Source organism: Pelodiscus sinensis, chromosome 2 (assembly GCF_052426305.1).
Source record: "Pelodiscus sinensis isolate ZL-2025 chromosome 2, ASM5242630v1, whole genome shotgun sequence".
NCBI lineage: Eukaryota > Metazoa > Chordata > Testudines > Trionychidae > Pelodiscus > Pelodiscus sinensis.
The window spans coordinates 88,964,012-89,036,100 of NC_143053.1; the positions used below are offsets into that span (position 1 = coordinate 88,964,012).

Below are 72,089 nucleotides of genomic sequence, written 5' to 3' on the forward strand. Positions count from 1 at the left end.
TGACGGACTAGTCGACTAGTTGCTCCCCCCTCCCCTTTGCTGTCCAGACCCTAGGCTCCAAGCAGCGTTGCTGCTTTGAAACACCGCAAGAAGCCTGATGTCAAGCTCCTCGCGGCATTTCAAAGGGGGCAGAGCCACATGGAGACTCCCCCACTGACCCTGGACTCCGTCCAGCATCAGGCTCTTCACAGCATTTCAAATCCGCAGCGCCATGGGGAGCCTGGGATCAGTTGGAGATTCCCCCACTGATCCCGGGCTCCATGTGGCGCTGACACTTTGAAAGACTTCAGGGAGCCCAGCATCAGGCTCCCCAGCTGACAAATGCAAAGGCACAAGCGCCCTATTGGCTAATCAAATACCCGATGCAAAATGCATCGACTATTCGATTAATCAGTCGATACTTAACATCCTTAACTTAAATGGGGCCTGTGTGTTGTGTAGTCTTTCCTCAATTTTAATGCCCATCAGCAGGGTTCAACAATTAAGGTAATCTACTCGCCACGGGCGAGTAGATTATAGCCCGGCACAGCGCCACAGCACGATCAGCGCATGCGCAGTGTGCTGAACCGTGCGGCTGGCGAGCGGGGCTCGCCGCAGCTCAGTGAGCTCTGCCCATCAGTGTGAAATAACCTATTTGCATGTGTATGCAACCACATTTAAGTTGCAGTCCTCAGCATGTGCTGTATCATTGTGGGCTCTGAAGCTTCCAAAGTTGAGTAGCCCTGTTCTAGATCATCTCTGACAGATGCCTATCTAACTTGCTCTTGAATATCTCCAGTGATGGAGCTTCCACAACCTCCCTAGGCAATTTATTCCAGTATTTAACTTCCCTGACAAGTTTTTTTTATGTTCAGCCTAAACCTCCCTTGCTGCAATTTAAGTCCATTGCTTCTTGTCCTATCATCAGAGACCAAGGAGAACAATTTTTCTCCCTTCTCCTTGTAACTCCCTTTTAGATACTTGAAAACAGCTATCATGTCCCGTCTTCTCTTTTCTAAACTAAGCAAGCCCAATTCTTTCAGTCTTCCCTCATAAGACATGTTTTCTAAACTTTTAATAATTTTTGTTGTTCTTCTCTGGATCTTCTCCAATTTCTCCACATCTTTCTCAAAATGTGGTGCCCAGAACTGGACATACTACTCCAATTGAGGCCTAATTAGTGCAGAGTAGGGCAAAAGAATTACTTCTCGTGTCTTGCTCACAACACTCCTATTAATGCATCCCAGAATCATGTTTGCTTTTTTTGCAACAGTGTCACAATGCTGATTCATATTTAGCTTATGGTCCACTATGACCCCTATATCCCTTTCTGCTGTACTCCTTCCTAGACAGTTGCTTCCCATTCTGTATGTGTGAAACTGATTGTTCCTTCTTAAGAGGAGTACTTTGCATTTGTCCTTATTAAACTTCATCCAGTTTGCCTCAGACCATTTCTCCAGTTTGTCCAGAGCATTTTGAATTATGACCCTATCCTCCAAAGGAGTTGCAACCCCTCCCAGCTTGGTACCATTTGCATACTTAATAAGTATAATTTCTATGCCAATATCTAAATCGTTGATGAAGATATTGAACAGAACTGGTCCCAAAACAGACCTCTGTGGAGCCCTACTTGTTATGACCTTTCCAGCATGACTCTGAGCCATTAATAACTACTCTCTGAGAACAGTTATCCAACCATTTATAAACCCACCTTACAGTAGTCCCATCTTGGTTGTATTTCCCTAGTTTATTAATAAAAAGGTTATGCAAGACTGTATCAAATGCTTTACTGAGGTCTAGATATACCACATCCACCAATTCTCCCTTATCCACAAGACTTATTATCTTATCAAAGAAAGTTATGATTGGTTTGACATGATTTGTTCTTTACAAATCCATGCTGGTTGTTATCTATCATCTTCTTATCTTCCAGGTGTTTGCAGATGAATTTCTTAATTACTTACTCCATTATCTTCCCTGGCATAGAAGTTAAACTGACTGGTCTGTAATTTACTGGGTTGTTCTTATTTCCCTTTTTATAGATGGGTACTATATTTTCCCTTTTTCAGTCTTCTAATATGTCTCCCAACTTCCATGATTTTCAAAGATGATAGCTTAAGGCTCAGATACCTCCTCTATCAGCGCCTTGAGTATTCTAGGATGCATTTCATCAGGCTGTGGTGACATGCAGACATCTAACTTTTCTAAATAATTTTTTACTTGTTCTTTTTTTAAACTTCTAAACCAACCCCATTTCCACTATCACTCACTATGTTAGGCATCCTGTCACCATCAATCTTCTTGACAAAAAGTGAAAGAAGTCATTAAGACCTCTGCCATTTCCACGTTTCCTTTTATTGTTTTCCCCCTCTTCACTGAGCAGAGGCCTACCCTGCCATTGGTCTTCCTCTTGCTTCTAATATATTTGTAGAATGTCTTCTTGTTACTCTTTATGACTGAACTCATTTTGTGCCTTTGCATTTCTAATCTTGCCTCTGCATACTTGCATTATTTGCCTATATTCATCCTTCGTAATTTGACCTAGTTTCCACTTTTTATAGGACTCCTTTTGATTTTTAGATCATGTAAGATATCCTGGTTAAGCCAAAGTGATCTCTTGCCGTACTTTCTATCTTTCATATGCAATTTGCTATTGCACTGACAGGGTTAATTCTGTCCCAAGCATCAGGATTGCCCTCTACTCTTTCTTGAGCAGTGAACCAAGATTTGTATAATCTTTTTTCCCTTGTGTAGACAACCACCAAAGATAAACAGAACAACTTGGTTTAATGGCCCCTCTAAAAGATGACATAGGGGACAAGTATCCATGTTCTGCATGGCATTCTCACCCCTGCACTCAGGTCCAACTCTCAAATCGAGACTTGAATCTACGGAAATAATTCTTACTCTCTGCTTGTGACATGCATGAATTGCTGCAGATGCATTTTCTCCCGGATCTGAATCAAATCATTTTCTAGCTCTTGATTTTTTCTACGCAGTCTTTTCAATTTCTTAAGTAGCTGTTCGTTTTCATCACTAAGCTGGAAAGTAAGAGAAAAACATTCACCAAATGAAATTTTCAAATGCATTTCTATACACAAAAAGAAGCGAGAAAGTACTCATGCATTTGGGCTATATTTGGAGAAATATAGGTCTCGACTCTGTAACCACACATGTACTTGTTTTTATATATAATTAGTTCTATTGAAGCTCTTAATATATAAATAGCTTTAGGATGAGAAGCAATTCAAATGTTTACATAGTTTTCATCTTTTTAAGTAGTTTATTCCACTATTCAACTATCTTTAAAATTAGGAAAAGCTTTCTAATAGCTAACCCAAATCTCCCTTGCTAACACTAACATGACTGTTTCTTATCCTACATTGTCATTGGACATGGAGACCAATTGATCAGTGAGACCATCCTCTTTATTGTAATATTTTATATATTTGAAAGCTCTTGTGCCCATGCCCTCAGTCTTCTCTCTAGATCAAGCATGCTCAATCTTTCAATCGCTCCTTATTAGTCATATTTCCAGGTCCCTTACTTTTTTTGCTCCCCTCTGGACTCTTGATTTGTTCACAACTTTTTAAAATGTAGCATCCTAGAATGGACATACAGGTTGGACCTCCCTGGTCCAGCATCCATGGGACCTGACCATCCTGAACAAGGGAATTTGCCAAATCAAGAGGTCCTCTGTCACTGGCCTCCCAGGTACCCGCAGGCTTCCACTTCTGGCCCCTGCTGACTTCCCAGCCCTCCGCCTTGAGCCAGCTTTGCTGCCAGACCCCTCAGCCCTGGGACTTCCAGATGCACTGCTGGACCCCCTTGCTGCAGTGTTCCCCATGCCACCTGAGCCCCTTGCTGCAGGGCTCTTCCACTGCCTGGGCCCCTGCCATGCCCCTGGCTGCACTGCTAGAGCCCTTCAAGCCACTTGAGCTCCCTGCTTCAGGGCTCCTAGGCACTCCACAAGGCTCCCTACACCACCTGAGCCCCTGCTGTTGGGACACTAGATCTCCCCACACCTTCAGAGCCCTATGCTATGGGGCTCCTTATGCTGCCAGAACCAGCTGCTGTAGGGCTCCTCACTGCACCGCAGGACTCCCCAGGTTGCCTAAGCCCTCTGTCCCAAGGCTCCTGGACCACCACTGACCTCCCTGCCCCTGGGCTCTCTGGTCCAGGAACATCCATGGTGGACAAGAGAATCCCCATTTAGGAAGGTACAACCTGTAGTGCTCTAGCTAGGGCCTTTTCAGTGTCAAGCAGGGAACTATTACCTGCCATTTTTCACATGGCACGCCTGTTACAGAGAATAATTATCTGCCATGACACACAGATGGCACACCTGTTAATATGTCCCAGAAAGACACTTGCCTTTTTGGTAACAACTTCACACTGTTGACTCATTTTCAGTTTGTGATCCACTATTAACCAAAGATTCTTTTTTGCAGCACTGTTGCCCAGCCAACACTGCTAACTTGATCAGGCTTATTTCTGAAGACACTTGTGTTTTTGATTATTTTTACATATAAGTTGTCCCATTGAAATCAGCTAGATTACTCAAGCAACTAAAATTAAGGATGCAGTAAATGTTTGCAGGATCAGGATCATAAGGTTATTATAAAATAAGTTTTAAAAATAAAAAAGTACACTTCAAATTGGGAGGTATGAATTAGGCTATTGTAAATCCAAATAGTAACAGCTAGACCTTAAGAAGTTTATATTTAGATACTATACAGTATTCACTTCATCTCCTAATCAGCAAGAGAGTAGTTTAAGATGTTGTAAACATGCAAGAGCTAAACACACATAATGAAAACAACAGAAATAATTTAACAATTTAAATGCCAAGTGGTCACAGTGAGCAATTAATGTGTTCATCTCCTTTTATCCTAAACATACTTACAAACTAAGGGCCTGGTCCTAGTCATATCCATGGAAGCGAGCCCTTATGGAGCCAATTGAATGACGAATTAAGAGACGGATTTCTCAAAAATTTACTCATCTAATTTTAGCATGGAAATAATTTCACTTAAGTCTGAGACCAAGTTAGGCATGTATTTCTCTACTTTGATCAATCAGGATTTAGGCAAGTAAAATGACTTGTATACATGCATGATGGACTTGGCCCTTAAACAGATCCCTAGGTTTATCCTGCTGTTGGAAATGCAGCTAACAGGGTGCCTCCTGTACATCAGCTGTAAAGAACAATATCAACGTGGTTAACTAGGGAAGGGGGGCAGCTAAAACTAGTAAGGTTTCTACAGAACTGCTCCTTGTAGCAGCTACTGGCCGGTACAATCGTAAGGAACTGCTCCTATGAGATCCTGCTCCCGCAAGTAGCACAGTCCGACAGTTCCCCGCCGACCCCCGCTCTGTTCAGCCTCCTTTCTCCGTTGCTAACCCCCTGGGGGATTAGTCGGCAGCAATGTATAGCTCAGCAGAGCTGCCGAGCATGCGCAGAGCAGCGCTACGGGGCAGCAGTTCTGTACCAAGCACCGGACCCCGCACGCTGGACCGGGGCCGCGAGCCGCCTGCTGCGGACACAAGGGGGCAGCCGCGGCGGAGCCTCTTCCGGAGCCGGGGGCAGCTCCACCGTTCACAGGAGGCAGCCCCGGCCCGCCGGCTGCTGAGGCGCCGCATGGGGGCAAACGGGGCCTCCCGCCTCGGAGCTGCCCCAGCGCCTCACTCACTTGGAGACACCTGTGGACTGCGGGCAGCTCCATGGGCCCAGAGGAGAGGCCCGGGGGCAGCAGGGCCGGGCGCGAGACCCCGGTAGCTGGGCCCTAACGGTTCAACCGACGCCCGGGATTATGGGAGCCCTCCCCCCTTCCAACGGCTCCTGCCTGCCCGCCCGCCCGTTCGCTTTCCCTCCCTGTGTGCCTCTCCCGGGCGTGCAGGTGCAAGGACGAGGGCGCCGCAATGCCAATAGTGAATGAGGACACAGGGGCGGGGGATTAGTCCATTATCACGGCCGCGTGCCCCAGCTCCAGGCAGGCAGGCTTCGGGCACCTAAGTACCCTGGCTGGCGGCGTGTGGGTGATGTCATTAACCTGCGACTCTGCTGCTTCAGGGCCCCTCCTGGGTGCCATGGAGACGGAAGCAAAGGGGGGGGGCTAGTTCCTCTCGCGGGCCCGGCAGGGATCTCAGCTAGGCGCGGGCGACCCTAAGTCGTTCTGTTCCAGGGCCTGGGCCGCGTGTCTTAGCGCTGCGCGCGCGCTCAGACCGCAGCAGCGTGGTTTTGCTAGCGGGACTTGCTGTGCCCCGCTGATCGCCTGGGTGGTTGGGGTTAGCAGTACAACACTGCCCTGGGGCGAGTGGGGCTTGCGGAGGAGGGGTGCAGGGAGGGCCACCCAGAGCAGTGCAGGCTTGGGCCCCCCCCCCTTTTAGCAATTACAATTTTGGCAGGTGCACAGTGCACCTCCCGAGGGCTTCCCCTAGTCACCACTGAAGGATGCTGCGCACAAGCAGGTGTGCATACCCACACATGAATTCTTGGGGTTGACACACATGCTCATACTGAATGGAGTTGACGTGCACACAAGCACACATGCACACGCTGGATGTGTGGGGTTGGCAATGCCAATACTGCACACACGTGCATGTGCGCACAAGGGTGCCAATAGCTACACCAGATCCTTGGACAAGGTGGGAGGGGCTGGTTGGCTCTGTGTTCCTGGAAGAGACGGCAACAGACAGCACTCAGTGCCACCGGGAGCATGCCACGCTGCACAGTTGCGTAGCCGGTGGCTGGAAAGAAACTCTACTTTGAAGAGGAAGCTGCCGCTTCTCTCCAACCATTGGTTGCACGGCTGCCCCATTCCGCCAGCGTCCTCTGGCCTGCACTCGCAGCCTCCTGATGAGCAGGGGCTGGGTTCAGCCCGGAGCAACCAGTGATGGGGCTGGCTGCTAGAGCCAGTGCAGAACCCATGGGAGCTGATGCCCAGAAGTCGTCTTCAGAATCTCCACCTACCTCTTCATCCTCCTCTAAATTAAACATGCCTTTCCTCAAACACCAGCATTTAAAGTTGAATAAAAAGCTATTTCCACTATTTTTCATTGCAAATACACAGTATTTCAGCTACATTATGGATTAAATAGGCTCTTTATGGTCTAGCTGGGAAGTTAACTACCACTTATAACATTGTTTCTAAGGGAAAATGTGTTCCAAGTTCTAAACAACTGACTTAAAAATGAACTTTTGGAGCACAACCCAATATGTTGGGGACTTCCTGTACATATCCGTGTTCAATCCTGTATCTCCATAGCTGGCATGGCAGAGCAATTTGAAAAAGACAGAGCAAGAAGACTAAACACTGATCGAAAGCACCCCTGTACTCACCCCTACACATGATAGTAATAATAATCTTTGGCTGTGTCTGCACTGCAGGCTACTTGCACAAGAACTGTTTTGCGCAAGAGTTCTTGCGCAAGACCTTTTGCTTAAGAGCACGTCCACACTGCCATGTGCTTTTGCACAAGAGATGTGCTTTTGTGCAAGAGCGTTTATGGCAGTGTAGATGCTCTCTTGTGCAAGAAAGCTCTGATGGCCTTTTTAGCCACAAGGGTTTCTTGTGCAAGAAACCCCTGTTGCCTATCCACACTTCCTTCTTATGCAAGATATCTTGCGGAAGAGGGCTTATTCCTCATGGGGAGAGGAATAACTCTTGTGCAAGAACCCCTCTGTTCTGATGCTTTACTGTAAATTTACTTGCGCAAGAACGCGTGTGCAGTGTAGACACTCCACAAGTTTTTGCGCAAGAATAGCCGTTCGTGCACAAAAAGCCTGCAGTATAGACGTAGCCTTTGGGCAAAGCATGCCTTGCAAGATCTCAATTAAAAACACATTGATCATCAGTATTCTTGTGTAATGTATGTATTAAATACATATTAAGAGTTCTGAACATAAGCTAAAATTATTAATACATTTATTGGACAAGTCTGAGGAATGGGTAAATTAATATGTCAAAGACAAAGGACAAGTTATAGGTGATGTGTGGCAGGAAAAGGAGGGGAGGCATTGGTCCTACCTCTCCCTGCCACTGCTCCACCATTGCTCCACTCCTCCCTGCCCACCTCTTCCAGCACTCCCCCAAGTGGCACGACTTCACTTCACAACTACATAGATGGAAACGGGTGGAATCTGGCAACCCTAAGCATGGGCAACAGTAAACAATATGTCTTATGGACTGTACATAGAACTCCAATGAGCTGCAGGTTGCCCACCACTGTGTTAGGCTGTTTGAGTGGCCCGGGGGGGAGCTGTAACAGCAAAACATTGTGAGGCATTGGGATGTTTATGGGGTAGATTGTGGCTCAATCTCTTACTGGTCTGGACTGCATCCCAGAATGTAATAACTGGATTTTGAGCCTTGTCTGTAGAAAGGGTCCCAATTTGCTTAAACTAACACTAGTCCTGAGGGCCTAAAAAAAATCCTCCCAAATTCTAAATCCCTTGCAAAACACTGGAGGTTAGACAAGTATAACAGGACATTTAATCCCATCACACACACACTAGAGTCAACATTTTCAAAAGTGGATATTGATTTTGGGTAGCTCAATTTTGGGGTGTCCCAAATGAAATCAGTGGGAACTGCAGCTGTGCACCTTTGAAAATCAGGCCCAAAGTATCTCGGCTTGCTCATTCAAAACCAGGAACACCCAAAACTAGTATATCCTGTTAAAAATATTTGCTTATATTGAGAAGTTTATGTGCATAGCAAATGTTGAATGTCTGATCCTTGTTTTAACTGGAAAACATTCTCATTTCCAGGGCATACATTACTATTAAAAAATATATCTGTGCCAATAAATATTTCAAATTACACTGATTTTTATTTTCAGTTAGACACTCATAAAGTACTTATTAAGTACAAACTGGAGGTTTTAAGTTGTTGCAAGTGAAAACAGACAGATCAAAGTAAGTTACTAAATTAAAATAAATAGACAACACATAGCTAGTTCTAATTCACTAAAAAACTTACTATAAGCAGATTCTTATCCTAAAGAGCTGTTCTTATTTCAGGCAAGTCTTCAAGTTAAAAATGATCTTTTACTCTGATTTGGGTCTCCAGTTCTCTTTGTTTCCAAACCAGCTGAAGACAAACACCTGATAGCCTCCCCCCCACCTGCTTAAATAGACTTTCCCTGGCATGGGAATCTTATGTTCTACATTACTACCCCTTCAGCCAAACACAGAGGTGACGGCCCACCAAGGACTAACCCTGCAGATTGGATCTGGCCCGCAGGCTGGAATTTGCCCACCTCTGTCTCACACCAACAGAAAAACACCTGTCAGTGTTGGCTGCATCTGTACTTGGGAGGATATTCCAACCTAGCTATGTAGACAGGCTCCTTAGTGTATGTATACTCTTGACATGTTCATCTTAGGAGACAAATAAAACAAATGCAATAAAAATGTCCTAGAGAGTATAGAGAAGGTAAAAGAGTAATTTTTATTCATCCTCTCATATGAGAAGAAAGAAGAGTTAATTAAACTGAAATCTGTAAAACTCAAAAGTTATAAAAGGCAATAGTTGTTCACACAATGTAAATTAGACTGTGGAACTCATTTCCACAATACACTGTTGCGACCCTATGCTTCACAAGAATCAAAAAGGAAGTAGACATTTTCAGGTATAAGAATAATATTTAAAGTTATAATAGTAACTATTAAAAACAAAGGAACTTTGGAGCAGATATAAAGCATAATGTTTTAAGACTTAGGTCAATGTGTACCTGGAAACTTGCCCTGAGGGCAAGTTATCTCATAACCATTTACTGCAGCCCAGCTCTCAGATGCAGCTTTTATAGGCCACTGTCAGAGTCACAATAGTTAAGAAAGACATTTGGTCTGATCCAACATAGCAGTGCCTACATTCCTGTCAATTTAAAATCTGCAGCAGCAAAATAATAACAATTAACTGGAGAGATGGGAAGAGGAAAAGGTGGTACTTAGGAGAGGCAGAGCAGTCTGGAGAGATTTTACTACTGCTGGCAGTGATGTGGCTCTTCTGCAGATGAATTACTTCTATTCCTAGGGTTTCCAATCCAGCACCTTTTCAGAAGAACTACACTCTCTTCTCCTATCTTGTGTCCAGACCCAGTTGCTGCAACAAAAACCACTATAAAGACCAGATTCTTCTGTCTTTGGACACAATGAGAGTTTTGCCATTATCTCCAGCATGGGGCAGGACTGGATCTCAACAATGTGTTGTTTTGCTTTATATCTCATTTACTAAACAAGGTACATAAAGTACTTCAATTATGTCTGTTCTCAGAAAGAATAATAAATGATAAACTATACTGTCATGCAAAATGCTTCTATCAGTGTGTGCCTGGTGCAACCATTGCAAAAAAGGCAACGTGTAAAATAAAAGATCAGAAATTAGTTAAGAGGGCAAGTACGATCAACTAGATATCGAGCGTCTCAGAGGGGTAGCCATGTTAGTCTGTAACGTTAAAAGCAATGAGCAGTCCTGTGGCACCTTAGCTCTGGTCTACACTAGGGAGTTATTTCGAAATAACCTCATTTTTAAATAAGCAGAGCATCCACACTACCAAGCCTGTTATTTCAAAATTACAGGCTGGTTATTTTGAAATCTGTACTCCTGCTTTCCTCAGAGAATAAACTTATTTCAAAATAGTTATTTCAGGATTTATTATTTCTAATTTAGTTATTTCAAAATAATTTTCTAGTGTAGACATGCCATTAGGATTAGAGACTAACAAATCTGATGAAGTGTGTTTTATCCATAAAAGCTCATAATATTATATATTTGCTAGTCTCTAAGCATTATTTCAAAATAACCTAGTCTGTGTCTACATAGCAGGCAGTTAATTTGAAATCATGTTGAAATACACTCAAGCTGGAGGACATCTTACTCTGACTTCTGTAAGCCTCATTGTACAAGGAGTAAGGGAAGTCAGAGGAAGAGTGCTCTATTTCAAAATAAGCAATGAAAATGATATAGCTCAATTTTAGTAGCTTATTTTGAGTTAAGCCTGGTTATGTAGGCACACCCTTAATTACCATAGGACTGCTCATTGTTTTTCGATATCGGGAAGGAAAACATAAAAATCTTAATAGTCTAGATATCATGTATGGAATTATGTATAAAAAGTATTTTCACTTTGGGAGTATGTACTTGGTGGCCTTAGTATGTATTAAATAATAAAGGACCAGATCATTTTCTTCTAAAATGTGGAGGACTTCTTCTCCCTTCAGAGCTCAGTCCTCCCACAAGATGCTTTGGTGGCATCATCCACCCTCTTCCAAGATTCTACAAAGAATTCATCAGAAGGCTGACAGCATACAGCAAGATGGACAAGGAAAAGGCACACTATGGACAACCCTCTGTTTGTTAGGGCAAGGACAAGGAAAACAAGCATTGCCCACTCCAACCCTCTACCCAAGACCCACAGAGATTACCTGGGAAAGATAATATATTTCCTGTCTGGAGCTGAATTACCTAGTCTATAGAACCTTTCTGCAAAGGGAAATCTCCCTTAAAAGGGAGACCAGGAATCCATGTTGGGGAAGTTCATCTGAGCTGCACTGCCACAATTAGCGACTGCCAGAACGGATAGCCACTTTGAAGGATCAGGGCCTCTATGTGGTTGATTTATTATTTTCTTTGGATTCCATTAGATCCTCCACATTAGGTGATTCATGGGTGGAGGCACATGAGATCATATGTCCCTCCCCCTCAGATTTCAGCCTTCCATTTAGCAACAGTTAAATGTTTTGAAGGGACCCATCCAGAAGGGCTGCTGCAGACTCTGTCCTTCATGGCAGGGAGTACGGGAAAGCACTTGAACCACCTCTCCCAACAGCAAGAAGGCAGCAACTTACCCTGGTGGCAACACTTAGGCTAGGTCTATATTGCGCTCCCTTGCTCAAGAAAATATGCAAATGAGGCGAAGCGGTGAATATCGCTGCACCTCATTTGCATACTTAATGAGCCACCATTTTGCGCAAGGGGCTTTTGCACAAAAACCCCCTGTTACGCAAGAGACATTCTGCCTGAAAAAAAGCGGCAGAATGGCTCTTGCACAAGAGGGGGTTTTTGCACAAAAAGGAGCTATGTAGACTCCGAGTGTACACTTGTGCAAAATGGTGGCTCATTAATTATGCAAATGAGGTATGGTGATATTCACCACTTCACCTCATTTGCATATTTTCTTGCGCAAGAGAGCACAGTATAGATGTAGCCACTGTGTGTGTTATTCAGCATGGGAGAGAGAGAGCAGAAAGGCCAGAGCCACCCTTATACAGCTGCATATTCTGCAAGGATATCGAAAAATTTGGGGAACCATTGGGTCTTAAGGTCCACTCACCCGCTCAACCTATTCCTGTTCTGTGACTCTGCTTCCTTTGGAGAGGGTCTAATTAATTTAAAAGTGAAGAAGTCTACCAGGCCTGTTAGCAGAACACTGAAGCTATTCAAAAGGTAATGAAGCCATTGAAAAGGCATTTGCCCAACCCATGTATCTACTATCAATTTCTGAATTTATTGTGTTAGTCTACACTCTACAGGGCCTCAGTTTATTTTTTGTTTAAACTATTTTATTAATGTGTTGCTGAAGATTATAAAATCCCCTCTCTAAAAAACTGTTCCCTCCCCAGGCAGTCATTGAGGATAGGGGCACCAGTTTAATAGTATTGCGTACGGCTCCATAAATCTTCAGGATGTCCCTGAGAAGGGCAACTGGCTGTGGGCTGAGGATCAACCCCCCTTTGCCATCCCCACCGGGGAAGAGAGGTCTGCTTCTGCCCTGCTGCTGGAGTCTCACAGCCTCCAGCTGCCTGCTTCATAGACTGCTCTGAAGCAATCACTGTATCACTGTTACCAGGGAAGAGGCTGCTCTCCAACTCCTATAGCAGAGGCTCTTCCCAGGGGAAACTGCTCCCCTCGCACGTCAATGGGGTTTGCCCTGTCTTCCATTCAGCAACAGATTTAATCCAGGGGCAATGTAGATTATGGCTAATTTACTGCATTAGTGGGAGAGTGAAGGACATTGCACCAGAAGTAGTTTCCTGGAGAATTCTGACTGCTTGAAGAGGAAAGAGGCAGTTAAATCTACCCTGCCCTACTCAATACATAGGTAACATAGCCCCCCTCTCTCTCATTTTTCACAAGGCTGGGATAGGGGTGTGTGGTGCTGGTGGAGGTGTAGGGTGCTGACTCTGAGAGAAGGTCAGGGTGCAAGAGGGAGGATGGGCTGCTGGCTCTTTGAGACAGGCAGGGCAAAGAGATGAGCTGCAGGAGGGGGTGCAGGATATTGGCTCTGGGAGGGGGCTCAGGGCTGGGTGGTGCAGGAGGGAGTTTGGGATGCTGGCTCTAGGAGGAGAGGCAGGGCTGGGGCAGGGGGTTGAGAGGGAGAAGGAGGTATGGTACGGGGTACTGGTCCTGGGAGAGGGGTCAATATGGAGGTATAGGGTGCTCTCTCTGGGAGTGGGCTGAGGGTTGGTGGGTGGCCTGCCAGATGGCACTTACCACCAGCAGCTCCCAGTTGGCAGTGCAGCAAGGCTGAGCCAGGCCCCCTGCCATTCTTGGAAGGGGCCAATGTGCCTGTGTGAGGAGACATGTGGTTCTATATGCTGCCCCTCTCCGCCGGCACCTCCCCTCAGTTCCCATTGGCCACAGTTTCCCATTACTGGCCAATGGGAACAGCGGGAGGGGGGGTACTTGCACACAAAAGCAGCATGCCAAGACTCCTGCCTCCCTTAGCAGCATCCGTGCTCCACCATCAGAGATCACGCTCACCTGTGAGATGCCCCAGGATTGACAAATCAATCCAGTCAACCAGTTGGTAATCGCTGCTTTAAGCAGAGGGGCTGTGTCTAGACTGGCAAGTTTTTCCACAAAAGCAACTGCTTTTGCGGAAAAACTTGCCAGCTGTGTACACTGGCCACTTGACGATCTCATGTAAGAAATCAGTGCTTCTTGCAGAAATACTATGCTGCTTCCGTTACGGCAAAAGTCCTTTTGCACAAAAGGGCCAGTGTAGACAGCTCAGATTTGTTTTGCGCAAAAGCACATCTAGATTTTCCTCAAAAGCACTTTTTGCAGAAAAGCATCCGTGCCAATCTAGACGCTCTTTTCCGCAAATGCTTTTAACGGAAAACTTTTCCGTTAAAAGCATTTGCGGAAAATCATGCCAGTCTAGACGTAGCCAGGGTGTAATCATGCATTCATATTAGGCCAAAAGTAGGGGAAGAGCCACTGATTGTGCTATGAGTGTCCCTTTGCTTGTGATCAGGGAGGGCACACAATGAGAGTCTAGTTGGTATCTCCACAATTCCTCTAGCGATGTGTAATTTACCTCTTTCTCTTCCACAGCCAACCAGAAAAGCCCAAATGCCATGGTGCCCACTGGGGCATTTATGTGCGCCCGCCAAAACATCTGGGCTGACCCTGCCCCTGGCGCGTGGCACATGCGTGGTGCCATCCCCTGGTGCATGGGCGGCTCCTGCCCCGAGCGCGTGGCACATGCGCGGTGCTGGTCCTGGGCTCAGGGAGCGTGGGCGGCCCCTACCCCCTGCACGCGGCCCATGCACAGTGCCGGCCCTGGGCGCAGGGCGCGTGGGTGGCCCCTGCCCAGGGCACACAGTACATGTGCGGTGCCAGCCCTGGGCTCAGGGCGCATGGCCAACCCTCACCCCCAGGTGCGCGGCGCACACATGGCCCCACCCCCAGAAGCGCGGCGCGTGAGTGGCCCCGCCCACGGATGACCAGCACGTGAGCGGCCCCGCCCCTAGGCGCCCAGCAGCCATGAAAGGTTGGGGACCACTGCCTAAACATTCTTTTTATTAGTTGTTGAAACTATTGTAATTTGAAATGAGCACTTTAACACAGTGAGTTTCATATTAAAAGCCTTATTATCCAAAACATCTCTCAACTGCTGGCACCCCTGTCACAAAACTCTTTTGTAAGAATGATACATTCAGAAAAGCTTTAGTAACAATGGCTAGAAAAAGTAACTAAAATTTTCATATGACTAATCCCATGGTAGATAATGGAGTATCTGTACGGGATCAATGTAAAGTGCTTTACTAACAATGGAGAAACTCACAAGCTGTGATGCTAAGGCAGGAGTAGGCAATAATTTTTAGTAAGGGGCCAACCCAAGATTTTGGAAAGTGGTTAAGGGCTGCACTCTTCCATGATACTAATGGAGGAGGCACAGGATCTAGGATGGAGGTTGCGTGCAGAACGGAGGCTGGGGTAAGGCATTGGGGTAAAGGAGGGCATGTGGGGTACAGGATGGAATTTGGGCATAGGAAGCAGTTATGACCTGGGGCATGAGACTAGGGTTCAGGAGGGGGTACAAGGGCTTGGGTTGTGACCTAAGGCAGGAGGGGATTGTGACCTGGGGCAGAGGCCCGGGGTGCAGGAGTGGATACAAGGATTTGGGTTGTGACCTGGGGCAGGGGACTGGGATGCAGGATCTGGGAGGGGATATGGGTGCAGAGGGTTTGGGTTGTGACCTGGGGCAGGAGTGGAGGGGGCAGAGCGTTGGAGGGAGGGAGGAGGTGGAGTGCCAGAAGCAGGCTCTGACCGAGAGTCTTACCTACGTAACACCCAGCCAGCAGCCCAGCACGTTTCTCAGGCAGGCTCCCTGCCTCCCTATCCCCCGCACAAGCTGCGGGGACCACATATATCTGTGAATAAAAGCCAGAAGAGAGGGTGGAGTGGTGTTTGCGCACTGCCTGTTCTTCAAACAGGCAGGTCCCATTGGCCAGAAACTGGACAATGGATTGTGCAAGGGGCAGGAACAGAGCATGAAGCCTCTCCCCCTTTCCCAGCTGTGAAATACAAACAGCCAGGCAGCTGCTTTTTTGAGTGGCACATAGGAGGAAGTGGGGCAAGCAGGGAGTCTGCCTGAGGCTCCCTGCTGCATCCGCAGGCCGGATTCGATGGCTTGGTGGGCCGGATCCAGCCCTATTTTGCCCAGGCCTGTGCTAGGGAAATGCTCTTTTGCATTGTGGAATTAATAGTCCTGCTTTTAGCAGTTTGCTTGCTCATTTAGTTTCCCATTGAGGAATCATCTATCAAACCCGTGAAGTGATAGGAGATTTTATATGACAATTTCCATGTTTTTCATGAAGATTTCTGAAGGGATGTTAGCAATTAGGCTCTCTGTGTGATAACTGGATCAATGTAGTAACATTTCTTACTGTTTACAATTATTGTGAAATAGAGGCATGACAAATTGTTGGCTGAGGAGTAATTAAATCGGTTTCAGTTATAGCAGTTTCACCTTTAGGTGACCCTCCTTCCTGTACTGTACAACTGAGTAGATTATGATTGTGCACTCCAGATGGCCCAGAGAACATCGGCATTGATTAATGCTGTACAACTGGTTAGAACAAGAAACAGAAAATCACATCTAGTTGAACAAGTATGTCAGTAAGGACTTCACTTCCTGGGAGGGAGAGAAACCTACTATTATAGTCTGTTTTCTACTTAAGACAGGAGATAGAAATTTTCACTTTACTAAATGTTCATTTTCTAAAAGAAAGAAGCAGCATGACCCGTATGCAACTCTAGAGGAAGACCGACCTGTAAGAGAAGCTCATCTAAGATGATAAGCATTCAGGAAAATCATGAAGCATCTGATAAACAGCAGTATTTCAGATCCAGTCAGAATGAAAGTATATTGAGTTGACATGCTTAAATAAGTGATGTGTGCAGACCATGAGAGTTATGTGAGAGAAACTGGGCAGTATTTAAGGGTTATGAAAGATTACAGGTTATGAAAGATCTTATATATTATGAAAGATTGGCCAAGAGCTCAATCTAGGAAGGTGAAAAGTGCCTTCATTGCACGCTGAAATAAACAGAAGTTGAGGGCACTCAGCACCACATTGTAGGCAGTGCTTGACACCTTGCAGGATTGTGCCATTCGAGACATTTGGATAAATTCAGCGTAATCAGCAGAGTAATAATAAAAAGTAATAATAAAAAGATGTAAAACAGGGGTAGGAAGTTTTGCTATCTGTTTTTAGATATTACAGGGAATACTACAATCTTCTGCAGAATATTAATGAAGTTCTTAAAATACCATTTATAGTAAGTGATTAGTTTGTTTGTTTTTTAATTTTGTTTTTAATTTGAAGTATGAGCTGAACAGATATAGGGCCAGCATGAATCTCCAAAAAATTATGTCTTTGTCAAATGCCACTTCTGCCCCTAAAAATGTTTTAAGAGACAATGTGGGTGAGGTAATATCTTTAATTGGACCAACTTCTGTTGGTGAGAGAGACCACCTTTTAAACCATCTTGAAATAGAATCTGAAGTTGGTTCAATAAAAGACATTACCCTCACCCAGCTTGTTTCCACTATCCTGGGATCAACACCACTACATAAAATCGACACTGCATACCTAAAATCTTTGAAATTCAGTGTCCTTCCCAGGGCTTATAAAAACCTTTCATTAAAATTCTACCGCCAAATTAAAAGGAGTACTGCAATAATGTTCCTGCCTTTGACGGAGTCACCCCTTCTGGAAATGACTTATTCCTACAGCTCCTAAAAATTCTTGTGATGAATCTTTACCCCTTGTCCCATCAGCCAGGTTTCATCAAGTGTCAGAAATTATCCAAAACTGTCCTCAAGATATTCCTGATTCCACATACCAGCTCTTCAGAGTAGCAAGATAAAAAATGTTCTGCTTTGTATTTGAGTAATAACTGCAGAATTACAAAAGGAAAAATCCAAAGTATTGGTTTTGCTGTTGCCAGTCTATTAGTAACTACACAAATCTTCTTTCATAATCATCCATAAAAAAGGCAGCCATCCTAATAGTGATCCCAGGATTGTCTCAGGACATGTAGATTTGCTTATTATTTGCCAAAATGTAAAATGTCTTTACTAAATATTGCTGGTAAATATTCTTATCCAGTCTCTCCAAGTGTAGAAACAGAGTTGGGGCCAGATCCTCCAGTATGATCAAGCTGTGCTGAGGACAAAAATCAATGCAAAGAACAAAGTGACTTGAAGCACCAGGGCATTCCCCAAATCTGATGGCAACCAGAGGCATATTCAAAGTCAAGGGAGACTTAGGACTGTTTTAACTTATGTTGCCATTCGACTGCAGTAATACTTCCTAGGTCCCTGCTGTCCAGGGCTGGCCTTACCATGAGGCAAACTAAAGTGGTCGCCTCAGATGCCAGACTGTGGGGTGGCGCCACTAGGACCCTGAGTGTAGAAAACTGTGTCTGCTGCTGTTAGTTCTCCTTTATTAGGGTAGGTAGCGGAGCAGTACCATGAAAGGAGTAGAACAGGAAGAAGGCAGAATTGAGACCTTTCAAAGTTTTGGCTCAAGTGAGGGGACACGGGGGCATCATTTGAGCTCCCTGCCTCAGATGCCAAAATGTTGTGGGCCAGCCCTGCTGCTGTCTCAAGATCATCAGAAAACAAGGGGCTCCAAACACACTCTTCCTGCCCCTTATATTACCACGGTACGCTACAGCAACCAGAAATTCCTTCATGCAAGAGGAGCTTCTAGCTGCTTAGTACAGTGCTACATCCACTTTGCACTGAGGATCTGACCCTTTGAATTTAAGGCTGTGTAAATATTGTAAAAAACTAACTCATCATGAGTATCAGTATTTTCATTTCTAAAATCAAGATCTAGGAGTGAGCGTGCAGAGAAACAAAACAACTTGCTACAAATCCAGCCTCAAATGCCACTTGTTAACCAAATCCTCCTGTTCAGTATGATGCCACACCTCAGTTCAACAAAAAACTGGTTCATATAAAAGATCTGCAAAACAGGCTTAGGCAGCACAAATGGGGAGGCTCAGGAGCACAAATGGGGAGGTGGCCTGTAAAAACACAGCATGAATATGTGATGGCTATATAGACAGCCTTTAGAGGAGGAATAATTTCTAAGTTTGTGGATGATACCAAACTGGGAGGGGTTGGAGGATAGAATGAAAATTAAAAATGATCTGGACGAAATGGAGAAATGATCTGAGGTAAACATGATGAAATTCAATTTGTGTTCCGTAAGTATGTACATACTAACATATGCGGTCTAAAGGATTGAGAAAAAAACTTGGTGTCAAAAAATCCAACTTTATTATTTACTCAAAAGGAACTGCAGAATGATCAGCACTTGTGAAAGTCAAGTTACTTATTTAGACATAGGAGCCTAACTTCAGACTCAAATTAGGCCTGGTTCACCCCTCTCTCCAGTTGGAGGGAGGGGTGAACTACATGGTGCTGTGACTTAGTACATGATGAGTCTCTTCCTGTAAAGGAGAGCACAGGGGCAGGCCTGCTGATGGGGGGGAAAGGGCGACAATTGGCCCAAGGCCCAGTGATTCAAAAGGGCCCTCTAAATCATTGCCAGAGTGCCAGGCTGTGTGCTATGAACAGCTCTAAGGGCGGGGAGGTGGCACACTGCACTCCAGGCAGTGCTGAAGGCCAGTTGCCCTTAGCCCTGCCCCTTCTGCCCCATTCCTTTCAGAAGTGTGGAGCTGGGCCCCCACTATGTTGCCCAGGGGCATGTCAGCTCCATTGCACAGGAGAGTCTGTTGATCAGCTCCTTTCAGGCAGCACCAGCTCATGCACTATAAGATGACACTCTCCCAGCCAAGGGAGACCTGGGTTTCCTTTAGGAGGAAAGGGTGGGAGATAAAAAAGGACAAGAATAGGATCTCGGATGGGAAGCCAACAGGGACCAGAATTCCCTCCTTTCCCCCCAAGAAATACAGTATCTGAATTGGCACAGGTTATAAGATAGAGAGTAAGGGTTTCTGTGCCTAACACCAGAAATATTACAGCAGTGCAGCTGAAGTGCTTGTAGCACTGTCTTGTAGACACTACAGAGAAGGAAGGAGCTTGTCAGTCACTTTAGTAAATTCATTTCTCTAAGAGGTGGTAGCTAGAACAATGAAAGAATTCTCCCTTTCACCTTGCAGTGCCTACACCCAGGCTTAGGTTAGCTTAATTACATTACACAGGGTGTGCAATTTTTCACAGCTCTTGAGTGATATGGTTAAGCCAACCAAATATTGTAGTATAGACCAGGACTAAGTTTAGTGAATTACAAATGTTTTAAAAATGCAAATATGCTCATGACTTAGGCATTTTATAGTCGTTTTTATTTCAACTGAAATCCTTTTTTTTTTCTGAAAGGTTGTCAGATTGATAACCCTGGTAGAGGCAGACTTCCCCTGTCGGCCAGGCAATATCAGTCTCTCTGGATCTTAGCTGCTGCATGTCACGATCATGCAGGAGAGTCCTGGCAGCTCTTATCTTAGGCTGTGTCTCAAAGGTGAGTTCTTCTTTCAGGTCTTCCCCCTTCTTCTTGGTGTTCCTTATCTCCCTTTGATCTTCTTCCAGCCTTTTGCTTCTTTCCTTCTGCTTCTGTTACTTCCAATCTTCTTCATGGTCTCCTTTTTGGACCCCAGTTTATATAATGAAACCTGAGTCCTGCTTAGCTATACCTTAACCAATTATTTTAGTATAATTTTACTAACCAATCATAACAAAATTACCTAACCTATCATACCCTACCTCCTTAATTAATTTACACCTAGCAAAATTAATTATACAGCAGACAGAAACAGTTACAAACCAGACAGAGATCACAGTCAAACAATAGGAAAGTGTAATGACAATGATCATAGAATGAGGATTCCACAACCTCAAGTATTGATAAGCAGGTTTTTTTGCCAGATAGAATGGTGTTACTTAAGTTTTCTTTACCCGTCTTCAGGGGCGGCCTGTGAGCCTAGGCAAACGAGGCAGCTGCCTAGGGCGCCGCTGGCCCGGGCGCCCGATGATGACGTCACGGGGTGCCCCATGATGACGTCATGGCCATTGACAGCCGTTCAGGCAGGAGCGCTGATTGCGCCATCCCACCTAGGGCGCCAGCTGCTGCAGCCGGCCTCGAGCCACTCCTGCCCGTCTTGAGAGCTGTTTCTTTATCTGGTGACAGTGGGAGAGCTATCAGGACAAAATCCCCTTCTCACAGCTTGGTATGACACTATTTTAATGCAATTTAGATGGAATGTGAGTATGTGACTAGGCCTTACAGCTAATGGCTGCTGCTCTTCAGTCTGGCTGCAGAAGGCGGCTTTGGCTGCCAATATGGCTACAGAAAAACCATATTGTTACAGTGCGCGGATCACAGGGAGGGAGTAGGGCATGCAGCCCGAGCCTTCCCGGCCCTAGAGCATGACAAGGGGTGCGGCTCCTAACCTGTCTGGTCCCAGAGCATGGGGAGGGCAGGCGGAGGGTGGCCCAACTTTCCCCAGCTCTGCAGCCCAGAGTGTGGGTGCTTGGGGGCAGCAACACTCCGCCTACAGTAGGAATTCTGGGGGCAGAGTGTGGGCAGGGCCGGGCTGCTGGTTTGGGAAGGCAGGCCCGTCCCCCACCTAGCATACCGGCCACCCACACTTCAAGATGCCACGGGATTCTTCATTGTTTTTCAGACACAGACTAACATGGCTACCCCACTGCAACTCTACTAAAGTATCTGAGCTACTTATCTGTGTGTCAGAGGCCCTCTCATGTTTTTAGGTAACATATTTTTCTTTTAGTTTATATGGTAGAAGCCTATGTTATTGGATCAGTAGATTTTTATTTCTATTCCTTTTGCCACTGAGAAGTTCCAGTTGATTACTGTGTATAACAGTGACACCTGAAACATCTATATGGCCATCTCTACACACATTTTAAGTATTCAATTCTATAAAATTCTTTAACACAATGGCTGAGCTGGCTTTTCTTTCTAGTACCCTAGCTTACATCTCCTAATTTTAATTTTCCAGAAAAATTCTCTTTTTTTCCTAGGGTAGTTATTAACGTTATATTACAGCCTAAAACATAAGCATTTTCTAAGCAGCTAAAATAATCGCAGCCTACCACTTGTTTTCAGTTCCTGTCCTGTGTCTGACTTATTTCCAAATAAAAATGAACAGTCTTAAAGCACCTTAGAGACTAACAAAACATGTAGATGGTATCATGAGCTTTCGTAGGCAAAACTCACTTCTTCAGATGAATAGTTTTTTCAGATGAAAGAAGGTTTTGCCCAGGAAAGCTCATGATATCATCTCCATGTTTTGTTAGTCTGTAAGGTGCTGCAAGACTATTAATTGTTTTTTAAGCTTTTCCAGTTACAGACTAACTCAGCTACTCCTCTGACACTTGATTTCCAAATGTTATCCTTCCCATTAAGGATTATATACGATAACCTTTTCAGAATAGGCAAACCACATAGGCCAGACAGCTGCTTACTGCTGTAAAATATTTAGGGAACATTACTTATCTAAATTACATACATCTCCACTTTGCTCTAGGGCAGCAAATATCTTACCGTGAATTTGGCAAAACCTTAGGACGGTTGTTTTAAATAGCTTTGTTTGTCAAATATAATAGAAATCCTACTAACTCTCAGAGTATATATTTTAATAAGATTTGTATACTAAACACATTACTGATTCTAACATATTTGCTGAGGATTTATTATGAAAAATATGTATTTCTATATTTAGAATGTGTACCTTATGTTCATCCACGTCCAACAATGCTATTAGTGGGTTAACATTGAAAAACATCAAAAATATCTTACGAAATATAACAAACTCTGATCTCACCTTTCAGGAGGTGAGTCAGGAACTTGCACCCTTCTCAAACAGCCTGGGGAAACAGATATTGCAATATGCTCAGAGACAAAATGGTTGAGGAGTGGAGGTAGGGTCAAAGTGTGAGAGCTGGTCCAAAAGGAGAATGCTACAATTAATAGACACTGGGGGACACGAAACCCATTTCAGTTAACAGGAAGGTTGGGGTTCAGTTCAGATCATCAAGGTTATACATTCTTAGGTTCAGTGGGATGTTAATCCTTCCCTGTAACTAGAAGAGCGAGCGGTGCCGTTCGAGCCTGTCTTCATGCTGCACAAAAGAGTGAGATTAAGTACAGCTCGCAAGGTTTACGGGCCAGTGGGAAGATCAAAGCGAGGAACCACCGTGACTTGCTCTCCCGCCACATCCTGCTGTTCACAGCAGCATTGAGTCACCGCTACTGAGCAGCTTACCTCCTCAGCAGCCCCTGTCGCTAAAATTAGCGGCCTGCAGGCTCTGAGCAGCAGCTGCAGCCCTCTCCCATCGCTCTGCCCAGTGCTAGCGTCAGATGCTTGGCCCTCCTGCCCCCGCCCGCCTTCCGCAGGCCGTGTGGGCAGGCACACGCTGTCATTCATTGCAGAGAGGCGGTGCAGGGGGAAAGAGTGACAGGCACAGCCCTCCCTCTGTGCACTGGGGAGAGAAGGAAAGGGGAAGAGACGAGAGAGGAGGAGAGAAACAGGAAAGGCCGGGGGGCGGGGGAACGAGCCAGCAGCAGCAGCAGCAGCACAACTGACACCCTGCATCTGGAAGCAGCAGCCTGCGGCAGCTGGGAGGAACCTCCCCATGCGCCCCCCCCCCTCCCGCTACAGCAGCGGCCGGGGAGAAGCCAGGGAAGTTCACGGGCAGATCGGATCGGTGCGGGAGGGGAGGGGGAAGCTGGAACACTGCCCCCCCCCACTTTTGCGCCTTGGCAGTGAGAGTGACACGGAGCCCCGGGAGCTGCCGGAGAAGAGGCGGCAGGAGGCGCCGCGATGAAGCCCTGCGAAGAGGAGGGGCTGGGGGCCGCGGCCGGAGGGGACCCCTGGAAGGAGTGCATGGAGGTGGCGGTGCAGCTGGCGCTCCGGGCTGGGCAGGTTAGCAGCAGCACGAGCCCACGCTGAGATACTTCTGTACTGTGCCTCGGTCTCCTCCCCTGCCCCTGCTCGCTCTGCCTGCCCCGGTGGCGGCTCGGGGACCCGGCTAGAGAGAACCTTTCCTCCCCCCGCACCCAGGCTGGCCCTTGCCCTTCTGGAGGGTCAGTCCCTTCCTCCTTGCAGGGAAAGCAGGGTCCGCGCTACCTAGCAGGAGAGAGCCGCAGTCCGTAGAGAGTTTTCAGCGGCTCTCTCCCTATTACCCCCCCCCATAAATGCCCCTCCCCGAGGAAAGGGAAGGGCTAATGATGCTGCCGGAGCGGCAAGCTCAGTTCCCCGGTGCGCACTACACCCGTGTGCGGACCTGTTGGTGCCTGCGGTGTTAGTGAGGGCGGGCGGGGGAAGGCACCGGCCGGGGGAAGAGTTGCAGCAGCGATCTCTGGAGGGGAGGGGATTAGCGTCAGAGCCAACTGGGTCAGGTCAAACGCGGCGACAAAGCTGCCTTAGCCAGATCCCCGCAGCGCCCCTGCTTCCCATTACCAATGGCATGTTGTGCACGCGGGCCAAACAATCACACCAAGTCGCTGTTAAAAACCCAAGATTTTTGCAAAGCACATTGGGCGACGGATGCTTTTGTTGAGCTAGAGACCTGCCAGTGCATGCTGCACATAGGAGAATTTTCAGCATGGTGTTGAATACCAATGAAGGGGTTTGCGTTTGTAGAAGCAGAGCATAGGTGATATTTTTAGCAAACGTGTAGCAATGCGGCCTTTCGTCTTTCCTTATGTTTTGTTTTTTGGAGGCGTTAGCAGCCTGAATGACAAATACTCAAGTCAGCAATAATTATCTTTTAGATGAATGGCATTATCATACCGGTTTGAGGAAATTGAGAATGCAGTAATTAAGTATTGTCTTAGTATGGCATTTCAGAGACATTCTACCATAGGAGTGTTTGCTTCACATTGCATAATTCAGAAAGAATAAAAAAATAGCCCATAGGTAAGGAAGGGGTGTTTTTTTTAAATAATTCTAATTAGCAGTATGGAAAAAAAGGCTCCAAGGCACCCTCCAGAAGCAGACATATTTTATGGCTGGGCGCATTTTTTATATTTAAAAATAAGATGAGTATGATTTGCCAAAGTAAATATGTTTTAATATATTTTCTTTCTTAGTAAGAAAAAAGCATTTTCATATGTATTCAGACCTGCTGATGGGGGTGTGTGTGTCAAAGGTTGCAGTTGCTTCAGGACCCAGTGATTCCAAGGAGCCTGGGGCTCCTGACCACTGCCAGCTCTACCGCAACAGCAGCCAGAGGCCCCAGCCCTTTAAATCGATGCCATAGCATTGCACTGAGCACTGGAGGCAGCTCTTAGGGCTGCCTGAGGAGGTGGGGGTACCACGTTGCGTGCTCCGGGCATTCTGAGGGCTGCAGGGAAGGGTATGACACTGAGGGCTGGCTGCTCCTGGCCCTGCCCATTCCAGCTGAGTTGCCACCCCTTCTGGAGGTACAGAGCCAGGCCCCCCCATACCTTAGCCAGAGGCCCTGGAGGCTGCATGTATTACTGTAATATTATTAATATATATAGCTAATTAATAATGACACAGATGTAACTGGCCCCATCTCCTCACATGTTTGATATTTCAACAGTACTGGATAATATAGGTCTGATCTACTCTTATTAGCGGGGATATGATAGAAGTCTATAAAATCATGACTGGGATGGAAAAAGTGAACAAGGAAAAGTTATTTATTTATTCCCACAATATAAGAACTAGGGGTCACCAAATTAAATTAATAGGCAGCAGATTTAAAACAAACAAAAGGAATTTTTTTTTCACTCAGCACATAGTCAGCCTGTGGAACTCTTTGCCAGAGGATGCGGTGAAGACTAGGACTTTAACAGGGTTCAAAAAAGAGCTAGATAGATTCATGAAGGTTAGGTGTATCAATGGCTGTTAGCCAAGACAGGTAGGAATGGTGTCCCTAGTCTCTTTTTGTTTGGAAATGGATGACAGGAGAGGGGTCACGTGAGGATTACCTGTTGTGTTCCCTCTCTCTGGGGCATCTGGTATTGGCCACTGTTGGCAGACAGGATACTGAGCGAGATGGACCTTTGCCCTGACCCAGTATGGCCATTCTTATGTTCATTTATGCTGTGCGTTCCCAGAGCCTGTGTGTAACTGAAGGTTAACCAATGAGCCCAGATTCATTGGTTAACCGTGTACACGGTTACGCTTTCATATCCCCAGTGTAAACTAGCCCTAGACATGAGGTCCTGAGAAGAAAATTAGGCAATGGATATGTCTAGCATGCTAATGTTTCCATTATGTTTTTAAACTGTGATAGAAGAAAGGTGCTAGAGAATTAGGTGAGAAATCCGGACAGAACTCCCATTGCGTTTGGCAGGGCCAGGATTTCATCTTACATTGTTTTGTTCTTCTGTGACATTGTTAAGATATTTAGTAAAACCTAGGCAGGGATGATTTTAAAGAACAATTTTGTTTTGAGATATTACACTTTTCCCACCATTGGGGATTTAGGATTTAATTGCGCCCTTAAGGTGCAGCCCATTGAGGGGGCGGGGGAGAGGGGATCCAGAGCCACACTCCGGGAGACACAATCCCTCCTAGAACTGAAAGGTATGACAGGCAAGTGCATACCATGCACTTGGGAGGGCAGAGCATGATTCCCTCTCCACAGCCCGTCTGCGCTACTGTCTGGTATGGAAAGAGATGGAGCCATGGCCTTGCCTTTTCTCCATTCCCTTTAGGTGGCTTGCTAGGAGATACTAGTAAGGAACAGTCTCTGTCATCCTCTGCAATGTCACCATGATTATGTCACACTCTTGCATCTTCACTTCTCTCTGCGCTTTGTGCAGTCACACAAGGGCCATTTACAATCCACCTCTTAGTTGTGTGATGATGTGTCAATATGTCCTTGTCTAAATTACTGAGCTGTTAGATCAGCAACTAGGTATTATCTGTCCTTCCATATAAAAATAAACAATGATAAAATATGGACGAACTGTAATCTAATGAGGATGATTAGAGTTATACAGTATTTTTATAGCAAACATATAATTGCTTAGCTTGGTTGCCAGTTTGATTACACAATACCAATGGGGGATGAGCTATTTTTATTTCATTGACACTTTTTGTGGTTCCTGATTGCACTTATCTATCAGCTCTTATAATGCTGAAAGACGCTTTTACATAACTCCAACACCTAATTTGGAAGACCAGCCAAATGCATTAGAAGATTATATTTAGCCATTTAAAATGTATTATATCAAGTGTTCTGTAAGGGTTCAAATTTAATGGGATTATGTTGTACATACTCTGTATTTTTTCACCATTTGGCCAGATTCTAATACTCTTACCCAAGCTTGAAGCACTTCACTCCTCAAGCAGTCTCACTGATTTCAGTGGACTAGTGCAAGGTACTATTCAACATTAGAATCTGACCCATTAAGAGATACTTGATAAGCTTCATTTATAAAGAACAAATGCTGTTTTGTTTATAATGCCAAAAAGGGTAATCACAGTAAACTAGTTTCTGACTTGGATTTCAGATGCAAGAGAGTGAGATGAAGTAAGAACTACTCTCTTTAGGAATTTATGCAGCCCACACAGATCTTCAATCTGTCCATATAAGAGGGACAAAGGGATAGGCAAAAAACTAGGAGAACCTAGGCCACAAACCCCAACCCCTGACCGGAGTTTTTTGAGCCTGTACAGATGGAGTAGTAGTTTGCTGTTGGCACATGCCAAGAGAAAAGGGAATTCAGGAAAAGAACTGAGACTCATAGGTATGTCGCTAAGTCAGAATGCCTCGTAGGGCAGACCAGTTTTTGTATTACTTCCTCAGTCTAGCTCTGAGCCAAGGAAAAAAATTAATGTGTAATAACATCACATAAATGAGACCTCTTAATTCAAGTAAATGCTTTCTGACTGTTTGGGGACATCATGATAGTCAATTTAGGCCCTAATCCTGCAAATACTTATCCATAAAGGTAACTTTATACATGTAAGTGTGAGCCTATTGATTGTGGAATTAATTACATGTTCAGAATTACCCAGATGTAAAGTTTTTACAAGATCAGGGCCTTAATATAATGTACATATAAAGCACTAAAGTTACTTCTACACTGCATGGCTATTTTGGGACCCCAGAGGTATCCTGTAATAGCTACCCCACGTCTTAACAAGCAGCCCGTTATTTCAAAATATTTTTCAAAATAACGGGCATGCTGTTTCGGCATCTCAATAACCCTTGTTCCACGAGTATTAAGGGATGTCTCAAAATAGCATGTTATTTCGAAATTTGGCACTGTGCAGACGTGCCAAATTTCAAAATAAGCTATTTCGCAAGAGATTCAAAATAAGATACGCAATTTGCGCTATGCAAATTGCATATCTTATTTCGAGTTTAGGGTGTTGTGAGACGCACCCTAAGTTATCTAAAGAGGTTCAATTCCATTAAGAAAATGGGGTGGCACGTAAGGAAATAAAGGCACTTGGTGGAGTAAACGTTTAGCCATGTATTAATACAAAAATGTTTGTGTGGCATCTTCAAAGCCAAAAAATATAATTTCAAACTCTTTTGTGAACTAGGAAAATAAGTATAACTCAATTTACAGCTGGTGAAACAGAGACATATATGTAGTGGGACTTTTCTAGAGTCACATACCAACTCATGGTCCAGATTATCTAAGATCAATCACTGCAACAGTTGAGAGTGAAACCCTTCATATGTAATATGTTTTCCCATGATAAACAAGTGGTAGAAATGTAATTGGAATTTAGAATTTGCTGCTTTCCAGTTTCATACATAGTAGTGTGAAACAAATTGGCATTTGAACATAAATAGCTTTTCCTTAGGTAAGTTTAAAAATACTTTAGCACCACAGAGTTTTTGTTGGAGGATTTAAAAGAAACGTGCCTCACTCACGAGGAGGCTGTGTTTGAAATATGGGTTTGATGTTGGTTTTATGTTATATAATTATGTACAAATCAAGCAATTATGTTAATTTGTCTTTACTATCACTGACTGTTTTAACTTCTTAAGTACTTCATAATTGTTTTGTGTTAAAAAAAATAAATTAGCTATCCCTTCAAGAGAAACATTCTCATCATGCCTTGTTTTATAGTGTCTTGCCATTTGGAATAAACAGGCCAAGATTTAAAAAACAAACAAACAACGGAGTCCAAAGTTAGACTTCTAAGTCCATATTTAGGCACCTGAATAAGTGGCCACCTTATTTAGAAATATACTAAGTATCCAGCAATTATGACCAGCTCATAGTGCTAAGGATTTTTTTTTAAACCAGGCCATCTATGTGGTTTAGGACCCTACTGCTACATCCCCATATTTGAAAATCATGGCTTAAATCTGATAGAAGTTTCTTTTCAGAGCCAAGCTACTATGGTTTACATTTTCTGGGGGTGGGGAAGCAGGGCAGTGTCCTGGCCCACCCCTTCCACCTGAAGCCCCTCCACTTCTGGGGTGGCCCAGGGCCTCTTCAGAAATTTCTGAAGTGGTCCCCCTGTGTAAAATTATTGCACACCCCTGCTATAGAGTGATGCAAGGTGCTTTCTACCCTCATTGCCTCAGCAGTATTTGGCACCCCTGAACAAACAGGATGGATTTTGTGTCCCAGAACTGGATTCCTTCCTTTGCATGGTAGCACACTGATCTGTCTATGAATTTCAGGATCAGCAATGAACCTCATATGTAATGTATTTTCTTAGTGTCTAGGGCAGGAACGGGGAACCTTTTTTGCATTAGGGGGCCACTGACCCACTGAAAATCATTTGGGGGCTGCACACAAGTAAGAAGCAAAAAAAAAAAACCCCTCAAAACCCTCAGTGACGTGGCTGTCGACTGAGAAGAAGAAAGACACGCCTCACATTCCCCTCACACACCAGAGCCTGGGGGGCCCAGGCTAGTAGATACTATGTGCTCCAGCTCTGCAAGGGGGAGGGAGAGGGGGAGTGGAGCACACACCACTTCCCCATACCAATGCTGTGGGGGAGCCCTGAGCCTCAGGGTTCCCGGCCCAGGTCTAGGGAAGAAATGTTAGAAATAAAACTGATGTATATACTTTTCTTTCAGATTATTAGGAAAGCTCTTACAGAGGACAAGCGAGTGTCTACAAAAACATCTGCAGCAGACCTTGTGACAGAAACTGATAAATTTGTAGAAAATGTGATTATTTCTTCTCTGAAAGAGAAGTTTCCCTCCCACAGGTAAGTATCTCTAGAGAAATAACTGTCCAGGACTCTGTTGCCCTTGTGCAGGTTGCATATGTAAGCATAATTTAAAAAATGAATTTATAAAATTCAGTCCCTAACAACTGAATTCAGTTTTAATACCAATTAGATATCACTGTTCTCCTGTCTCCATTGTTAATAAATGTCTTAGAATCAAGCGTCATTCAGTTATCACTAAGGCCCCAGTCATGTGCGTAATTTTGTTTTACTCATATACATATGTGTGTGTACAGAATCTGGACTGAATATAGCATTGAGCTATATTTAGCTCTTCTATCATATGTTCCCAAACAGTTCTGAGGTAAAAAAGAATCAAGGGGACTCAGCTCTTTGAAGCATTAGATGCCTAGCCAATAGAAAAATAAATATACCAAGTGTTCATGGAATTTATCTACAGGTCTTAAACATAATTTAAGAAATGTGATTCCTGTTGAGCTATCTGAGGGTGTGTCTAGACTACAGGGTTTTGTCGACAAAAGTGGACTTTTGTCGACAAAACTATACTTGTGTCTACACTGCTGCTGAGTTCTGTTGACATAATGTCGACAGAACTCAGCAGTTTTGTCGACGGCTGTAAACCTCATACTACGAGGAATAACACCTTTTGTTGACAGAGTTCTGTTGACAGAAGTCGTTATTGCATCTACACTGTCCTTTGCGTCTACACTGTCATGTCAACAAAGCAACTTGCTTTGTCGACAGAACTGGTTGCAGTCTAGACGCTCTTTATCGACAGAAGCTTTGTCGACAGTATCTGTTGACAAAACTTCTGTCGACAAAAGCCTGTAGTCTAGACGTACCCTAAGAGTAACACTTATAAACAAAGGCCTTAAAATGATACATTTTAGCATATTCACTGACGGGAAATAGGCTTTATAAAACACGTCTTGGCTTGACACACACAAAATATATACTGTACAACTGATTTCCACATTTGACTTTAAAACCATTAGGGTAACATTCAGCCCTCTGCAGAGGAAGGCAATACAAGGCCTCTGTGCCACTTAAATCTACATAAATCCTCTTTGTGTACTTTACACGGTACACAGGCGTTGCACTATCCTTCTACGTACAGATGAATTTGTGTCAGATTCCAAAGAATCCAGCTAAAATGGAACATATGAAAAATCTGATCCAGTTGCTCATGTTGATGTTTAGAGTATATTTAATGCAAGAATTACTGAAAACATTTAGACTAAGTACATCTAAGTATTTGTTGTGTGATCCAAAATCATGGCAACGTTACACAATTTAAGTATACTGTATTTGGTTGCAATTCTTAGGCGGTGCTGGTATTTACAAATATATTATTCTAATAATATTCCATCAAAAGTAGTTTGCTGTGCTGTTGTCTGATCTGTAGTATATGAGTTTTCTTTAATGATCTGCTCTAGCAGGGTTTCCCAGAATTTTTCAACTGCAGAACCCCTACAGGGTCCTGAAAATTTGGTGGAGCCCTTAAAATACCAAAATAAATAGGCAAAGTTTTGAAATTATACTTTTATTTTTTGCATATTTCTTATACATTATTATTCCCCAAGACAACTATCAGAAAATTAGTAACAAAATAACAACTGCCATTAATATTTTCTGGTGAAGCCCCTGGACCCATCTCATGGAGCCCAGGGCTCCATGGAACGCACTTTGGGAAACCTTGTGCTAGAGGAAGTGTAGCATACAAGGTTCATATAAAATGAGCATAAAGTGTTAGGAATATTCAGGCTATTTAGAACAGGAACAACAGGTGCAAGGTCAACATGGACCCAGAAATAGAAGTCTCCAACACAGTGAGAGATTATTAACCCTTTATAGCCAACTTCTGCTTCAAATTTGTCCAGGCATGTTTCCTAGTTTCTGATTTCATAAGTTAACTTAGTGAATTAAGCTTTCTTTAAGATAGTTTGGTTTCTGTTTGCTTTGTTTTGACTGGGGTTTGTTTTGATCCAGATGCATATTTCAGTTACAGGATATAGTTCTCTATTGAGTAAAGGTCTTGCAACATCTGAGTAACAGTAGCCAAGTACAAGGGTAAACAGCAAAGAAAAAAATTGACTTCAGTCCAGGTTTATTTGCTCTGTCTCTTCACTAGTCTGGCTCTCAGAGGCGTCCAGCTAATATTTTTAGATTTTTTTTATTCCCCTTTTCTTATATTATTTTTGTACTGGTACTTCTTAGTTCAAAAAGGAAATCCCAGTGGTGCAATCATTACCAGAGTTGTTACTGCAATCAGAGATCCTAGTGATGTGGCAGAATGATGCAGTCAGTGCACCATTTAGTATCAAGAAGATTTCATAGAGGTAAAGGGAAATAGCGGAAATGTTTGTTAAAAACTTATTTCTGTGTTGAACATCCCGCTCCCTGCTTGGCTAGTGATGAGAGTCAGCCCATTAACCTGTGCCTCAGTTTTCATTTCTGCTTTACTCAATTCTTTAAAAAAAAAAAGAATTTCTGTACTTCGATAGGTTTCAATGAGTAGTTTCTAGATGACAGATTTTTTAAACTTTTTTTATCTTTTCATAGTAACAATATACAGAGTGAAATGGTTTAGATAAGGCACAGAATGAAAACTACTCATCATGTAGTTTTCCATTAATGAGATTATTCTTATACAAAGCAGTATCTTTCGGTCCTGTGTTATGCACTATGATGGGCTTAATTTGCTCTCACGGACGGTAATGGGATTGTTACTGGTTACTTCACTGGGTGCAGGATCATACTGATATACAAGTCTGACCTTGCACTAGTGAAGTCAATGAGATTGAACTTTGTCATTGACTCAGATGGGCATGAGATCAGGCCCCTGTACCTGTACATTTATTGTTACTGTGTAAAGTCCTTTTAAAATCAATAGTGCTAATACATTTTCAGTTTCAAAGCAGCTTTCCTACATTACAAAAGTTTTGAAAGTAAATAGTACTGGGGACTGCACCCTGCTAGTTGGCTACGCTTGCCAACCCTGGCTTTCACAGCCAGAGAACCCGATGACATCATTCTGTCACCTGGCAGAAAAAACTTTTTTTATATATAGAGAGAGACATTTAACTGGTCTTATACAGCAAACATGTTTTTGCCTTCCTTTTCCACCTCACCAGGCTTTCTTCTCTCTGTGTCCTTCCCCGTCAAAGCCCCAACGGACCTTTCTCTCCCTGCCATCACTCACTTCACTGCTCCAAGCCTCTCTCTAGCCCACCCACAAGGGCCTTAATTGTAACCATCACTTTCCCAGCCAAAGAAGACTGGAAGTGACTCACATCAGAGACTGTCATTGTCTCTCTTTTACATGGTTTACTCTCTCATACCATTAATCTGTTTCCTCCCTTTTTCTCCATAAGTGCCTCTGTCATCACTCCTTTCCAATTTCTAGGAAGCCCAAATGGGCAAGAACTGAACATGAACATTAGGTGGGAGTTAAAATATTTTGATGGGGGTGGGTAGCCAGGATTTCAAAAGTGGGTGCATAAAGTTAGGCTTCTTAAGTCCAGCTTTATCATTAAAGACACATATTTTTTTAAAATCTTGGTTCACAGATCCAGTAAACATTTTTATTATTTAATCTATTTGCACTGTGATAGCTCCCAAAAGCCCTAATGAGATTTGGGGCCCTATCATCCTGGATACAATATAAACAAGCTAAGATTTATTCTTTAAGGAAAGAAAGAAGGTGTTGTTCACTCTGACATATAGCATACCAAGTTTTAGATAGATACAGTTTGAAAAGTGGGAAGGGTGGCTACGTTGATACAGTAGTTTAACACACTAGCCTCTCAGCTCTTCTGACCTCTATTCAAATCTGGATTAGGTCCCATCCCCCACCCTCCGGTGAAAATGAGTTTTGTGGTTTTGGCCTAGTCTTAATGGACATCTGTTCATATCATAAAACCACAGTAAAATTTTCTGTTGGAATAGCAGGGAATTTGCAGGTCAGGTCTGAGCTGCATTCAGAGTGAAATTCACTCCTGTGCATATGGCCCAACCAAGAGCAATGCATTACATAAGCCTTCACATGGGACCTCAGTGGTGCATAACTCTTGGGTGATCTCCCTCCACAAGTATATACTTTGTCGTTAGAGAACTGCATGGGAGAAGAATGAGGCTGGTTCTGTCTCATAAATATAAAATCTACCACATTTCCAAGGAAGACATGTGAAATAACTGTCAAAATATAAAACACTGGATTATTGACAACAGAGCGCTTACGTTGCTTTGTATCTGACTAGAAACTTCCACTAATTTCAGTCTTTCTGCTTCCTCTATCCTAGTACTGTGTAATGTTTTGTAAGTGTCCCTTAGGAATTCATATTTTTAGTATGTGTAGCTTTTCTGTAAAGGTTTTTGAGACACTAGTGGCACGCCTTGCTCCTTCTTCCATGTCCATAGAGGGCCTCTGATGCAGCTGAGTTAATTTATATCTACTGAGCTGGGGATAGGGGAAGGATTGGGGGGAACCAAGTAGGAGCTTTTGCATCCCCTTAATGCTATGGAGACCATCTCAGGTTTGTGGATACAGCACTATGACGACCCACATTTTCTTTCCATCAGTGCAACAAGCAGTGGAGTTAACGTAATCATAGGGCAGTAGTAGCAGATACGAAGGGGCTCCATTTGTGTGTCTGTTCTTGGCTTGAGGAGGAAGTTTCTTTTGCCAACAGGCCTTTGCAGGACTGCCCCCTGTGCCAAATCGTAACTGCTTGAGTATGGTGCAAATGACAAAATGTAACTCTACCATGCTGACTCTGTGTTCAGAATTACCACTGAAATCAATAGGCATTCCACATGCAAAACACTTGCAGGTGCAGGCTCTGAGTCATGTAGGGAAGTGGCCCTCAACCTTTCCAGACTACTGTACTCCTTTCAAAAGTCTCATTTGTCTTGCTTATCCCAAAGTTTCACTTCTCTGAAAAACTACCTGCTTACAAATCAGACACGGAAATACTGCCCACTATTACTGAAAAATGGCTTATTTTCTCACTTTTTGCCATATAATTATAAAATAAATCAATTGGAATATAAAAATTGCACTTATATTTCAGTGTATAATATAGAAAGAAGTATGAACAAGTATGACATTTTAGTTTGTATTGACTTTGCTATTACTTTTCCTGTAGCGTATTGTAAAAGTAGGCAAATAGCTAGATGAATTGATGTATGCTCTGGGATAATATATACCCCTATTCGAGAACCACTGATCTAGGGAAGGGCAAAGATAACTAAGGGTGAATGGACAGATGCCAGAACTGAATGTACAATTCACAGGAAAATTAAAACAGAAATCCTATTGAAATACTGTAGACTAGAATAGGAGAGAAAATCAGCAGCTCAATCAAGAAATCAATTCCTATAAATTTTCTATTTAAAAAAAACCCAGTGAGTTACTCTGGGTTTTACAAAGGCAAAGGTTTAGTTTTGTGAACTTTTTACTTCCTGATCTATTCTGCTATTAAAAAACTGTGGTGAGAGTTTTTCTAAAGCTGCATTAGTTCATGTTAATTCACCTGCAAGGAACAGAGGATACATTTGGCAGCCTGCATTACAGGCAGTCCCCGGGTTACGTACAAAAATAGGTTTGTTCTTAAGTTGAATTTGTAGGTAAGTCGGAACTGGCTCCAGATTCATCTGTTGCCACTGAAACTGACCAGGGGCTGACTACAGGAAGCCCGAGGCAGAGTTGCTCTGCCCCCAGCTTCCTGGAATCAGCCTGATCAGTTTCATCAGCTGCTGAATCTGGAGCCTGGGACAGAACAGCTGGGGCGCTGCCAGGTAGGTTCCCACAGGACCAACCCGGCAGCACCCCAGCTGCTCTACCTGAGGTGTCCCGCAACAAAAGCCTGGTCTGCGGAGGGGGGGGGGGCGCACTAGCTGCGCCCCCTCCCCCTACCAGCAGACCAGGGAGACCCGAGCAAAGCCGCACAGGCGGAGGGACTCCACTTCCTGTGCGGCTTTGCTCCTGTCTCCCTGGGTTGCTGGGGGGAGTCCCCCCAGCACGCCAGGGAGACCCGAGCAAAGCCGCACAGGCGGAGGGACCCCGCCACCCTTGTGGCTTTGCTCCTGTCCCCCTGGTCTGCTGGGGGGGTCCAGCAAAGCCACTAGACCCCCCCCAGCAGACTAGGGACACCCGAGCAAAGCCGCCGCCTGGGCGGCTTTGCTCGTTTGCCCGGGAGCAAAGCCGCCCAGGCAGCGGGACCCCCGCTGCCTGGGCGGCTTTGCTCCTGTCCCCCTGGTCTGCTAGGGGGGTCCAGCGGCTTTGCTGGACCCCACCAGCAGACCAGGGAGACTGGGAGAAGATTTTCTCGCCCCGGAGGACACGGGCGGCGACCCGCCGCACGTGAGCTCCGGGGCGAGAAAAGCCCCGTTCGTAAGTGCGGATCCGACATAAGTCGGATCCGCGTAAGTCGGGGACTGCCTGTACTTCCTGCTTGAAGTGGGTCTGAGCTGCCAAATTGTAATCCAGATCTAAACTTCTGCCAGGGTTGGGGTTTCATTTCAGATATATCTTTACATGTATTACATGACTTTAAAGTATGTATCATTAACATATAGGGAGGGGAAAACAGAATGGGATTTTTTTAATGTACTCTATAAAATAATTTCTGAGCTATCTTTTTGGAACTTTTTTACAATGTTTCTGTGAGTTGTCGGTTGGTGGTGGGTGGGCGTGTGGTGGGTTATTTTTTAACTAAACTTTAAAAATACATGAATGTTACACTAGGCTCCAAAAGCCAAGAAGATAGAGTTGAGTTTTCTGAGCGTACTTTACTCCATGTCAAATATAGGTTTATTGGAGAAGAGTCCACTGCTGCTGGTTCAAAATGTGTCCTCACTGACAACCCTACCTGGATTATTGATCCCATTGATGGAACCTGCAATTTTGTGCACAGGTATATTCAGTAACATGGAGAATTGTTAAAATAAAGTAAATCTTCAGTTTCTCATAATTCCTTCTCCCACCCCCGACCTACCCCATTACTGAAACATATTTCACTGTGTTAAGTTCATTAAGTTTACACTTACCTACAGTATTATCTTTACAAACTGAAGGGTTTTGCCTAAATAAGACCTGCAGGATCCACTCCACTATCTTTTTATATATGATATATATATTATTTGAAAGATGATGTATGTACTTTTGTGAGAACTATATTATTATTTCATAAATTTAAAGATTACTGATTCTTTGCTTAATCTTCCAGGAAATCTTGAATCACAGCTACTTATATATGTTATACATCAGTGCATAGAGACTTGAGTTGTAATGGAGGAACAAAGCTGTACAATCATATGGTTTGGCATTAGGGTTGCCAGGTGTCTGGTTTTGAACTGGACAGTCCAATATTTGAGCTTTCTGTTCGGGAAATAAATTGAGAAAATATAAATGAGAAAATATAAATGTCCGGAATTTTCTAAATAGGATGTAACGTAGATTGTGATGTAATGTCAAGTGTGTACGGTTTTTTTGTTGAAACCGTCTGGCAACCCTATTTGGCATAACTATGTGTATGGCTGTTTTACATGCCATTTAAAAGTAGATGTTTCACTCTTTTTTATACCAGTATTCATTTAATTGTTTATTAAAATAAAATTAATTTAAGATCAGATTGTGTAGTTAAACTAAGAGGAAAATCAGTCAAATTTCATATATATGTTTAATATACAAAACCCTATTTATGTTTTCATAAATTTATTTTTTAACTTTTCAAAATGTTAGTTTCAGTATTTTTAAAAACATTGACAAAGGCAAAGGACATTCTTGGGTGGAAACAGAGGGAAGGTATAATATAGTTTTTAGCTGAGAAAATTTACAGTGCTCTCTTTGGATCCTGTTGCTGCTGAGAGTTGCGAAATTTGCATACTTAAAGAAATTATTCATGAATAGTACTTTCTTTCTTATTTTTCACAGGTTTCCAACAGTCGCAGTTAGCATCGGATTTGCTGTTAACCAAGAGGTATGTGTTCTGTGAGTTGCTAACCTGAGATCCATCTACAAGGCTCAGGCCCCTGTGGGAACAAAAAAAATTAATACAAAGGTGCTTTCCAAGCTATTGAAATTTGTTTGGTCCAACCACACCAATATAACAATTTAATACTGCAAACGTTTACTCCTGTAGTTAATCCCATATTCATTGGATTTATATGATTAGAAAGGGATTACTGATGCAAGGGTTAATAAAATCAGGCACTGATAAGTTATGTTTAAATTGTGACTAAGCATCTCTGTATTTATCTTCTAATGTTCTCTTGTTATGCTGATTCCTATTGCTTTAAAGCTGTTAGCAATCTCCATGACTCTCAGGCAATTGTGGATATATACAGTATATAGTAGGATTTCTTTCTGTGATATGTGCAAAGTTATGGTTTGGATTCCCTTAATCTGCATTTTTGTGCTTTTGAGGAACCGTAAATTTAACATTATTCCATGTACCTTCATAAGACCCCGTCCATGATAAAACAAAGAACCTGGCCATGGAACTTGGGAATACAATTCTTTTTAAGTTTTCTAAATCTCACAATTCATTTTAGAAGGGTTGTACAGCTACTGTCCTTTTAAAGTGTGATTTATAAAATAAAAGTAGCTATTTTAAAGAATTTATTCACTCTATTGTAAAGTGTGCCTCTTGGGCCTTTATATTTACATGCATAGACATGCTGTTAGCTTCCATTAAAGCCAACAGGAATTTTGTGTGTGCAAATTCAGCAATGGCCTAATTTTCAGATGTGATGATGAGGACTAACAACTCCCTTTGATTTGGACAGTATAGTGTTGTACACATATTTATATTGACTTCAACTTGCCATTTAAAAAAAGAAACCCTAGAGACAGAGTTTAGTACCATTCCAAAGATTATTTCTTCACAAATGCTTTCAAGTATTGCATATAATTACAAATCAGCTTTCTTTAGTATGTATTTATTTTCAATAGCAACCATTATGCTTTAGATGCTACTTGTGGAATTTAGTATACGAAATGAAACTAAAACAAAAAATAATATTAAATTTTATCATTCATTCTAATTAAAAATAAACAGGCAAAAGGAAAAAAATAACTCAATAACGGAGCTAAAATGGGCATAGGTGAACTGATCTGAATAGAAAGATCTAACATCAAATCTTGAATACTAGTAAAGAGCGATTCTTGTGGATAGATTCAGATATGGAGTTCCATACATAGGGACCCTGAACCAAGAAGAGTCTGACTCCAGCTTGGTTTAGATGGGACCTCAGGATGAAGAGCAAGGAAAACCCATTCCCTCTGAGCTATCTTTGAGGACTATTGGGTGAGAGGCAGTCACTCACATAGCACAGGTCATGAGTAGAGGCAGCAAAGGACTGAGAGTCAACAAGATCAGAATCCTTTAACTGGCTTTTCCATAAATGTCTTCTGTGACCTTAGGCACATCACTCTCTGTCTCTGTTTCCCTATGAGTAAAATGTCGATGATATTTTATTCATAGTAATTATGTGAGGACTGATGTATTAATGTCTGTGCAATGTTTTTTAGATCTTCTAATGGATGGTACTACAGTTATGCAGAATATTAGGTACTTTGGGCCTAGATTATTAAGGCTCCACTTGTGAACTCCTAATTCCCATTTGCAAGCAGATACTCACACAGATATCAGTGTTGCCAACTCTCATGATTTTTATTGTGAGTCTCATGATATTTGATGTTTTTCTTTAAGACCTAGCTTCTAGAGTCAGGTGATTTAATGAGACTCTCAGTGTTCATGTAAAAGATCAGTTAGTTACTAGCCTTCATGATTGCAAAGAAAAACTCAAAAAGATGACCTGAGTGCATCTCAAGGGCTCAAAAACTAGAAGACAAGTGAAATGTATTATGACCTGCAAACTATGTATTTTTAAATGCCTGTTTTGTAAGCCAAGCCCATATGTTTTTGAATTGTTAAAATTTGAGATGCTTGAGGTTTGTAAAATTGATAATCTGATAAAAATCAGTGGGTTTATTCATATGAGTGACTGCTCCCCAATGGGAATAAAGTGTTCCGAATTTGGCTTCGGGGAAATTACATATTCTCACTAACCTTCTGAATTGAATTTCTGAATATGTTTTTATTCCATTCTAATAGTGTGCATACAAATGAGATGTGATTAGATGGAATTAACATGATGTGTATCTAAATCTTCAGTATAACACTAAAATTACTGATTTTCAGCAGCATAATCTTTGATTATATATGCTAATTAAAATAATGTTGATCTTTCTGCCATTACTAGTTGTTTGTATTTGTGATGAGTAATTTGAATTGCATTCATTTCTTTCCTTTTCAAAATCTTAAAGCTTGAATTTGGTGTAATTTACCATTGCACTGAAGAACGATTATACACTGGCAGAAGAGGTCAAGGGGCATTTTGTAATGAAAAAAGGCTTCAGGTATCAAAAGAGACAGGTTGGTCTAGATTTTTGTTAGAACTCTAAAAGGAATAAATTTTATTTCAGAGTCGCTGCTAATCCTAAATGGAAATTATTATCCTGATTTAAAGTCTCTCTCCTGCATTATAACTGTGTCTTGCTTGTAAATATAATAATGTTCCCAAATTTCTGTTTAATGTAGAGGTTTATGTGAATGAATATTAAATGGTCCTGAAATATTTTGCATTTCCCACACTTCTTTAAGATAAAGAAATACATGACGTTCCCCACTATGTCATGCCAGCTCTATACTGGTGTAATTCCTGGGATACAAAGTACAACTGAAATGATGAATCATACCTACATTATTATGACATATGTCATTCACTTATTTTCAGATGACTTAATGGTGCCATATACTGCAGTTTTAAACATGTATACCAATAGTAAATGGAATTAATGGATGCATACATTATACTTCTTTAAAAACAACTTGCTGTGATGTGTGAGAGGTATGTTTCATCATACAATTGGTTAGAACATTTAGTCCATCCTGTATTAGCATTTATTACTACAAACCTAGTTAAACGATGCTGATAAAGACAAGACATTTTCTTTAAACAAATCCAATGCAGAAGATAAGGCAACATTAGCAGGCAGAAGCAAGTAGATGTCACAGAACTGTATCTTTGTACCCCAGAAATGATAAACATTACAGTAGAAAAATTATTTTGGTGCAGGTTGAAACCATAGTAAATTAAAGCAGTTTAATGTATATATTAGATATAGATCCAGGCTAGCCCTCAATGAACAGAACTTCCCTGATAGCTGGAAAAATTTGGATCCAGACTTTGTGGCTTTGACCAGTCTTTAGTGAGCCAGGTGTCTTCCATCTGAAGAAAAAGAGTGCAAATGGTACACTTTTTGCCCACAGGAGACATCTGTGCCTGAGGGAGGACATTTATCTCATGAATAGGTATCCATGCTCCTGAACTAGCAACCCTTCCAATAATGTTTTGCCAGGGGATGAAAGTTTAAAATCCATCCCACATTCCACAAGAACCCCCTTGACAGAGTGTGCCTGGGAGGATTATGGAATCAGTGCATCTCCCAGCTGTCCTACATCCCTCATAAATTGACTGCATTCACTTTTATGTCCAAATGGTCCTGGGTCTTCAGCTGAGCAAGAACTGTGGGAGAATTTCATTATTTTGAATGAGGAGTAACGGTAGTTCGAACTAGGAAGTCTAGTTCGAACTACCTAGTTCGTGCCGCGTGTAGCCGCTCGGCATGGGGTTTGAACCAACGGGGATTTAAAAATGGCGGCGCCCCGCTTATGCATATGAAGCCCGGGAAATTCAAATCCCGGGTTTCATTTGCAATTGCGGTATGCCTACATTACCCCGCTAGTTCGAACTAGCAGGGTAGTGTAGACATACCCTTATAGACTAACAGATGTGTTGAAGCATAAGCTTTTGTGGGCAAAGACCCACTTCGTCAGATGCAAGTTTTTTGACTTTTTTCTCTTCCCCTCCTCAGGGTGGAGGACTTGTCTTCTGGTCAGTTGTCTCCTGTAGTTTGCATTCCTGAAGCCACCTGGTGTCTTTTCACTAGATGGTCTCTTCCCTAAACTCAATTCCTTCCTATGCCTTAAGCCCCAACTCAGTGTGTCAGTCTTTAAACCTAATTCCTAAATGAGCATACCTTTGACTAAGAATTTGGGAAGTGTTTGTTTATTAATCAGGAACAGGTTTATAGCCATTTTTGCAGTTCCATAGAATAGTTATTTTTGTTATGGCCGAGGTGTATATGGTATGAATGCATGGTGTTAATAATGATCTCTGTAGTAAGAGTATTATTCGGTAGTATTCAGTGTGCCATAATTGTAAACACTGATGTAGTAAGCAGAGGACCAAAAGCAGATTACTTTCAGCTTCCAGAAATTTCCAGTCATGGCAAATCAATGTCCTCATAATTTTAAAGGACAGCTGTGCTTCTATATGTCAATGTAACATTTTAAAAAATGGTTATGAAGTCTGTGTTTCTGCAGTTATGTTTGTAATCATCCTGTGACTGTTTTATTCTGATTACATTTATATTACTTCTCCATTGCTAATCAATTTGCTTGAATCCATTATACCATTTTATATTTGTAGGTAGCCAGTACCTGGCATGTCAATTTAATTACAAGATGTCTCGGGCCACATTAATTTGGTCATCAATATACCATTTGATAGCATCACTCAGCATTTGGCCCACTATCCCTATTAGTGATGTCAACATATAGTCAATTACACAATTAATCGATGAGCCTGGTCTTATTGGTTAATCCTATCAACTCCATGTGCTCTCCCCTACTGCATCCCCCCCACAGGCAGCAAGTGGGGGGAGGCAGGAGTCACCTGCCCCTCATACTGCTGCCTCTTTATCAAAGGCAGTGGGGGGGAGGGGGAAGGTGAGAGCCAGTGCTTGCGGGGAACCGGCTCCTGCCTGCTCCCTGTGAACACCAGCTCCTGCCTGCCCCCCGATCATGTAAATGTGTAACTGCTAACATTTCTAGTGGCTACACATTTACACAAATACCCGATAGTTATATCCCTAGCCCCCTCTAAAATCATTTGGAAGGAATACTGTGCATAGCTCGTAACACAATACATACCTAGCCTCATTTAAAGCCTGATCAAATACCCATTGAATTCAATGTGAATCTTTCCTTTGGCTTTAAGGGTTTTTTGGCTTTGATTAGACCCCTATATTTATATAAATGAGAAGCTACTGAATATAATACAATTTAAAGACACCATAATAGAGGCCCAACTTAAATGTATACCCCAAATTAAAAAACGTAGCAAGAAACCTAAAAACGAGTCACCGTGGCTTAACCACCATGTAACAGAAGCAGTGAGGGACAAAAAGGTATCTTTTAAGAAGTGGATGTCCAATTCTAGTAAGATAAATAGAAAGGAACATAAACACTGTCAAATCAAGTGTAAAAATGTAATGAGAAAAGCAAAAAAAGATTTTGAGGAACAGCTAACCAAAAACTCAAAAAGAAATAACAAAATGTTTTTAAGTACATTAGAAGCAGGAAGCCTACTAAAAAAACCTGTGGGTCCCCTAGATGATCGAGCTATAAAAGGAGCAATCAAGGACGATAAAGCCATTGCGGAGAAACTAAACGATTTCTTTGCTTCAGTCTTCACGGCTGAGGATGTTGAGGAGATTCCCAAATCTGCACCATCCTTTGTGGGTGATGAATCTGAGGAACTGTCCCGGATTGAAGTGTCATTAGAGGAGGCTTTGGAACAAATAGAAAAACTTAATGTTAACAAATCTCCGGGACCGGATGGCATTCATCCAAGGGTTCTAAAAGAACTCAAATGGGAAATTGCTGAGCTATTATCTGTGGTTTGTAACCTATCCCTTAAATCGGCTTCCGTACCTAATGACTGGAAGGTAGCCAACGTGACACCAATATTTAAAAAGAGCTCTAGAGGCGATCCTGGCAATTACAGACTGGTAAGTCTAACTTCAGTACTGGGCAAATTAGTCGAAACAATAGTAAAGAATAAAATTGTGAAGCATGTAGAAGAACATAATTTGTTGGACAAAAATCAACATGGTTTCTGTAAAGAGAAATCATGTCTTACTAACCTATTAGAGTTCTTTGAAGGGGTTAACAAACATGCAGACAAGGGGGATCCAGTAGATATAGTATACTTAGATTTTCAGAAAGCCTTTGACAAGGTCCCTCACCAAAGGCTCTTGTGTAAATTACATGGCCATGGGATAAGAGGGAAAGTCCTTTCTTGGATTGAGAACTGGTTAAAAGACAGGAAACAAAGGGTAGGAATAAATGGTAAATTTTCAGAATGGAGAGGGGTAACTAGTGGTGTCCCCCAAGGGTCAGTCCTGGGACCAATCCTTTTCAACTTATTCATAAATGATCTGGAGAAAGGGGTAAGCAGTGAGGTGGTAAAGTTTGCGGATGATACCAAACTGTTTAGGACAGTCAAGACAGAAGCAGACTGTGAGGGACTCCAAGAAGATCTCACCAAACTGAGTGACTGGGCAACAAAATGGCAAATGAAATTTAATGTGGATAAGTGTAAAGTAATGCACATCGGGAAAAATAACCCCAACTATACGTACAGTATGATGGGGGCTAATTTGGCTACGACAAATCAGGAAAGAGATCTTGGAGTTATCATGGACAGTTCTCTGAAAACTTCCACACAGTGTGCAGCGGCGGTCAAAAAGGCAAATAGGATGCTAGGAATTATTAAGAAAGGGATAGAAAATAAGACACAGAATATCTTACTGCCCCTGTATAAAACCGTGGTATGCCCACATCTTGAGTACTGTGTATAGATGTGGTCTCCTTACCTCAAAAAAGATATTTTGGCCTTGGAAAGGGTTCAGAAAAGGGCAACTAAAATGATTAGGGGTTTGGAACGGGTCCCATATGAGGAGAGGTTAAAGCAACTGGGACTTTTCAGTTTAGAAAAGAGGAGACTGAGGGGGATATGATAGAGGTCTATTAAATCATGAGTGGTGTGGAGAGGGCCGATAAAGAAAAGTTATTTATTAGTTCCCTAAGTAGAAGAACTAGAGGACACCAAATGAAATTAATGGGTAGCAGGTTTAAAACTAATAAAATAAAGTTCTTCACACAGCGTGTAGTCAACCTGTGGAACTCCTTGCCAGAGGAGGCTGTGAAAGCTAGGACTATAATAGAGTTTAAAGAGAAGCTAGATAATTTCATGGAGGTTAGGTCCATAAAAGGCTATTAGCCAGGGGATAAAATGGTGTCCTTGGCCTCTGTCAGAGGCTGGAAAGGGATGGCAGGAGACAAATCGCTTGATCATTGTCTTCGGTCCACCCTCTCTGGGTCACCTGGTGCTGGCCACTGCCGGCAGACAGGATACTGGGCTGGATGGATCTTTGGTCTGACCCAGTACGGCCGTTCTTATGTTCCTATGTTCTAATTCAAAAGGAAAAAATAGTGCCACAAAAATTAGCTCAGAATTAGGCATACTGACTTTTCTTTATACAGAATAACTGGTAAATATGTGGATACTTTCAGGATTGTGACTTCTGTAATCTTTCCCATACCTGAATGAAAAAGGGTGTAGTGATTGCAAGACAGATGTAGTTTTTGGTGGATATTTGTATACTTTTCATACACTTTATTTTGTCTAATTAAAATTAATGGTCTTATCCAAGAGATCAAAGTTCTCTGTTCAGAAACTATTCTGCTTTAAAATACAATTAATTTACAGAGGCAGGGAACAGGCATGGATATTAGGTCAGTTATTTTAGCTGACTGCTAAAAGTTTGTGAGGTCACCAAAGGCAGACTGGTCAGTAAAGAAAAATTCCATGGGAACAAAGGAAACCCATAGAAACTGCCGGGTTTTTTTTCTCCCTTCTTCTTCCTTCCCTTCTTTTACCAAACAAGTATTTTTAGATAACCCAGCTGTATGAGCAATTCAGTCTGGTTACAGTCATTTAAACAAAAGCAATTTCTTATCCTGTGAAAGAACATGAAAAGAGAAATAATGTTTGAGTGTATGAAAAATAGTTTTGCTGTGAAAAGCACCTTCGTGTTTAATGCGGAGAAATTGCCAAGGCCTGCTTTGAAAGGTTGTTGAGTTAATGGAAACAACTGTTTACATTGCAGATAAGTCGAAGGCCTTAATATTAACAGAGATTGGTCCAAAACGCGACCCTGAGACTTTGAAATTGTTCCTCAGTAACATGGAGAGCTTACTGAAAGCACAAGTGCATGGGTAAGGTTTTTAAGAAAAAGTTTTATTATATTAAAAATCCTAAACATTCTCAAGTTTATTAAATTCCAAGCAGAATGTTAGTCTACTTAAATCATATGTGATGCATATTGTATCCTTTAATAAATACCTGTGTTGAAATACAAGGAGTTTTCACGCTTTCATTCTTTTATACCTCTTCTTTTCTCTGCTTCTAGGATTCGTGTAATCGGAAGTTCTACCTTGGCTCTGTGCCATCTGGCATCTGGTGCTGCAGATGCATATTACCAGTTTGGTTTACACTGCTGGGACTTGGCAGCAGCGACTGTCATTATTAGAGAGGCAGGTGGTATTGTGATGGATACTTCAGGTGAGTAAAGTATGCTGCTTCGGAGCAGGGACTGTGTCTTCATGTTTAGAAACCACATAGTGGGCACTCCTGCAATCTAACTATTTGTCACACTTATTTTTTTTTCAATCACCTTTCTTTTATAGCCTTAGAATGGTGAGGCAGATAAATGTTCAGATGTTGAGCCTTTCTAGTTTGAGCTGTATTCTTCTTTTTTCCATTCCCATCTCTGCCTGATCTCCCTGGCTACGTCTACACTGGCCCCTTTTCCGGAAGGGGCATGTAAATTTCACTAGTCGTCGTAGGGAAATCCGCGGGGGATTTAAATATCCCCCGCGGCATTTAAGTAAAAATGTCCGCCGCTTTTTTCCGGCTTTTAAAAAAGCCGGAAAAGAGCGTCTAGACTGGCCCCGATCCTCCGGAAAAAGTGCCCTTTTCCGGAGGCTCTTATTCTTCAAAGTAAGAATAAGAGCCTCCGGAAAAGGGCACTTTTTCTGGAGGATCGGGGCCAGTCTAGACGCTCTTTTCCGGCTTTTTTAAAAGCCGGAAAAAAGCGGCGGACATTTTTATTTAAATGCCGCGGGGGATATTTAAATCCCCCGCGGATTTCCCTACGACGACTAGTGAAATTTACATGCCCCTTCCGGAAAAGGGGCCAGTGTAGACGTAGCCCCTGTGTACTTACATGGTTCTCATTGCAATGGCAACTGAATATCCCCAACTATTTGAAAAAAAAAAATTATAATCTCTCCCTTCCCTGCTGGTAGGAAAAAAGGTGTTAATGGATGAGAAGGGAAAGGGTTTTGTGTGTGTATGTGAGAATAAACTGAGGGACAATTAAGATGAATAATTGGGTTTTGCATTTAGTTCTGAATATTGAGGATCAGTACAGTAAAGTCTGGAACTAATAAGATGGTGCATGATTTTCTGGCTGTTGGAGATGGAGGGTGGTGCTTTATCTTACCAGCACGATAAAAGCTGCAAGGCTAAGGACCAACATAAAAACATGAGAGAATATTCTTGAAAGTGTGTGTGTCCGGGTGGGGAGAGGGGTTAGAGAGAAGACTAGCTCTACAGAGCAGTTTTGTCTTCCTACCAGCATCACACAAGCCTTTCCTGGACTCGGTTTTTCTATCTAATCTTCACCCAGAAGTAATTTCAGTTAGGTATTCAGAAAGCTGGTATATAGTGCTCTTTATGCTTGGTATAAAGGAACTATGGAGTTGTGTGTTGCCTGTATTTCAATCTCTTGTCTCACCAGTGCACCCAACTCATAGGTGCTGAATAATATGAAAGGGGAACTGAGCTTGGGCTTGCTGGTGAGGAATTGGGGCGTGGTGGGTAAACTATTGCCTGTGGGCTGCATCTGGCCCATCAGACTTTTAACTCTGGCTCCCAAACTTTGCTGCGGAGCAGGATTGAGAGTGTGCCCTGCTTCACATGTGCTGTGGCTCAGCACAGCTCATAACCGTAGGGGCAGCCCGGGGGATCTGCACAGTGCCCCCACCCCAAGCACCAGCTCTGCAGCTCCCAGTGGCCAGGGGAGTTGTATAGCTTATTTTGAGTTTAGCCCTGCTGTGTAGACATGCCCTTATGCACTATCTAACATCCCTATTTGGGAGTGGATGGTAGAGTCTCCTCAAAAGTAGATGTTAACAGCCTATTGCCAAGGTTCCTTCTGAGTACAGGCAGTCCCCGGGTTATGTACAAGATAGGGACTGTAGGTTTGTTCTTAAGTTGAATTTGTATGTAAATCGGAACTGGTACATATTGTAGGGAAAACTCTAGCCAAACATTTCTCCAGAGCTCAGTTTTATTCTCCCACACCTCACTTCCTGCAGTCCTTTATTCTCAAGCTGAGGTGTCTGCTGAGAAATGCCGCTCCGCGTCTCCCTGGTCTGCTGGGGGGGGGAGGGGCGTGCTAGCTTCGTGTCTCCCTGGTCTGCTGTGGGGAAGCAGCTAGTGCGGGGTTGCCTCACCCCATTTGTAAATAGGGATCCGATGTAAGTCGGATCCATGTAACCCAGGGACTGCCTGTAATCTCTTTTCTTAACCATCCAGGAATAGCAAGAGGAAGAGTCATGGAAAGGCAGCCCTGATTGTCAGTATTCTGTAATCACCACTGGTGTGAATAGGGAGAATTCTCGAGAAGACTTTGTGTTTCTAGTCCTGTTCTTAGCTTCTTGTCCTTGATGGCCTCTGAGGGTATTCTGGACAATTGTAACATAATTCTATGCAGTGAGAGGTGCTGTTTTTTGGGATTGAGTGGAGACATTTGGGTATAGTTAGAGATTTACAGTCTAGAAAAGTTCTGCAGCAGATGTCTGTGTGTCTCTTTACCTCCTTTAAATAGGGATGGGCTCACAGAAATAGTTTGCTCCTCGGTTTCCTTGTATTTTCTGCCACCAACACTCAAGTTTTCATCCTTCCTGCATTTTCTGCCATTGGTCAGCTGAGAACCGTAGCAATCTGTGTGGGCAGTGGGGATGAGAGAGGGCCAGTTGGTGCTGAAGAGTCTGTAACAGAAGTGAGTGGGTGATTGTAGTACCTAAGTGGAGAGTTCCTTAGTAGTCAAGCCTTGTGATGATCAAAGTGTGCATGACTGTGGAAAGACTTGATATATTAAAGAACAACTGCCAGATGCAGGGGTATGTTTAACCCCGAAAATGGGTTATTTTGCTTTTTATTTTATTCCTTACTATCTCTAGTTTTACCAAAAAAACAAACAAAACAAAAAAGAAATCTGGTGTTTTGTTGAAGAGAGTAAAATGGAATACATTATATTTATTGTTATGCACTGAAGAAATGAAAACATTTATTGCTTTTGCTGTGTTCTTTGATGTTTGATTAAATCAATGGCTTCTAAAACACCTTACTTTGCAAGAGATCTCTGAATTTGAACACTTCAACAGGGTATCTCCCCCCCCCCCCCCCCCAGTGTGGCTATGTGACATAATTTCAGTATTTTTTAATCTCTCTATCTATAATAAAGATATATATATATATATGTATGTGTATATATATATATATATATATATATATACACACACACACACACACAATATACGACACATCACCTCTTGATCTAAACACTTGTTCCTTATTCTCTTGTTCCAAGGTGGACCTCTAGATCTCATGTCATGCCGAGTGATTGCTGCAGGCACTAAAGAGATGGCCATGTTCTTAGCTCAGGAAATACAGACTATTCACTACAGACGGGATGATGAGAATTGACATTCCATTCTTTTACAAGTAACATGGAGTCTGTCCTTCTAATCTTAATTTCATTCAAGATGGGTGTATTAGAGGGTACATGATTTTAACAGCATGCTTTCTGTTCAGGTCTTCTGTGTCAAATGTTTTAAACAATTTTATTACAATGTGGGAAAAGGGTGGGGGGAGGGATATTTTTTTAATCCTCTAAAGTTTGTGGCTTCTTTTTAATATGCATCTAGTTCAGCAGTACCTTTTTTATATGATCACGTGTAGCACTTGCTCTCAGATTCAAAGTTTCACATCTGTTCAGGATGAAACTGAGTCTTTTGTAACATATGCAACTGAAAAGAAAATTTTATTTTTACAAAACTCAGATCTCAGGTAAATGAGCGTTAGGATTGTAGTAGGTGATAAGTAGTTAAAATGTGTGCCTACAGTACCCATATTCAACAGTACTTGAGAATGCAATAAAAAGTGTTATTACTCCATTACTGTTTTCTAGCTATGTATCATGACCATATATATGTATATTTTGATGTTTACAGTTATTTACAGAGTGTACAGAAAAAGGTGGTTTTAGGTATTTGTTCCAGGGAAGAGAATATATTACCGTTATGAATGCAGTAGGAGTTACCTACATGGTTAATAATAGAGTGCTAAAAACCGAAAATATTTTTTTTTTCAAATTGTCTCTTCAACTCTAGCTATAGAGAATGTTAACCAATTGGTGCCAAATCTTACAGTCTTTATTGAGACTTCAAACATTTACTAGTAGCTGTGACTAGGGGGCAGAGTGCTTATTACTACGATGAGTACTGACGTCTATGTGGGAACCATTCATGATGGTAAATACTACACATGGTAGTTAAGTTCTGAAGAATAGGGCCCTACATCATGGAACTATTGACTTCAGTGGAAGTTTTGCCCTAAAAGAAACTGCAAGATTTGATCTTTAGGGGTAAATTGTAAAAAGTGGCACCTTAGTTATGTTTGCAAGAGGATAATTGTAAACACAAAGTATTAATTTTGCACATATAATTGTTTCCACCTTCAAAATATATGGAAATCCTGTAAAGTAAATGAGTAAATCATAAAGCCCAGAAATTCTGTGCAACTCTAGTTTTGTGTTTGGCACTTTTTAAATTTTGTCAAGTTGATACTTTTTTTTAAAAGAAACCATATCAACTGACTCTACTGAACTTCTTAAATGTTAGTGTCCAGAAAAGAATTTGAGATTAAAGATGAGGACTTATCTCTAGCTTTTCTATTATGTTGAGAATCAAATCTACAATTTTTTTTAGTACAAAGAAACAAAAAATCCCACAAAATATATTTAGCTCTAAATCTCAAAATCTGTTCCTAAATTGCACATACAGAAGACTGTGTAAATGTGCATATAAACTGCAATGAGAAACTGGAAATTGAGTATTAGTGGTCGCCGTATTAGTCTGAATCTGCAAGAATGACGAGAAGTCCTGTGGCACAGTCTGTAAGGTGCCACAGGACTTCTCGTCGTTCTTGGAAATTGACTGTACAGTTATCCATTTTGCATCCACAACTAAAGAACACATTATTAAAAAGATTAGCCATTTATGCCTTTTCAGTTTCTTCTGTGAAAAATGTTTTTTCTTGTGAGTATAACTTGGAAACTATATTTTTTTAAATGAGAAATGCAGAGTGCTGGTTGTGGAGAGAATGGTTAAAATGTAAGGCCTTGATTTAGCAAAGCGTTTAAGCACATGCCTCAGTCTCATTGGCCTGGATTCTCCTCTCCTTCAAAGCACACCTCAGATGCAGAGGACAATGACAGCTATAGGAAGATAGCTATAGCTCTCTGATCTCTGGCCACTTAGCCAGGGCAGACGAGAGAATAGGTTGCTCTAGCTTCTACCGCTGATTGATGTAAGCGCTGTAAATGGAGCTTACACCAGCAGGGAATCAGGTGTAATGGAGTTCAGTTCCACCATTCCCCCTCCCAGCTCACCAGCCTATCCCAACAAGCACCTTCTTTTCCTTATGCCACAGAAAGAGCTGGTATCAGAGGTGTTTATACAATCTCTGCCAGCTTTACATCAGTAGAGATTCCCTATACACAGGACAGCTCTCTGGCTGGTTTAAATTCACTCTGTATCACTTACACAGTGCACTTTATGGATGAAAGAATCCTGCCCTCTGGTTTTTATGCCATTTGAGCATTTGCTCAAAGTGGGGCCTCCGTTTGGTGGGGAGGGGACTATCCAGAAATCCAGTCTCAGATTCACCTGTCACTGTCACAGATAATAAATTTAAAAAAAATACTAGAGAGCGTGTTCTGAGTTGATGAATGCCTCAGACTCGTACTGATGTTAGTGAAGTTACAGGTGATCAGTAGCTTCAGGAGAAGTCCCAGAGTTTGCAGTGCCATTAGCCAGGGTGACTCCCACATTTTACTTAGAAGAATTATTAACTGACAGTTCTTAGAGCAGGGGCAGGCAAAATACAGCCTGTGGGCTGAATCTAGAGCATGGTGCAATGGGAGCCTCAGCCAGATTTCCTGCCTGTCCCATCCCCACATGCCGCTCAGAGAAGCCAGCTGTAGGGGCCATGTGTTTCTCTGAATGATGCAAGCCTGGGAGGAGAGGGGGTGGGGCTTTGCATTCTGCTCTTGCCCCTAGCACAATCTTGCAGCTCCCATCGGAAGATTTCTGGCCAATGGGAGTTGCCTGTTTTCAGGACAGGCAGCACACAGAGAGCCCCTTCTTCCCTCCCTTCCCCCCGCCCCCAGACTTATAGCCTTCAGAGAAGCACATGGCCCCTACAGCCATCTGCTCTTAGCGCATGTGGGGGCAGGGCAGGCAGGAAGCCTGGCTGAGGAATCTGCTGGCTGGGAGCCCCACAGATAAGCACCTCCCAGTCAGAGTCTGCCTCTGTCACTTTAGTCTTTCCCTCCTTCTGTCCCCCTCCTGCAACTTGCCCCATGTAATCCAAACCCTTTGTACTCCCACTCCCGTGCCCGTATCTCCTCCCAGACCATACACCTCAATCCCCTGCCTCCTGGTCACAATCCAAATCTCTTCTCCCCATTCTACTCTCCTGTTCCAGGTCGAAAACCCCTCCCAGACCCTGAACCACAATCCCCTGCCCCTGGTCACAACCCAAACCCCTGCACCCGTATTCCAGGTCACAATCACCTCCCAAATTCTGCACCCCTCCTACACACCTACACCAGGTCAGAATCCTCTCCTGCACCCAAACTCCCTCCCAGATCCCATACCCTCTCCTGTACCCCAGTCACTTACCCTGAGCTCCCTTCTGCACTCAATCTCCATCCAAGATTCCTCACCTCCTCAGTTAATATCATGGAAGTGTGTGACACTTGACCACTTACCAAATTCTTGGTGTAGCCCCTCATCAAAAATTATTGCCCACACTTGTCATAGAGGTAAATCCTGTATTAGATTTTAACCTTCCCTTCCATCTTTCCTTGCTTGCTAGATAAAGCTCTCTTTTGTATGGCTATTCCTTACTATAGACTTTTCCATTCTAAGGTTTAAATTAGTATCGTGTGTATAGTGTGCTAGCCAAATCTTAACATGTTTAACTAGTTTTTTTTCTTAAATAAAATAAGGCTTTTAACTACTCTTTAACCAGTAGTTATACAATTAGTGTTTTTAACACAATTGTTACAATCCATTCCACATGCTTTGGGCTGTTTTTAAAACATGTTTCAGGCTTTAGATTATTTTGGAGGTCAGGTTCTGAAAGCAGGGTCAGTATTTAAATATGAACAAAGATGATAAGTGCTAAATGTTGCAAAGAAGTGTATTCTATCCTGAATGTCATAACCTATGCTGGCATTTTTTCCATAGTAGTATCCTAAGGGTGCATTGACACTGCACCGTTATTTCGAGATAACTAGCATTATTTTGAAATAACAATGCAAGCGTCTACACAGCCATTCCTATTCTGAAATAGCTATTTTGAAATAAGGCATGTGTAGATGCTCCACTGCTGCCATTTTGAAATAGCCCTTCACCAGGCATATTCTAAGGTATTCCTCCTCAGTGCCTCCTGGGGCTCTAAATTGAGATAGCATGTCTACATTTAGGGAAGCCTGCCTCGGACTAATTTTGAGGCTTCCCAGCAGTGTAGACATACTATTTCGAAATAAACTATTTCAGAATAACTATTCCGGAATAACTTATTTCAAAATAAGTGTGCTGTGTAGATGTGCCCTAAGTGAATATTGGTAGAGATAGCAGAAGAGAGTAAGGAGAAGCCACGAACATTTCTGATACATGAAAGGATACTTTTTTTTTAGCATCATACTCTTGTGTCCCCAGTGTATTCAGAATGAAAAATAGATTTTTTACAATCTCCTTATCTAATTATCTAAATTATAGGACAAACATTTGTAAATGTATTTTAAAATGTACTTGTAGGGTTTGAAGATGTTTCTTTCATTTCCAGCTAGGAAATTGTACAAATGTATTCAACTTTTTTGAGATATCAGAATGTGGAAAATAAGGCTCTTGTTCTTCAAGTCAAATCTGTGCTGGCAGATCCTACACCTTTGCAGAGCCTTATTGAAACCATGGTTTTGCCTACATGAATCTGATTGTAAGATCAGGCCTAAGTGTTTTTCCAACTGTAGAAAAAAAATTCAAAAATGCTTGTTTTGTGCTTGGATAACTCAAAAACAACATTTCTAATCTTTTTAGCATTTAATCTGAAATGAAAATTGGTGCCTTTGCCATGTACAAAAAATTTGGTTTTGAAAAAACAAAACAATGGGTGTTTTAAAACAGCATATGGCACGTGCATAGAACACTCTGTTCTATCTGTAGAAACGTAAAGGATGCTAGAATGTGTCAAATGTTTGCAATGATGAATATCTTAAACTACATGTGTGTAACTGGGCAACCAAGATGGTTGCAGATATCTTTAGTGACACTGCAAGTGAGTTCATGCTCTGAATAGACTTTTGTTTAAGTGAGTGCTCCTCAGCATCTTATTCCTTTACTTTTCAGTCTGTCACCTGCACCATGGTTCAGAACATTTTAACTCTACTGTTTTGATATCTGTAATAATAATGTAGAGTGCATGTATCAGTGCATTCGGGTATGAACAAACAAACAATGGGAATAACAGTACGTTGCAGATAAAGTCTTCCAGTACATGGTCTCACAGCACAGGAAAATGCGATATACTATTCACCAAATACCAAGTAACATAAAAAAAAGGAACTCCATCTTTTTCTATAACAAATAGCACATATAACAATAGAATTGTGTATTTCTATTATGTGGCATAGTTGAGTGCATGCCCTAATGTACAACTTCTACACATCCCTAGGTTTTGATCTGTAACGTGTTTCAAACACCACATTTTGCATTCACCAGTAATGTCAAGACTCGAATTCACTGCACCCAGTTGAATTTGTTACATATTTTACATTTTATATTGCTGTTATTCTTATAAAGAAGTGGGGCAGAAAAGCAAAGAAATGCTTACGTTTTATATTTCTAAAATCATCCCACCCCGTCCACTGGAATTGCACCTGTTTACAACAGAGCATTTAGCCCTAGAAATACTACTGAGGTAAAACATTCATTGTTCTAGGGTGAGAGTGTCTCTTATTGCTCCACAATGAGGCTACGTCTACACTGCAGGGATTTTGCACAAGAAGTCTTTTGTGGAAGAGATCTTGCGCAAAAGCTTCTTGTACAAAAGCGAATCCACACCTCAAAGTGCATCACGTCTGCGCAAGAGAGTGTCCACACTGAATGACATTCTTGCGCAAGAAAGTCCTGATGGCCATTCACCTGTGCTTTCTCAGATAAGCTCTGTTTGTGCAAGAAACCTCTGCAGAGCATCCACACGTGCCTTTTTGCACAACAGCTGTAGCGCAAAAAGGAGTTATGCCTTGTAGAAGGAGGTTTACTTACACCACCAAAAGCCCTCTGTTCTGCCATTTTACTGTCGATTTACTTGCGCAAAAGCATACTTGAGGTGTGGTTGCTCCTCGGGTTTTTGCACAAAACCAGCTGTTTTTGCACAAAAACCTTGCAGTGTAGACGTAGTTTGAGTGTGCAGTGTCAGTTGACACCAAAAAGAATACTGTCCACTTTTTAGAAGAGGCCAAACAGTTGATAGGATTGAGATTATCATCAATGGAATTATATATCAACAGCTGTTACAAAAATATTGTTCACTTATCTATTTCCTGCATTCTATCAATGCTGTGTGCAACACTTAATGGGGTGAGGTAAACCCAGTTATTAACTCTCCGTATGAAATTATTTTCAAATGTGTTTTTGTAACAATCTATTTCTTTCAGTGAGGAAAAGGATTATAATTTGCACTAAGACAAAAATTGAGAGCTAGAATCTGTGTTTCTCCGCTTTATGAACTTTATATGCAAAAATATGGGAATTTAGATATGCACAAGGTTAGGTGGCTATAGGTGTGGAGTGGGATGTTTGTGCATCGCAATACTGGCAGCCAAATAGTTTTAGAAAAAAATCAAAGAAGGATTCGTTTTTGGAAAGGAGATAGTACATTCAGGCACAGAGGCTAGGATAAAAACTTACAAAGGCCTTAGACAGATCCTCATGCTTCAGAGTACAAGATGATTACCATCTTGAATGGTCAGGATAAAAATGTTTATAGCATTACATTGTACTGAGTGAAGTTTTGGGGGAAGAGTTTACACTTTCCACTTCTAAAACATACGGTATCACAGTATCAGGACCGCTGGTGTCTTCTTATTGTGATGAAAATATTGAAATGTGAACCCTTCTCAAAGGAGCACTTGAGCACTGAGGAGCTTCCAAGAGTGCAGACACATACCATAACAGTTCCATTATTTCTCCTAAATAATCAAAGGTGTTTATAAAGCCTAGTCAATGAACATAACATTTTCAAAAGCGCCTTTGTGATTCAGGATTCTAAGGCCATGTCTACACTACAGATAAGATCGAAGCAGCTGCAGTCGATCTTCTGGGGTTTGAATTAGTGGATCTGGTGAAGACATGCTAATTCGAAATGAGAGGGCACTCCCATCAATACTGATAGTCCTGCTTCTATGAGGAGTAAGGGAAGTTAAAGGGAGAGTGTTCTCCATTCTACTTGACACAGTATGGATGGCACCAAAATTCAAGTTAAGTAACTTCAACTTAAGCTACACAATTAACCTTACTTTGAACTTATCACCTAGGCTGTGTCCAGACTCAGGGGTTTTTTCGGGAAAAGTAGCCTTTTTCCGAAAAAACTTCACCTGCGTCTAGACTGCAGCCACGTTCTTTCGAAATTAAATCGAAAGAACGCGGCTTTTCTTTCGACGGCGGTAAACCTCATTTCACGAGGAAGAACGCCTTCTTTCGAAAGTGCTTCTTTCGAAAGAAGGTGTTCTTGAATGTAAATAGGGCTTCTTCGAAAGAGAGCATCCAGACTCACTGGGTGCTTTCTTTCGAAAAAGCGTCTTGCTCTTTCGAAAGTTCCGCGTGCAGTCTAGACGCTCTCTTTCGAAAGAGACTCTTTCGAAAGTATCTTTCGAAAGAGGCTTGCAGTCTAGACATAGCCGTAGTGTAGACCACAGCTAAGTCCCATTGACTTTCAGTAGGACTTAGGTACCTAATTGATGTAGGCTCTTTTGAACATTTTAGTTTATCTCTCGTTTAACACAACAATGTGCTTCTTATGTGCTTTTAAAATAGTATTAAAGATTTAAGATAAGTATCTCTGTGCTTCCCATCTTTTAGCTACTGATAACGCTAATATATTAATCACTTCTGGAAATACTGACATTGCTCTGCCATGTTAGAAATCCCAAACTCTACATTTCTTCTTTCCACATTTTATTTAGAGATAGAGATATAAATAGGCATTTTGAGTATGTGTGAAAGAGAGAGAGGACATGAAGTTTGTTATTACATTAAGTGAGATGATAGTCTTTCTAAATACTATAGTATCAGTGGTCACTTATAAATAATTAGTTTGCTCAATATCATATGAACACTGACATGCTTATTTTTAAATTAATTCAGGTACGATTTGAATGCTGTCCAGAACAAACTGGTGATAGAAATATCAAATTCGGTAACTTTTGTTTCTTCTCTGGAAAAAGTAACAGTGTTCTCCTATAATACAGCTATTCTGTAGTGCCTAGTGTTGCTCATGTTACTTCCTTATTAAGCCTCGGTCTAGAATTCACAGTCCAAATTCACCCCTGGTAGAAGTGGACTCAATTCCACTGATGTCACTGAAGATGTTCCCCCTGCAGTGAATTTAACCCTAATTCGCTAAAGCCATAAAAATAAGATTTTTAGCTAACAGACACAATTGCACATACATAGTTACATTTTCTCTGTCCAGTACAAATAACAGACAGGCTCTTAAGAGAGGCGCTGAGTGCTCCAAAAGGCTCGTCTCAGATGCTCAACACTTTTCAGGACCGTGTCCAGAGCTTCAGACAGTTGATATGTAAACAAATTTTTCTGTTATACGTTTAATACATACAACAATTAAATTGTCTTCTAATATTTTTATGATAGTTTGGAAATCTAGGCCCATATCCCCAGGGACATTTAATGGATGATAGAAGCTCAAATATCATTGTGGATTTGGGCCCTGTCTCGTCTGCTTTGTGCCTAGTGTAATCATGTACACTAGGGCAAAGTGGGTGAAAAATGCTACTAGATTAGCTAGCATTGCACTCACTCAACATGAATAGAATAATTACAAGAAGCGCAAGTGCACTCTAATTACAAATATTTTGGAAATTACCACACTTTGATGCAGACTGCATTCCCATACTACTTGATCTATTTATAAGCCTTTAGCAGGAAGAATGATGGATAAATTATCACACTTTTTAGTTCACAAAAAGGCTGAATAATATATTAACCACTATAAACATATTCACATTTTAACATAATTTTGGCTGCTCTATTATTACGTCATCACTGGCAAAAAAGATGCTTTATAGACTATAGCCATACATGGATTGATCTTACTATTTATAAATAATGGTGCTCATCTTTTCCATTTATAATTATAGATATTTTTAAATCATAGGATGAATTCATATGGCCAAATTAATGCCTGATGTAAGCAGTGCATTTTCCATTGGTTTTATTGGGAGCTTCCCCCACTTGTGCCATGATTGAATTTGCACCACTATCTAAAATAGGCAAATGGATTTCAAGTTGAAAATATGTTTATAAAAAATTCAGAAATGTCCATGTTGTATTATTGCATTTTTCTTTTCTAACGTTATACTGTATACATCAGATGGTATATTTTGGTTTGTACTGTACCATATGTAACTGTAGCTTTTATTTTAAACATTTTGTTTGTTTTTGTAATAAACATTAAAAGTGAATGGTCACAAATCTTGCTGAATTGACCAATGTAAAAATTAGAGCTACTCCAAGGAGTGGCGAAACTCTGATTTTTTGGATTAAAATATCTATCTATCTATCTATCTATCTATCTATCTATCTATCTATCAAATGGTATGCTCAGATTGTAAATATATTTTTTATTTTGTACATATTCTCTCACGTTGGTAAATGTTGCATTTGTAAACACATGTTTAGCAGAGGTGTTGTCATCAAATCATTGCTGTACTTAGTTTTTCATTTCATAATAGGGTAGCCTATTGGCAAATCCTTTTAGGATTATAATATAGAGTAGAATGTTATAGGTGAGAGAAATGATTAAATGAAGTACATCCTAATCATACAAGAATCTCTTTTCAGTTTTATGAAAATATGGAAACTGCATATCAAATGAATTTTTTTCCTGAAAGGTGACTCTCTGAAAAATATTATGGCAAGGTTTTCAATATATATTGTGTCACACTAATTTCTATATTCCATTTGTTCAGTTTGCAAGTAAAAATGGTTTTAACTAATAGCCATGTCCACAAACACATCCTGGCCTCTAACAATTCTATGTCCTCCTGCTACATCACCAATTCTACAGGCCAAATTACATCTTTTGTGATTGGCTCTGCAACACCATTATCCTTCACAAGGTTTGCACAGATGCAGATCAGGTCACAATTTGAGTTGTGTCATAACAGAGCTCTGGCTTTAATTATTCCTCATTGAGACCACTGGCCTATAGCTTTTACTTTCAAAAAAGGGAGAAATGTGTCTATCCTTGCTACAAGAATAAGCAGAATTGCAGTGACACCAACAGATAGGCATCAGCTTCTGACCGAGCTTCACTGGGTCTGTGTGTACAACTTAGCAGTGAGCACATCAGCAACATGTGCAGCAAAGTTGGATAATTTTCAGCACCCTGCATTTTAAAAGGAGCACCCAAACAACATGTAGTTCAGTAGGTGTAAATCAACGTGGATTTAGGCTCTGTCTACATGATACACCACTAATGGCAGCATATTGTATGGCTACGTTTACACTGGCATGATTTTCCGGAAATGCTTCTAATGGAAAAGTTTTCCGTTAAAAGCATTTTCGGAAAAATCGCGTCTAGATTGGCAGGACGCTTTTCCACAAAAGCACGTTTTGCAGAAAAGCGTCTGTGGCCAATCTAGACGCAGTTTTCCACAAAAAAGCACCGATCGCCATTTTTGCGATCAGGGCTTTTTTGCGCAAAACAGTACTGTGCTGTTTACACTGGCCCTTTTGCACAAATGATTTGCGCAAGAGGGCTTTTGCCTGAACGGGAGCAGCACAGTATTTCCGCAAGAACACTGACGATCTTACATGAGATCGTCCGTGTTCGTGCGGAAATTCAAGCGGACAGTGTAGACAGCTGGCAAGTTTTTCCGCAAAATCACATGATTTTGCAGAAAAACTTGCCAGTCTAGTCACAGCCTTTATGTATAGGTATGTGCTGTTGTGAAAAGCAGGCTGCAGCCACACCCGTCTGTAGCTATGCACCTCAGCGAAAAGCTATGCCAAATGGAAGGCAGTAGAGGCTCCCCCTTACTACAGCCTTTCCTAACTGCTTGAGTTTTCCCCTGCTGTGTAGAAAGGCTCCAGCAAAGGGGACATGGCAAAGTCTTTCTTCACTGCTGGAATTTATTTTAGTATTGCGCCACACAATGCACAGTCAATCTGTGGTGCTCATTGCCAGGGGATGTTATAAAGGTCAAAATTATAATTGGATTTTTTAAAGGATTAGATTCATTCATGGATAATAGGTCCACCCGTGGCTATTACCCAAGTGAGCCAGGGATGCAACCCCATGGTCTGAGTGTCCATAAACCTCTGAGGATCACTCAATAAATGGTCCTGCTCATTCCCTCTGAAATGTCTGGTACCACCCAATGTTGGAAGACAGGGTACTGGGTGTGATGGGGTGTCCCAACCCCACATTAGGGCTGAGATGGTAAAGCCTGGCTACCTCGCTGAGAAGGCCCCGTCCCCACATCTTAGCTAGGCCAGGTATAAAGGCTGGTGGAGCAGCTTAGTCTGGGCTGACCGTTGATAAGGAAGGAGGTGCCATATGAGCTCCTGCAGGGGACGTGCAGGTGCACCCAGACACCATTGTCAGTCAATGGGGAACCACAGCCGAATCCCCCCAGCTGGAGGCAAAAGATAGAGAAGGCAATGACGGCAAGACTGGTAGGAAGTAGCCCAGGGTGGAGAGTTGTACTCCTGGTGCTCAGTGTATTTTGGTAGGAGTCCCTGCTGAGCTAGTGGTGGTTCACTCCACTGCTGACAGGTCCCTTTGCTGAGACACAGTGGGGATGGCTGCCCACACAAAGGGAGCTTTATTATTGACTTGGGCTGCTACGTCACTACTGCCTTGATGAGAAAGGGTGTTATAGTTGACTTTGGCTGGTAGGACACATGGGGGGCCTCAGAGGCCTGATGTACACCCTATTCTCCTTGTGGGGAATGGATGGGCTTACCCCACAATACTAGGCTAGATGAACTATTGGTCTAACCCAGCACGGCCACTCTGACTTTCTCTGTATTGGGAAGGGCTCCCACAGAAGGAAGGTGCCAAAGTCTTTCCCTGCGTCTGGGAAATGCTATGCTGGAGCCTTTACCCATGCTCAGAGCCTTCCTTGCTACCTCCCACTACCAGAGCCTTTCCCCATGGAGAGGAAATGTTACATCTGTGGAACTAGCAGAGCCTTTTCCAGCTGCTGAAGTGTTTTCCTGAGCAGGGAGGGGTTCTAGTGGTGGGGAGCTGGTAGATCATTTTCCTCGGGGCTGGCCTTACCATGAGGTGAACTAAGGCAGCCACCTCAAGTGCCAGACTGTGGGCGGGGGGAGGAGGCACCACTAGGACCCAGAGAATTGAGACCTTTCAAAGTTTTGGCCTAAGCAAGGGGGCATGGAGTCGTCATTTGAGCTCCCTGCCTCAGATGCCAAAATGTGGGCCAGCCCTGCTTTTCCTGCAGCAAGGAGGATGTCCTTTACTGCAGAGCGGAAAGGCTCCAATTGCTGGGAAGCTATGGAACAGTACATCACTAAAAATATCAGTGAAGAGGGGGAAACACTGCTTGGGTGAGTATAGGGCAGGTATGTGCATGCTTCCCCATACCATTCAAGTGTCTTTACCTTCCTAAGACATCTCACCAGCTACACTGCTATTTATATACATTATGGGGGCCATGAAGGTATGTACTTTACATGCTACAGTGTAGACGTATCATTAATTCACTTTACACCACTACAACAATCCAAAGACTGGAGAACTCATCTTGGAAATGTTATGTATCAACAGTACCGTGACAGTTCTGTATTAATAATGGTGTATTGAAAAGAGCAGTGAATGAGAGAGCATAGTAATCTGATTTACACATTTGTTCCACTAATACCTCACTGCAAAAGTTCAGGGTTGGGTTTAGAAACAGTAGATCGATACCCTGACCAAAGTGGCTACGTATTAGCAAAAAGTAACACAGAACTATAGATCAGTGATTACTCAAATCTAATTCACTACCAAGCTGAATGTCACAAAAAAGACTGAGTGCAGCTAGAAGTAAGCAGAAAATTGTGTCTAATTTATGAGGTAGGAACTAAATTGCCTCAGTCTAGATTAGGGATGTTAAAATGCAGTTAATTGAGTAGTCGATGGAATTTCGATCGGCACTTCCTCATTCCTCCTTTGAAATGTAGCCAGCAGGGGCTCTTGTACATTTCAAAGGAAGAATGCGGAACTCCGCGTACAGCATGGGGCCAGTGGGAAGTCATGCTGACTCCAGGCAGCATGTGGATGTCTGCTTTGAAATGTACAAGAGTTGCCAGTGGGGGCTCTTGTGCATTTCAAAGCCATGGAGCCTGGGGTCAGCTGGAGACTCCTCAGCTGACTCCAGTTCCACGTGGCATTTCAGAGGATCCCAAGATCAGTTGGGAACTCCCCAGCTGACCCCAGGTTCTGGGGAAATTCATGGAGCCCGGGATTAACTGGGAACTTCCCAGCTTATCCTGGGCTCCACTGCCCTTTTGAAATGCTGCCTCTGTGCATTTCAAAGGGGCATCCGTGGAGCCTGGGGTCAGCTGGGGAGTCTCAGTGGAACTCAGGATCAGCTGGGGAATCCCCATCTGACCCTGGGCTCCACAGCTGCCCCTTTGAAATGCAGTCTTGGGGTTTCAAAGTGGCAGTGCCGCACAAGTGGGCAGCACTGCCACTTTGAAGTACCCCTTCTCCCTATTTGCTCAGAGAGGCAGCAAGGGGGGGGTGGAGAAATCGACTAGTCTTTAACATCCCTAGTCTAGATGCCACTGTTATAACAGTGATAATCCTACTTACATTCCTGAAATATGGATGTGCTCAGAAACGTTAAGATACTGATAGTATTTAGTATCTAATTCTAAAAAGTATCTTAGTTCAGGGTGTAGAGGTTGACCTATCTCCCTATCCCAGCTAGAAACCTTCCCTTTTCCTCTCTGAAAATCTATCCCAATTTATTTCTCCTACAAATGCCCATATCAACAAATGCCCACTTAAAGGGGCACATCCACATAGGGGACCACACTCTCCTCTGGTTCATCCAGTATGTTTTGCATTTCCTGTTGAAATTGTGCCTTCTGTGGAAGACGAGTCTTGGGGGGTGGCGGCATGCACTTTCAGCACTCAAAACATAATGGTGCAGCAAAGAATGCAGAGATTTAGCAGTCTCTGTATTTAATAGTTGAACGGAACACTACTAGGTGAACTCAATCCAGATAGTTAGGCAGACAGTTTCAAACAGCAGGACACTGTAATGTATTCATGATCCTGGTCTGCACTTGGATTAGTTTCAAATACCCTTCTGAGCTGTAGCCTGCTGAACAACCACAGTAGTGACGTTGCACCTGATACTGTAAGGCACTAATAAGGACCCAATCTCATTACCACTGAAATTGATGGAAAGAGTTCAATTAATCTCAATGGGAGTTAGAACAGGCTCACAACTCCTACTACTGCCTTTGTCCTCACCAAACACTGCAGGCAATCACTAATTTCATTCCACAGGAAATAGCCTTTATATAAACAGGAAGAATGAGGCTCTAAACAACTAATTCTTGACATGAATAATATGCATGATGTGTGAATTTAATATCCGCTAGTGTTTCTATCAGATTTGTAGTGACTATTCTTAAAGTAGCTAGATTTTTTTCGTGGCAAGATAGAATCATCATTGCCATAGCTTCTTTCATGCAGGGAATTGTATTTTGTTCTCTTCTCCACACTTACTACTGCTGAGTAGTAGCCCTCTATTTTCCCCCTTTGACTTAACAAGATAAAAAGACTGAATGTGTTCCGACTCAGATGTAAAACATAGCTATATACTGTCAAGTATCAGAGAGGTAGCCGTAATAGTCTGCTGGATTTCACACCTGCAAGTCTTCCCTTTGGGAGCTTGTGATCAGTGATTAATACAGGTGACCAGTTAGCTTTCTCAAACCCAAGTATTGTTTAATTTTAACAGTAGAAAGAAAGCATAACTTAAGAGAAGGGATTTTATATCAATCAAAGGGATACACGTGTTTATCTTACTGGCATCTTATTATCCTCTGGGAAGCATAAGAAGGCCTAACTGCTTCTGACCTTCCAGCAGAGTTGATCTATGTCAGTCTGTTTCCCATAATTAGCTCCCTTACAATTTCCCTCTCCTCACTAGAGAATGTCTTTTTAACTATTTAAATTCCTTTGATAGCTGCTTAAATCTGTTGGCTCCCAGGGAACAAAGTTTGTAACTTTGGCTAGAACCTAATAACTCAGACACAGTTAGTGACACTCAGTGTTTGTAGCAGGAGGTTGCTTACGCGCTGCCATTGCTTATCTCCCATCTTGTTTCACCACAGCTCTTCTATTAAACTAAACCAACATATGTATTCATTAAAGAGCCCAATAACCATACAGTAACTATCCTAATAACCAGATCTCACACAGTAGTTATAAATGATTGCAGATCAACCCCAGATTCTTCACAAATCCTTTTGCTCATTTTGTAATCATTTCATGTCTGACAGTCTGATGCCCTAGTTCTCCCTTCATGGCTCAAGGCTGGTGCTCTAAACAGCTAGATTAGCTGAAGTCTAATCTATATACAGTATGTCTTTTTGGCAATTAAATTGTGACCTAAAACAACTGTGTGATTTTTGTATCTAGAGTTTAAGATAACGTACACAAGAACTGCAAGACTCAGACTACCAATTCCATTTTTCTGAATCTTGAAATGTCACTATAATGAATCATGATTATACATTATGGAGTACAGTAGTCTGTCATATGTGGTTTTCAGATTACAGGCTGTGATCCAGTACAGGGTCATGGAATGCCAGGCACTGGGTCACTTTGCTGAAGGGTGACCAGGGCTACGTCTACACTACGATCCTCTTCCGCAAGAGGAAATGCAAAGGGAGCGCTTATTTGCATATGTCACACTCTGATTTGCATTTCTTCCTTGGATCCCTTTTATACAAGAGGTTTTTGCACAAAAAAGCGCTGTGTAGATGGCTCCTTTTTGCGCAGCCCCCTCCCCCTTTTGTTTGTTCAAGAACCCTTCCTAAACGGTAAGACCTGGGGCTATCAAATTTGGCATGCAGCTTCTTCTTCTGCTAACTTAAAGCAAGGTCAGGGTTTGGTTGTGCCAGGAGAACCAGAAGCCCTGGGAAAAGGACAGTTTTCCATAACATGAAAAGGGAGAGCCTGCTGTTTGGAGAGACGCGATATGGAAGTGGCCACTGGGGACAGCATGCCTGCAGGGGAGAACTATCCTGCACAGTGGCCATTAGGGCTCTGCCATCTTGCCTGCCAGCAGAATGGGTAAGTGGGACTCTCCTGCCCAGGAGACAGCCCTGCCAGCTCTCCCTGCCCCAGAAGGCATTGGAGGGGAGGGAGAGAGGCCCTAGGAAGGACTGGGAGGAGGGAGAGAGCTCCCTCCACCCTAGGAGGGTAAGGGGGGAGGGCAAGACCCCTTCCCCTTGCCCCAGGTAGGGTTGCCAGATGGTTTAAAAAAATACTGAACACTTCCCCCCCCCAAAAAAAAAAACACTGAGGAAAAATGCTGTTGAGAAAAAAAAAGGGGAGACCAAAGTTGTTGAGCAAAAAAAAAGGGGGGGGGCGCCGTGCCTTTAAATGGCCCCGCGTTCCTCACTCCCCTGACAGATGTGGCAAGGGAAAATTGTCCCTACTGGGCTTCCATCTGAGGGAAACGGGAAATACCGGACATTTCACATGTCCCATATTTTCTGGGTTTTTTTTTAACCAAACGAGATCCGAATAACAGACAGTCCGGGTGAAAACCAATTGGCAGCCCTAGCCCCTGGCTGGGTCAGGGGGAAGGGAGAGAGTTCCTGCTAGCCTCCAGGGACAAGCTGGCAGGTGGGATGCACAGTCCTCGCTGCCCTGGGCCACCCCCAGGGAGGCTGGAGCCTATGTGCATAGGGAGCTGGCAGAGCCACCACCGCTCCCCCGCTACCTCCCACAAAAGTGGAGCCACCTAACACAAATACACCCATGCTGCTGCCTCTAATATAGAGGCAGCAGCACAGGAGTGTGGGGGGGGTGTACGTCTCCCTTCGCTGCGTGTAAATGTGTAAATGCTAAAAATTTTAAATAAACATATTTTAACATCCCTAGTATATGTATGCTGGGTAACAGAGGCTATGTCTTCACTGCAGAGTTAACTCACGTTATCTACTCTCACCTTCATCCTCTTGAGTTATCCCAGCTCATAGGAGTAGCTTCTGAGTGATTGTATTATTAGCACAGAGTGGCTGTGCTAGCAGCTAAGGCTATGTGTCCACACTATAACTGATGCAGCATCACAACTACAGTGTCTGTAGCTATCCCTTTGTAGCATCAAAACATTTCCAATATCAGTGGAGTTGATATTCCATTGATGGAGTTAATCCACCTCTGCTAGAGGCTGTAACTAGGTTGATGGAAGAAACTTCCCATCAACCTAGCTGGGTCCGTTTGAGCAGCTGGGTTTACCTAACTGTGGCAGCAGGCTCTTTGCTGGCCTGGCCTCTCGCGCGTATTGCCATCTAAGCAAAAGGTCAACTTCCCCTTGATGAAAAACCTTACACTATGTAACTTAAAGATCAGCGGCGAACAGGAACCAAAAACAGACTCAAAAATTCATGTAAAGTTCATGCTGGTTGTGCTGACTGTGCCATGCCCGATAAGGCAGAAAAGGAAAAATAGGAAACCATCTCACCCCATTACTCCTGTCACTTAACAGACAGGGTCTGCTAGCCTATCACAAAAAGCGCGCAAAAGCTTTCTCTATAAAACAGCTTCCCCTCCTGTATCAAATTGAGGAATCCCGAATAAACATTGGATGGCGGAATATGAGCCAGGTCCGAGGACTGATCACCCGAGGGCCACCTCCCGCTCACCGAACCAAATGAGTTCCTGTAGAGCGTAACGTATACCAAATATAATGAATACCAAATATGTTGTTGTTGTTGTAGTTTGTGTGTCTGTTAAATGTAAGTATTGTTATCTGAAATTGTTTAGAGGTATTGTTAAGTAGTAGTGTTAAAAGTTTTAGATAAATGATTAGTCTTATAAGTAAGACTGATGTAAATGTAACTGTTAATAATCCCTAGTCCCTTGTTAACAACTATTGGGATTTAGAAAAACCTCAGGGAATTTTCTTTACTGTATTGCATTTTGCTTATTGGTCATTCTAATAATTATTTTGTGCCTACGTATGTAAGAAATTGATAAAATCATAATTTATACGTAGAAGCCCTTTAATAAAAGTTTAAAAGATATTTGGTAATAGTTTGCCTGTTTCTTCGCCTCCCTGGGATTAGCCACATTTCCGAACCTTTTACTTTAAACCACACTAACAAGGTGCTCAGGACATGAAGTTGCTAGGAGCTCTCAATAACATAGCTTGGTGGACCTAAGTTTAAGGCAGGGGTGGGCAATAATTTTTGATGGGGGCCACTTCAGAAATTTTTTAAGTAGCCATGTGCCACCCCAGAAGGGGCAGGGCCTCAAGTGGAAGACCTGATTGGTCTGAGGTGGTGGAGCGCAAAGTCTTTGCCCCCCCGCCCTCCAAGAGAACCGTCAGCTGTTCTGAACAGCTGGCAGTTCCTTCTGGGTACCCATGCCCCTGGCGGTGGGAGGAGACTTCATGTGCTCCCCAAGCCCTGATTGGCCTGGGGATGGGTGAGCGTGCAAAGTCTCCTCCCACTCTGCCTAGTGCTTAGAAGTGCTGCACCCCTTGCAGGGCAGGAAGAGATTTTGCGCATCCCCCTCCCCACCTAATCAAGGCTTATGGGTGGTGAGAAGTGCACGATGTCTCCTCCCACCCTGCCAGGAGTGCATGGTGCTTCAAAGCGCCATAAACTCCTTGCAGGGTGGGGGGTAGGGTGGGAGAAGACTTTACGCACTCCCTCTTCCCCCAAGCCCTGATTGGCTTGGGGACAGGGGGAGAAGCAGGGCCTCCGTGTGCCGGATCAACTTGCTTGACTGGCCAGATCCAGCCCACAGAGGCCCTTTTGACCACCCCTGGTTTAAGGTGTATGCCAGGTCTAAATCTGCTATCAAGAGATGTAGTCTTTATCCCCTGACAGGTTTAAAAGCAATCAACATTTAAAAGCACTATTACACTCAAACTAGAGGGCTTTTGTGGGTGGAATGACTCAGTAACTCAAGTTAATTCCGCAGTGAAGGCACATCCAGAGTAGCAGGGGAACTAAGGGATTGTCTACAACACACAATTTTTGCACCACTTGTGTTTTTGCATAAAAAAACACACAGTGATTTTGTATCACTGGAGATATTTAAGAGCAGGTTGGATAGAAAGCTATCAGGGTATGTCTACACTTGCGAACTAGGGATGCAAATATAGGCATTGTCTACACTTGCAAACTAGTTCAAACTAGGGATGCAAATATAGGCATTCAAAATAGTCAATGTAGCGGGAATTTAAATATCATTAGCATGATCTCACCGGCGCGTTACTCCAATCAACAGCTGTTTCGAAAGTGAAAGAGCGCGCCGAGACGTGTTAGTTTGAACCAAACCCCTTGGTTCAAACTAACATTACTCCAAAAATGAGGAGTAACGTTAGGTTGAACCAAGGAGTTTGTTCGAACTAACGCGTCCCAGCACGCACTTTCACTTTTGAAACACCTGTTGATCGGAGTAATGCACCGGCGAGATCATGCTAATGAAGCGCGGGATATTTAAATCCCCACTTCATTGACTATTTCGAATGCCTACATTTGCATCCCTACTTTGAACTACGGTGAAAGTGTAGACATACCCTCAGGGATGATCTATTCTAGACGGTGACTGGTCCTGCTATGAGGGCAGGGGTTTGGACTAAGGATGTTAAATAGCGAGTAATTTACTAGTCAAGTAGTTGATGGAATTTCCACTGACTACTCGATTAGTCGATAGGCACTTCCTCATTCCTCCTTTGAGATGTATACGAGCCCCTGCTGGGGATCTTGTACATTTCAAAGGAGAAATGCGGAACTTTGTGTGCAACCGAGGGCCAATGGGAAATCCCGCTGACTCTGGGCTGCAGGCTGCGTGCCAGCTTTGAAATGTACAAGAGTCCCCAGTGGAGGTTCTTGTGCATTTCAAAGTGGAATTGCCCTCATGGAGCCTGGGGCCAGCAGGGGACTCAGAGTCCCCCGCTGACCTGGGCTCCATGTGGCGTTGCTGCTTTGAAATGCCACGCGGAGCCTGGGGTCAGCTGGGGACTCCCGGGAAACGCCGTGGCAGCATTTCAAAGGGACAGTGCTGTACAGCTAAGCCCGGGATCAGCTGTGTAGTGCTGCCACTTTGAAACGCCACCACAGAGTATCAAAGCGCTGGCGCCACATGGAGCCCATACAGAGCCTTGCTGCATCTATCTGATAAAGGCAGGCTTTTGCTTATCAGATGGTCAACTGGTCGACTAGTCTTTAACATCCTTAGTCTGGACTTGATGATCTCTCAAGGTACCTTCCAGTTCTAGTGTTCTGTGATTCTATGATTCACTTTAACTACATTGAATAAAGAAGATAAGAATGGCCATACTGGGTCAGACCAAAGGTCCATCTATCCCAGTATCCTGTCTTCCAGCAGTAGCCAATGCCAGATGCCACAGAGGGAATGAAGAGAACTGGTAATCATGAACCCCTGTTGCCCATTCCCAGCTTCTGACAAACAGAGGCTCGGGACACCGTTCCTATACATCCTGGCTAATAGCCATTGATGTAGAGACCTTTATAATGGTTAACATGTGTCTACCAAAGGAGTTGTACCAATGTAACTATTAAAAAACCCCACACGACTAGCAAAAATACTTAAAGTAATAAAAATAAAATAAAACTGTCTAGACCAGGCATTAGCTGTGAAGTTTTAATTAGAGACAGAGTCTGATTCAAAGTCTGCTAAAGTCAACAGGTGTTTCTCTTGACCTAATAGGCTTTGGATTGAGCCCTAAGAGAATCCAAAAATCTGGGATGATTGCACACTAATAAAGAATCATGAGCATTAATCCATTGCCATCTGTCTTTATTTTGCTAATCAATGCAATGAAGGGGAAACCATGGCTTCTCTCCAGCCACCGGCTGCACAGCTGCCCGGTGCTCCTCCAGAGTCCTCCAGCCCATGCTTTCGCCACTTGCTGCTTCCTGGTGAGTGGGGGCTGGGTCCACTCTGTGGTGTGAGAGAGGGTGTCTGGGGGATGGGTCTGGCCACAGGAGCTGGTGCAGAGCCCATGAGGGAGGGAAGGGAGCTGGAGGATGCCCACAAGTCCCCTTCAGAATCTCTATCTCCTGCCTTCTCCTCCTCTAATTCAACCTGTCTTTTTTCAAGTACCAGCATTCAAGGTTAAATAAAAAGAACTATTTTTCATTGCAAATATATAGTATTTCAGCTACATTTTGGGTTAAATAGGTTTTTGTGGTCTAGCATGGAAGTGTAACCACTGTTTATAACATTGTTTTTATGGGAAAATGCATTCCTAATTCCAAACAATTGACTTACGAACAAATTTTTGGAACACAACCCATTTGTAAGTTGGAGACTTCCTGTAGATATATATATGCTGCTATAGGATACCTGCTGCATTAAAATATCCCAGTAATTGTCTGTATTTTTTAACACATTTATGCCTCCTTTCTTAAGATGCCAGGTTAAGGTAAGTGGGAATTCAATTATGACAATTCTATACGGTCTCTTTCTTTAAAGTTCCTGTGTTATGTTGTTTGTATGATGATGGAGCCCAAATACGTGACTTCTTTTTCCCTGAAGCCATCAAACATATAGCCCAAAACAAGTTATTTATATGAGGCTAAAAAGGCCAAATGAAAGCCAACAATTCCAAGGCTCCATTCACAAAATTTCTGATGAACCAGCCCCTCAGAGTCTATATTAGAAATATTGTGAAGAAAGGAGGGACCACTGATGACTGTCTTATCAGAAGAAACGTCTCAGAGGGGTAGCCATGTTAGTCAGTAACTTTAAAAACAATGAGTAGTCCTCTGGCACCTTAGCAACTAAGGCTATATATTTTTGTTATGCTCTAAGGTGCCACAGGACTACTTGCCCTGGAAGAACATGAGATCTATGGCCAGTGAGGATGCTGAGTATGGAAAGGCCCAGTACAACGCAGTGGACCCATTGGCATAGGGCCAGCAGGAGACATACCTATGTACATAAAGCACTTCAGACATTTTCTGTCATTGCCAGAGAGGCAACAAAATGTAGTTACTTGTCTCCTGAAGCAGGAAAGACCAGCTTCTATTTCAGACACTTTACCTGCTGATGATACCATACAAAAAGTCTCCGTGCCCTCCATCGGGAGCTAGACCCACCCAAAACCTTTGGCATTCTTCCTGGACAGAACTGACACCAACTGGGTGTCTGTGGGGAGGTAGGATCTGTCATCTAGGGCAGCGTTTCTCAAACTATGGGCCGCGGCCCAGTACCAGGCCACGGGAAAAAAATACCAGGCCTCATCATGGCTGCTGGGAGGGGAGCAGAGCGGGGTGGGCTGGG

At 42.8% G+C, this 72,089-nt stretch overlaps 1 protein-coding gene and 1 pseudogene across 2 annotated transcripts in view; one reads left to right on the forward strand and one right to left on the reverse strand.

Moving 5' to 3' along the window:
- LOC149525303 (uncharacterized) overlaps positions 1 to 5,971 on the reverse strand; it is a 14,799-nt pseudogene extending 8,828 nt beyond the window's left edge. Inside the window, exons 1-2 of the transcript XR_016348796.1 lie at positions 5,673 to 5,971; positions 2,887 to 3,020 (exon numbers count right to left, since the gene is read on the reverse strand). The product of XR_016348796.1 is annotated as an uncharacterized LOC149525303 (transcript). The remainder of the gene's footprint in view (positions 1 to 2,886; positions 3,021 to 5,672) is intronic.
- Positions 5,972 to 23,335: 17,364 nt separating this feature from the next.
- On the forward strand, positions 23,336 to 59,456 carry IMPA2 (inositol monophosphatase 2). Its single transcript, XM_006117489.5, has 8 exons — positions 23,336 to 23,699; positions 29,812 to 29,945; positions 36,740 to 36,844; positions 37,864 to 37,909; positions 40,261 to 40,369; positions 46,015 to 46,123; positions 46,318 to 46,469; positions 49,567 to 59,456. The coding sequence occupies exons 1-8, from the start codon at positions 23,598 to 23,600 to the stop codon at positions 49,680 to 49,682; spliced, it is 873 nt and encodes a 290-aa protein (XP_006117551.1). The 5' UTR covers positions 23,336 to 23,597; the 3' UTR covers positions 49,683 to 59,456.
- Positions 59,457 to 72,089: the final 12,633 nt, after the last annotated feature.

Coding starts and splice junctions, on each gene's coding strand:
- IMPA2 (XM_006117489.5), top strand. CDS start 23,598: ATGAAGCCCTGCGAAGAGGAGGGGCTGGGGGCCGCGGCCGGAGGGGAC. Junction 37,910..40,260: donor GATTTGCTGTTAACCAAGAG/GTATGTGTTCTG, acceptor AAAATCTTAAAG/CTTGAATTTGGTGTAATTTA. Junction 46,470..49,566: donor TATTGTGATGGATACTTCAG/GTGAGTAAAGTA, acceptor TCTTGTTCCAAG/GTGGACCTCTAGATCTCATG.